At 38.6% G+C, this 72,089-nt stretch overlaps 1 protein-coding gene and 1 long non-coding RNA gene across 2 annotated transcripts; one reads left to right on the plus strand and one right to left on the minus strand.

Moving 5' to 3' along the window:
- Positions 1–7,013: 7,013 nt before the first annotated feature.
- LOC101720025 (uncharacterized) lies at positions 7,014–47,591 on the minus strand. Its single transcript, XM_087206746.1, is given in 5 exon segments — positions 7,014–9,219; positions 9,221–11,441; positions 13,190–13,250; positions 13,448–13,574; positions 47,434–47,591. Coding segments are annotated over 5 exon segments (2,712 nt in total). The 5' UTR covers positions 47,437–47,591; the 3' UTR covers positions 7,014–8,919.
- A 5,705-nt stretch (positions 47,592–53,296) lies between these two features.
- LOC110348095 (uncharacterized) lies at positions 53,297–56,247 on the plus strand. The gene is made up of 3 exons (XR_002393064.2): positions 53,297–53,551; positions 54,041–54,163; positions 55,162–56,247. It is a non-coding gene; the product is annotated as an uncharacterized LOC110348095 (long non-coding RNA).
- Positions 56,248–72,089: the final 15,842 nt, after the last annotated feature.

Here is a 72,089-nt window from a genome sequence, read left to right on the forward strand (position 1 = left end):
TGCTCAAAAAGGGGAGGTTTTACATTGTAGTTTTAAATTGGGAGGGGACTAGGGGTGAGTGAAGAAGAATCTTACAGAGGTGGAAGTTTTTAGCAGATAAAGCAGGTGTCACAATTGACCTGGGGTTAGGGGCTTTCTTTAGGAACAGGTTGTTCACATAGCATAACAGGACATTTAAGGCTAGCATGACAGGATGCACATTGCAAAGCCAATGGGATTTTTATAGCTAATAGAAAGGACATACATTGTGAACACTAAAGCTAACAGGAGACATACATATATATATATATATATATATATATAATATATATATAAAATCACCTATTTGGAGGAGTTGTGAGTCTGCTTGTTTCTGGGCAAGTAGGAGCAAATAAGAGCCTAGGTGTTTTAAGGCTTAAGGGTTTAAAAATTTCTGTATTGGTATGAGCCCAGCCAGGGAAACATACGGACTTTGTGAGATCCTATCTCAAAATAAAAAGGGGCTAGGGATGTCACTCAGTGTGAAGATCCTGGATTCAATCCCCAGTACCTGGAAAAATTTTTTTTAATTATAAAAAGGCATTTTGGAGGGTCAGGGATGTAGCTCAGTGGCACCACACTTGCCTGGCAAGCAGAAGGTCCTGAGTTTGATCCCAGCTACTGGGGAGACAAAATAAAACAAAAAGGCATTTTTAGTATTTTACATAATTACCACTAGAAGGCCACAAGCTCCTATCCTGGAGAAGGATTGACTTGGGACTGTTCTTTAAATGCCTGCAAGTGTTTGGACTGGACTTCTGTCCTATGCTTCAGAAGAACTTGTGATAATCAAGTAGTCCTGGCCAGGGCCTTACTGGCAACCCTGAAACCTAAGTCATATCTGATGCCAGGACTTTGCTCCTGACCTCTGCCAGATGCACAGGATCCTGGCATCAGCTCCTTGCCACAAAGATGGGGTGGGGCTTGAGTCCCATAGCAGCAGTAGACACTAGGCACCTGCCCTCTTAGCCCTGCAAGAAGACCCTGTGATGAGGGCTGTTTCCCAAGGTGGCTTGGTTGGCTGGCCCTAGGCCTGCCCAGAGCTGGACAGTGTGAGGAAACTTTGTAGCTTCCCCTTGACCTATCTGGAGACACACAATCCCAAAGTCGGCCTCCCTGCCTTTATTTTTATTATTCAAAACCACCATTTCCTACATTGGGACCGATGGCTTGGGACTGGGCTAGCTGGTGCCTGGTGTCCTTGCTGCAGAACTGTTGTGCTTGGATGTCTTCCCATAGCCTGGGGTGGAGAGGGCTTGATGGACACCACTGTTATCCAAAATCATGTGGCTGCAGCACCTCATACCTATTCATATCTCAAGGAAGAGGTGGTTTCTTTAGAGCCCACTTTAAGAAATTTTTTTTTTGTACTGGGGATCAAACTCAAGATCTTGTACTTGCAAGGCAGGCGATGGCACCACTGAGCTAAATCCCTGGCCCAAGAAAATGTTTTTAACTTGACTTCTCAGTGAAAAATTACCTGATATCAAAAACAAATGAAAATACAGATTTCCATTTTTTTATCAAAAATTATCTTAGTGCACTAACTTTTGCCCTATGAGGCTTTCTTTAGACTCCATCTGCCTTAGTTGCTATGGTCCTGTTGTAGAAAATCTGAACCAGGAAAGGCCAAACCCACTCAAAGAGGTGGAGGAAAGCCAAGGCTTTATTGACTGCCTGGCCCGGTAAAGCTAAGTGCTCTGTAAAGACCTGGGGCCCAAAATGTAAGAAATGGGGGAGCCTTATATGGCAGTTTAAATTGGGGTGGGCTTGGGATGAATCTAACTGAGTTTTAGAAAAGGAGATAATGTAACTGTCCAGGTTGGGGGCTTTCTTCAGGAACAGGATGTTCACATAACATAACAGGACATTTATGGCTAACAGAGAAGATAACAGGATACATATTGTGAACACTGAGGCCACCAGGATGTATATTTAGAGCTAATGGAACATAACAAGGTATACATTGTGAACTTTGAGGCTAACAGGGTATATATTTAAGGCTAACAGAAGGACATATGGTACACATTGTGAATCCTAAAGCTAACAGAATATATATTTTTGTGGTGGCATACAGTGTGATTATATAAAGTATCACCTATTCGGAGGGGTTGTGGTTCTGCTTGTTTCTGGGTAAATAGGAACAAAATAAGGGCCTGTGAGAATTCTTGAGTCTTGGAGGTCTAAAAGTTTAAAATTTCTGCATTAGTCAAATGGGTCCATTTTGGTCATGCATATGTATGAGGCAACCATGAATAACATGACAAAACACAAATCACAGCAAATGAGTTTGTCCCCCTCAAAGTTGCTCCCCTAGGATGCCACTGAGTGGTTCCAACAACACTGCCATCCTTCACAGGACAGGATCTCTAAAAGTGCACTGTGTTTTCCAAAGACTACTCAGAATTGGCAAGTCTGTCCCACTAGCACAGCACCAGGCACTGATACACAGTAGCCACTCATTGAATGCTGGTGTATAGGAGTGAAAGGACTAAAGGAATAAGCTAAGGAGGTGAGATGGAGGCAGGGTGCCCCTCCCAAGTCCCCTTCACTTGCCCCACTCGAGGTACCCCTGGGCCCCCCATGACTCCCGCTGCTTCCTATGTAGAGGACAATGTCAGGAATGCAGATAAACTCAGAAGGGATCCAGAGGGAGGTGATGTCAAAATCAGCAGGGTTCCAGCTCAGTTTGTAGTCATTCCACTCCTGTGTCAGGGAGGGAGTCTTATCACCACATTGCCAGGGTGGGTGCCTGAAGCCAACATAGGGTATCCCAATCTGGGCCCCAAAAGCCCCACAGAACAGAGGGGCTGTCATGCCAGGACAGGGCTCTGCCCTGGGAATCCAGAAACCCATGTCAGGTACCCAAGGGATTTTCAGGCCCCCAGCTGGAACATCTGTAAAGAAGGGATCTGCCCAAAGCCTCCATGCCAAGCATCAAATTTAGAACCAAGTTCCTGCCACACAGCCCAGCACTATCCAGGGCCCAGAGAGGCAGGCACTCAGGCCACATGTTCTGGTCCTGTGATTTTCTGGGTATTTGCCTCTGCCATAGGACAGACAGGTATCAGCGGGCAGGAGGAAGAGGCTGTGTGCGGGGGGCTGGATCTTCTTTCTCATACTCTCCAATGTTCTCTGTATTGGGAACCTGGGGCAGAGTCCTCATAAGGGCCAATCCTGGAGTCTGTCTTGGGAGTGGCATGTCAAAGAGGGCCGCACATTCTTTGGCTTCTCTTCCACTGGTAGGATCTTTGCCCCTCCCCTGGATCTAGCTGGATTCCTTTGGATCAATGGAATTGAGAAGGACCAGTGATGCTGGGCTAGTGTTCAGACATAAGAGACCAGCACCTTCCTGTCTCTTGAGATTGTTACTCTGGAAGCCTTGAGTCACCATCTGAGAATCCAGCTCCCTTGCTGGAGAAACACCTTCACAGTGCCTGACAGGGTGAGGAGCCCAGATAAGCCCATCCTTCCAGAACCTTCTAGAGCCTTCTGGAGCCTCCCACACATCCCTGCCAAAGGACACATGTGTGAGGGAAGTGGTCTTAGATTCTCCTGAACAGACCCAGCCACCAGCTAGATGGTGAGGGAAGTGGTCTTAGACTCTCCTGAACAGACCCAGCCACCAGCTAGATGCCAAGTACCATAATTGTTACTATGTAAAGCTGCCATAAAACTCTGAGACATGAGAAGCTGGTCATTGCTTTAAGCTACTAAGCTTTGGGGGTATTTGTCTGGCAATGTAGCCATGTAACACTCAGTGTTCTCTGGAGCTCAGACTCAGGCACCCCTGGGCACATCTTTTTTGGCCAGCTGTATTCTCCCTTTGGCCCTCATCAGCTGTCAAAATGAATAGAATGAACCCTCTTGTTGGGCTTCAGTGATAGTTCTGTGAGCTGTCCTGCAGACTGTTCTCACATAGTAAGAACTATGAAATGCCCACTTCCAGGCAGGGGCCCATTGGCTCCCATAGGTGACCTCAGTGACATTGTCAGGTATGACTTGAGCTTGACCACACAGGAGCACAGTTCTCCGGAGCTGTCTGCTGCCAGTTGGCCTTAAGCAGCCACCATTTGTGAACTATGTGACAATGGGGTATTGAAGTCCCCCATTACAACTGTATTAGTGCTTATATTATTCTTTATGTCCATTATTTGCTTTATATAGTTGGGTGCACTGCTATTTAGTGCATATATATTTATGATTGTTATCACTTCCTCTTGGATTGTTCCCTTTACAAGGATGTAGTGACATTCATCTCTCTTAATCAGTCTTGGCTTGAAATCCACTTTGTCTGCAAATAGAATAGCTATTTTTTTGGTACCAGGGATCAAGCTTGAGACATTGCACTTGCCAGACAGGGAGAGGTACCACTGAGCTAAATCCCCAGTCACAAACTTTGCCAATTTTTATTTCTAGAATTTTTAATACTATTAGACCCTGCTAAACGGGCAGAATTAACATGTAGATAAAGGACTATGATTACCTTAGCTGGTACTATACATGACCTACTGGACACAGGGGGCAACGATTGTGGCCCCAAACCCAGGCAGTCCCACATCTAAGTTTTTGGTAGGCGAATCTGATGCTTTGGTTTTCATGCACTGAACTCATTTGCTTGTGATCATCACTGTGCAGCACACTGTGGCTTTCCATTTCTAGGGTCACAATGTGGCCTCATACCCATCATTTGGGATTCTGTTTCTTTGAATCATAAAAATCATGTAGTTTTCTTTAGAAACATAGGAAGGATGCTGAAATGCTTACATACTTATATATTCAGGATTTTGCTATTTATAGATGATTGACTTTACTATTGGAGGTATTGTTTTTTTTAGTAAGAAAAAAGATCAGTAATTGGAAAATGAGATTTATATTTTACAAATGGAAACAAGATGAAGAAATGGAGAGGAAAGGGATGGGAAGGGGAAGTAAAAGAGTTCAGATGTGCCGTATACATGTGCCATGCTCTGTCAACAAATGTAAACATACACCGCAAAGATGTATTAATACAATTTTTAACTATTAGAATTGTTTGTTTGGCTTTGGCTTGTTAGTCTTGTCATCAGCATGACTTAGAGACATGCCATAAAACCTAGTAAATCACACTTCTGTGTGTGTCCTTCTAGTGAAAATAATTGATATGTGGGCCATTGATCTGAATGGGCAACAACCATCATGAGAAAACTTGGTATCATCCAAGAGGTCTGGGCATTGGTGGAATAACAACAAAAGTGGAAGGGAGAAACTTCTGCATATTGAATTTTCTTCAACAAGTGTGATTTTTGGTGCTGTCCTCATCCAAGAACATCAGATTCCATAGTGTTCAGCCTTTTGAACACCAACCTTTATTAGTGGTTCCTTATGGGGCTTCAAAGCCTTCTCCCTTGGGCTGTGGTTGCATTTTTGGTTTGTGTTCTTAGGCTTCTAGCTTCATTTGAGCAATCAGTGGTTCCCCAGGTTTAAGCCCTTAGGCACCATTTGTTGGAGTATTCAGCTTCTGATTATACAAGAAATCTAAAAAAATCTTGAGGAAAGTAGAAGAAACTTATATACATATATATATGTTCCACTGTAGTATACTAACAGCATTGGACCCCAGAGAGAATACTGTGAGATTGGTGTTATGTACATCGATAAAGTTATAGTGGTTACAGATGTTCCTTGAGGTACAAAGTGGAAATATTAAGCCAACCCCAAAAAATTGAAATAAAATACACTGAATGTTCATTTAATACACCAAATGTAATGAACATTATAGCTATGCCCCTGCTACATTTACATACTATTATGCTTATATTGACTTGTAGTCAGGAAAAATAATCTAACATAGAGCCCATTTCATAACAAAATATAAAATACCACATAATTTATTAACTAGAGTACATTTAAGAGTACTTGTTGTTTACCCTTGGTATCTGGTGGCTGACAGAGCAGGGCTCACTGCTGCCCCCCAACAGAAAAAGTTGAGTATTGCTGCTGTAGACAGGAATGTGCATGTTTCACTCAAGTATGGTATCTATCTCTTTGGGGAAGACACCCACAAGAGGAAGCACTATATTGAATGGAATTACCATTTTTTGATACTTTCTACACTGACTTCCTTAGTGGTTGAACTAGTTTACATCCCTACCAATTATGTTGAATGGTTCCTTTTTTCCCTGCAGGCTCATGATTATTTTTTTGAGTTCTTAGTGGTATGTGCTTTCTGCAATAAAGATGCTGTTTCAATTTGCATTTTTCATCGGGGAAAAATGTAGAACATTTTTTCAGATATTTTATTGGCCTTTTGTACTTCTGAAAAGTGTGTATACATTTCACTTGCCTGATTTTTCCAGATACTAGTACTCTGAAGAGGAGATAGAAGACATTTTCCCATTCTGTAGGTTATTTCTTCACTCTGTTGTTTGCTTCCATGTCTGTGCAGGTTTGAATTTTATATAATTCTTTATTTGTTGCATCATCCTACCTTATTTTCTACCAAAAACTCCAGGAACAGCATTGAATTTTTTCATGTCTCTATATTCAGACCAAGGAATGTCTCTTACTCATGTTTCATTGTTTATGTTTTAATCTATGATGCAGTCATATATATGGCTGCTATACAAATATTATCATGAAAAGATTATCTCCTGAGCAACAGAACCACAGTTTGCAATAGTGATTGTTTTGTTTTGTTTTGGTATTGAACTCAGGACCTTGCACTTGCAAGGCAGGTGTGGTGCTGCCGAGCTAAATCCCCGGCACAATAGTGATTTTTTCATCTCATTTTAGGTTTATGTTCTTAACTCAAACTTGTTTCTTTCCTTAAACTTAAAATGCAGTTATAAAGAGAACTATTTCAGCTTGCTAAGGAATCTACCTAAGTTGTCCCCTAATCCCAGCTTCAAAGCCATGATTATCCTGTCTCAGCCTCTTCTGATGCTGAGACTAAAGGAATGCACCATTGCATTTGGTTTAGACCTTTATACATTAAGTGAGAAAAGGACAAACAATGATGTATAGTGGTTTTTATTAAAATAATTTTGATACTGGCGAGTAAACTTAGGATTCCCAAATCACTGAGTGACATCTGCAGAACTTCAACAATCTGCTGTAGGGAAGTTGGACACAAGTTGTACATGAAAAGACTGATGCTGGATGCTGCAGTGTATTACATTCCATTATGTCAGATATTTCAGAAATAGTATTATGCAACTGGTAATTTATGTGCCTAAGCATAATTAAGACTAGGGTAAGCTATAATGTTTACCGCTTTAGGGGTATTTAAAAATGAATTGCTCACTTGTTTTCATGATACCATGTTTGTAATAATATAACCTCATCAGAAATTGAATTTTGTATTCAAGAACATTGTATAAAACATTTTACAAAATATTTCAATGTTAAAGATATTTAAAAATACAGGTCAAAGGATACCAACTGGGACTCATGCACATACCTTGGGCCAGTCTGTGTTTGAAGGCATTTGTCACTTATGTCAAACATCAGACAGTGGTCCTTACGAATGAAAAATGGCATTATATGAATTTCTCTAAAACTGGTGAAACACAATCTGAATTTAAATTTAATATCTTTTTTTTTGTACTGGGGATTGAACTCAGGACCTTGTGCTTGCAAGGCAGGTGTGGTGCCACTGAGCTAAATCCTCAGGCCTAGTATAGCCCACTTTTTACAAAACTGATACCTCTCATTAATCAGGTTTTGCTTCATGCCATTATTTCAGCTTATTAGGTAAAAATAATAATGATGGCCAGGCATGGTGGTGCTTGGCTGTAATCCCAGAACTTGGAAGGCTAAGGCAAGATGATCACCATGAATTTGAGGCCAGCCTGGACTACATAGTGAATTCAAGGCCATCCTGAACTACACATTTTGGAGAAACTAGTATAATTCAGATATCCTTTTGGAGACAAATTATGGTCCTCCTGGTCTGTGGCAATCAGAAACTCACAGAAGTTTGGGTTATTTCTGATACATGTGGTGGAAAAATCACCACCAAATTAGAGATTAATTGTAATATAAAAGAGAAAAGTACACTTTTGATGGTAAAACAAAATTTTATGTAAATTATATTAGCTCTAATATGAAAGAAAAATAGGCAAAATTATGTACGATATAGTACACAATGTTGGGATAAAAGCACCTATCTTGTCACGATATAAGAAACGTGGTAATCTACAAGTTGTGTGAAAACAAATCAACTTTGTCAAAAACATGTTCTCTAGTCTCTGAAAATATGTATCTTAATATAAAATATGGCATCAGAGAGTACACACACCAAAAAATTAAAACAAAGGTCATGGCAAAATCCTAACAGTTAACAAAATTAAGCTTTTTGGTGGCCTATACCTCCCAGCTTTGTTTCAGGCTTCATGATTTTTCTGAGACAGGGTCTTGCTATATAGTACATGCTGGCCTTGAACTCACTATGTAGCCCAGGCTGGGCTCAAACTCCAAGTGTCCTCTTGCCTTAGCCTCCCAAGTGCTGGGTTTACAGGCATGCTTCACCACACCCAGCACTCCCTGTTGTAAAGACTAAACAAAAACTGCATAAATACTAACTCTACTTGGAAGTAAAAAATACATTTCAATTCATCATGCTTAAGACATTATGTATTAAGCTCAGACACAGAAAAAAACCCTAATCATGTCAACTCAGTATTTTTAAATTAAACATTGCAGATATATACTCTAGATATTTAAATTATTTACTGAAAAACACGTAATGTATAGATATCTCTATCTGGGACTGTATTTTCTGAAAGTTTTATGTAGAAATATTGATATCAAGCTTTTTGTATTAATTATTCCTAAAGGTCTCTAATACATGAGAAATTTTTCACAGGATTTTCAAAATAAGCTTACATATAGTTTCTCCCCAGTGAGACTTCTTTCATGTTATTTGACAATACGCGTGTGTACTGAAAGCGTTCCCAGTTTACATACATATGGTTTCTCCCCATTTTGAATTCTTTTGTCTTTGGAAAACACCTGGAATGCTGAAATCTTTTCCATATTGCATACATACATAGAATTAATGCCGAGTGTGGGTTCTTTCATGTCTCTTACAGCCACCATCTGTGTTAAAAGCTTTTCCACATTGCTTACATATATAGGGTTTCTCCCCAGTGTGAATTCTTTCATGTCTTTGACATTTACTTGATGTGAAGAAAGCTTTCCCACACTGCTTACATACATAGGGCTTCTCCTTACTGTGAGTGCTTTCATGTCTTTGACAATCATCATGTGTGCTAAAAGCTTTCCCACATTGCTTACAAACATAGGGTTTCTCCCCAGTGTGAAGTCTTTCATGTATTTTACAATAACGTTGTGTACTAAAAGCTTTCCCACACTGCTTACATACATAGGGGTTCTCCCCAGTGTGACTTTTTTCATGGATCTTACAATAGCGTTGTGTACTAAAAGCTTTTCCACATTGCTCACATATATAAGGTTTCTCCCCTGTGTGAGTTCTTTCATGTTTTCTACAATGACCTTTTGTACTAAAAGCTTTCCCACACTGCTTACAAACATAGGGTTTCTCTCCAGTGTGAATTCTTTCATGTATTTTACAATGGCTTTGTGTACCAAAGGCTTTCCCACATTGCTTACATACATAGGGTTTCTCCCCAGTGTGAATTCTTTCATGTATTTGACAATAATCACGCTTGCTGAAAGCTTTCCCACATTGCTTACATACATAGGGTTTCTCCCCAGTGTGAGTTCTTTCATGTATTTGACAATAACTGTACCTGTTGAAAGCTTTCCCACATTGCTTACATACATAGGGTTTCTCCCCAGTGTGAGTTCTTTCATGTTCTTTACAATGTACATGCTTATTGAAAGCTTTTCCACATTGCTTACATACATATGGTTTCTCCCCAGTGTGAAGTCTTTCATGTATTTTACAATAACCTTGTGTAGTAAAAGATTTCCCACACTGCTTACACACATAAGGTTTTTCCCCAATGTGAGTTCTTTCATGTTGTTTACAAATTTTGAGTGTACCAAAAGCTTTCCCACATTGCTTACATACATATGGTTTCTCTCCAGTGTGAGTTCTTTCATGTATTTTACAATAGCCTTGTGTATTAAAAGCTTTCCCACATTGCTTACATTTATAGGGTTTCTCCCCTGTGTGAGTTCTTTCATGTCTTTTCCAATAATCTTGTGTACTAAAAGCTTTCCCACATTGTTTACATACATAGGGTTTCTCTCCAGTGTGAATTCTTTCATGTACTTTACAATGACTTTGTGTACTAAAGGCTTTCCCACACTGCTTACATACATAAGGTTTCTCCCCAGTGTGATTTCTTTCATGTATTTTACAATAATCTTGTGTACTAAAAGCTTTCCCACATTGCTTACAAACATAGGGTTTCTCCCTTGCATGATTTCTTTCATGTATTTTACAATAACCTTGTGTACTAAAACCTTTCCCACATTGCTTACATATATAGGGTTTCTCCCCAGTGTGAATTCTTTCATGTATTTTACAATGACTTTGTGTACTAAAAGGTTTTCCACATTGCTTACATACATAGGGTTTCTCCCCAATATGACTTCTTTCATGTCTTTGACAAGTACCACGTATGCTGAAAGCTTTCCCACATTGCTTACATTTATAGGGTTTCTCCCCTGTGTGAGTTCTTTCATGTCTTTTCCAATAATCTTGTGTACTAAAAGCTTTTCCACATTGTTTACATACATAGGGTTTCTCCCCAGTGTGAATTCTTTCATGTATTTTACAGTAACGTTGTGTACTAAAAGCTTTCCTACATTGCTTACATACATAAGGTTTCTCCCTTCTGTGAGTTCTTTCATGTTTTTTACAATAACCTTGTGTACTAAAAGCTTTCCCACACTGTTTACATACATAGGGTTTCTTCCCAGTGTGAAGTCTTTCATGTATTTTACAATTACTTTGTGTACTAAAGGCTTTCCCACATTGCTTGCATACATAGGGTTTCCCCGCATTGTGACTTCTTTCAAGGATCTGAACATCATTAAGTGTGCTGGCTTTCAAATTTTTCTTATAGGCAAAGGTCTCTTTAAAGTGAGTTCTTTCATTCAGATCAGGGTAGGATTTCCCACATTGATCATATTCATAGGGTTTCTCTCCAGTCTTTGTCCTTGTATCCTTCTGAAAGGACTGGAGATCACCGCAGGTTCTTCCATATTCATTACATTTATACAGCTTCTCTTCCAATCCCAAGTACTCAGATGTCTTCAGTACAGTATGAGCTATGATGGGCTCATTTAGTGACAAATGCCCAACCAGGGGCTTTCTGCAAGCAAGGTCCTCAGCTGGTGTTAAACCAGCTTGTTTAATGTCCACATTAGCATCTGGAGTCCAAAGGAATATTTCTTCATATTGATTCCAACATTTATTTTGATAGCATTTCTCTACCTCTTCACTTCTATAATGATAAAAAAAGCTGCAATAAAATGGGTCTCCATACTAATGATTTACCACAAGTTCTAGTTTGATTTCTCCCAAGAAATTCTGACAATGAATTAATTGGATGCCCTGGAAGATATCTTCAAAACAGCTATTCCCAAGAGTAGTATTCATTTGGGAAGTTTTAAATTGGTATATTGTGTAATACAGAAGGCATAGTTTCATTCTGGGCAATTGGTACTTATGTATATCACACATTGATCTTTTTGATACCTTTCCCCCATCACTCTTTCTCTTTTCTCCTTATCCCATTTGTCTCCCCATCTCTAAAAAGTCAGGCTTTCCTTTTTAAATCACTTCTTTATTTTACTCCCTAATTTATATTTTTGGTTTCTCATATAAGAGAAATCATGTGACCTTTCAAATTCCGTGTCTGACTTACTTAATTTAACACTATAGGATGAAGACCACCAAGTGACATGATATCATTTATCTTTATGGCTTTATATAGCACATTTCTTCTTTCTCTTGACAGTGCTGGGCATCAAACATAGGTCATAGCGCTGAATTACATATCCAGCTTTTCTTTATACAGATCAAACTCAGGACCTTGCACCTGCCAGGCATGCACAGCACTGCTGAGCCACATCCCAGCTCCATCTCCAGCTTTTTTATTTCTTAGATTCTAGTTGATGATTGAGTTGCTCAGAATGAGCTTCAACATGCCATCCTGCTGAATCAGCTTCCCAGAGTGCTGGGAATGCATCATCACGCCGAGCCTATTCAAACTTTCTTTATCTAGGGCTCGGGATTTAGCTCAGTGGTTCTGGCACCTGCATTGCAAGTGCAAAGTCCTGAGTTTGATCCCCCGGTACCAAAAAAAAACACCAAAAAAAATTTTTTTTTCTTTATCCATGCATCCAATGATGGAACATTTAGGCTGATTCCAGGGATTACCTGTTATAAATTGTCCTGCTTTGAGTATGTGTATGCATGTATCAGTATAATATGATTTTAACTCTTTTGGGTCTACACACAGGAGAGGTATTCCTGGATCAAATGGTTCTTCCATTTTTATTTTTGAGATGTCTGTATTCTGATTATCATACTGGCTATACTTAACATTCTCACCAACAATGATGGAGGGTGCATTCTAAAAATTTTAAAACATGGACTCAATTCTCTGGAGGATGGCTTGAAAACACTTGTTATTACAACACTGCCATTATTTGTACTTTGAATACTGTTTCAAGGCTGGCAATATTTTAGCTCTTTTTTTTTTTTGGTACCAGGGATTGAACTCAGGACCTTGCAGTTGGCAACACAGGTGGCGGCACCACTGAGCTAAATCCCCAGCCCCAGTTAGCAATATTTTAGATAATGAAATGTCTCATATTCACTTGTATACATAGATATCCTGAAGATGGGTTTCTTTCAAAACTCAAAATTCATTTCTTTTCACATATACCTATATATAATACCTAAATGCAATTTCATACATTTTCATAATGGTGATCATGAAAGAACATTTTTTATACTTATATGTCACATGGTGTTACTTGTTGCATGACATCAGTACTCAGTTTCCTATATTGGAATATTTCTGTATTCAGTTGTCAGATTATATATACTAAAACTATACATATCTTTGGAGAATATTTGTGAGATTAAATAAATTTGAACATGGCCATGTATCCTTGGTTGTGAGATTTCTATTCACACACTGAATCTTGAGAAAGATACTTTTTACTTTTGAGTGCAAATTACCTTAGATTTCTCCAGTAATTTTTGTACTCTTCTTCAACTTCCCAGTTATGCCAGGCTCTTCCTGAGTTATAGACATAGAAATATGAGACACTATATTATTACATTAAAATGAATAGGTTCCAGTTAGTTTAGGGTATAATGTAACCAGGACTGAGATATTCTTCAAAATGTTTTCACATTCTATTTAATGAAACTACACTGATGAGCAATAAACAATGTTCTCTGATTAAATAAATGAGAAAGGGGTATTATCCTTACCTATAGCAGCCATGTTCCTAAAGGTTTCCCTCATCACATCTCTGTACAGCTGCTTTTGGGATGGATTCAGCAAAGCCCACTCCTCCACGGTGAAGGTCACAGCCACATCCTCAAAGGTCACTGCTTCCTAAATGATCACACATATATTTCTTGAAGAAAGGTTAAGACTCACAGCCTGTGATATCTCAATTCCTCTTATAAAAAGTTGAATTGAGAGCAAGGTGTGGTGATGCATGTCTGCAATCCCAGCACTCTGGAGGACTGCCATGTGGGCTACACAGTGAGTTTAAGGCCAGCCTGAACTGCATAGTAAGACCCTGTCTTGGAAAAAAAAAAAAAAAAAAAAAAAGGCAAAACAAAAAAGTTGAATGGGGGCCGAATCCTTCAAATGTTAACTCCATGTCTTGGTCATCAAATCCATGTGTATGCACATTTTTTCAGACAGCAATTCTGAGGCTAGATTGCCCCTCACTGCTAAAGTTATAGCAGAAGAAGAGCACTGGTTCTGGGGTCACTGCGAGGGAACCTGTGCACTGATGCACATCTCTAAAGCCCTAAAGCAGAGCCCACAGTGGGAGCCTACAAGGTGACCAGCCACAAAACACTGGGGCAGTTGAATAGCTAATGAACGGTTCTGCTGAACCACAGGTAATATCTCTTTCAAATCTTATTATTTATGCAGAGTCCTTCTTCTTTGATTGTACATAGGGAGCATTTTGAAACTTGAATTTTGTTTCATTCAACATCAGGTCATGTTTATGAATAATAATTAAAATGTTAATGGAAAAAGTTTTATTGGAACAAGTCTATGAAGACAGGAAAATAGTGGCATTTTATCTTATAACTCAGTATCACCAAATGGTCACCTTGCACTCAGATAGAAATTCTAGGGGATTATGAGAGAATAATGAGGGGAAAGAGATGAATATATTGGAAAGTAATTAGGCACAAAATGAAAACTTCATTCAGGTGTGGTGGTGCATGCCTATAATCCTAGCACCTGGGATGCTGGTGGAGGAGGACTGTCATGGAGTTTGAGGCCACCCTTGGCTACACAGTAAATTCAAGGCCAGTCTGAAATACAAAGTGAGACCCTGCCTCAAACTCCCTCCAGAAAAGGATAACTTAAAAAAATGATCATTTATGAATGACACCTTTGATTTGTTAAAATTTTATAGCTGTACAACAAAAATCTAACATTTAATACCTTTTAAGCAAGAAAGTTGATAACTTACATGATATACATGAAAGACATTCAAATTCCACCTCTCATGAGATTGTACTATTAATAAAGAGGATGACAATGGATCTCAGAAAAGGAAGACAGTCTTCAGTGGGTGTATATATATATATATATAGAGAGAGAGAGAGAGAGAGAGAGAGAGAGAGAATATTGATTCACGACAGCTGATGCTATGTGTCTCTGGAGGAAATCACAATCTGCTTCATTCATGTTCAGGGAGAAATAGGTATGTACTTGGAAACTTGGGACTGTATACTCTTCTATGTAACAGCAAGTTATGTACTGAAATGGGCAAGATAAATTTGAATGCCTTGAGAATTCACAGTGAAATAACTTTTAGATATGAAAAAAGTGTTTCCTCATGAGAAAATCAACTATCAGAATTAGAAGGATAAACTGAAATATATGAAAATCGTGGGAAATAAGAAGAAAATATTTGCTTTGTACACAGTATAAAAATTTTGCATAAGGAGGAAAGATTAATGAACACAAATCTCAAAAAATAGCTACAACATATGTAACTCAAGAGAAAACACTAAATAAAAAATAAGAACCAAGTCTTTTTTCAGAAAATCATTAAATAAAAACAGAAGTGTGGAAGAACACAATAAGGATGCAGACTTGTGCAAAATGGAGAATAAATTGATATATTCTACACTCATTTCCTTTACGTTGGAGCTTATCAAAATCTGTAGACCACTGACTTCATTCCACTGTCTACAGAAAACATTGTGCTGTTATTCCTGGAGATAGATGTGATTCTTTTCAAGTAAATTTGAAAAAATCCTGAGCCTATGACCAATGGAATGGATGAGAAAGCACTTTGCCCTTGATTCACATTCAGCACTTGTGAACAATAGTGAGATGGAAAAACAACAACAAAACAACAAGAAAATATTTTTCTTGGCAATTTCTAGAATAATCACTTATTGAAAATTCCAAGGGAGGAAATGAAAAGAACACTGTTCATAGAAAATCACACAAGGTAAACTTAGTCACCAAGGTGGGAGAGTGGTCATCCATGAAGCAAGAGAGGTTTGAGTCAGGCAGGATCTCAATCACTTAGATAACTCTCATCCATTGCCCAAGGCCCAGGGATGAAACTTCCTGAATATTCCCAGGATACAGTATAACCCTGCAAAATTGCGGTTTGGAGTTCACAGCCTCAGTTGTTCCTAAGATTTTTCCTTAGACCCTAATAATTGTGGAAACCCTTGCAATGTCATGAAAACCACAAATATTCTTTGCAATTGTTTTTTGGTTGGAGATTTGCAAATAGCCAGTTTGAGAGTGTTATTTGATTCTCCTTGCTCTTGATTGGCTGCTGTCCTGTAACCCATCTTTGGCAGTTGTGCTAGCATTCCTGAATCATAACAGGGTGCTGTACCAGGTGTAGATGTCTCCACTGTTCTCAGTTTTGTTCTTCTTTAAAGCCCTAAAATCCCTAAAATGCTGCCAAAACATCTGGCACCTTCTAAGGCTTTATTAATACAGTATTTTATTAAGCCAAATTATATAACTATAGGAGACATTGCATATTTAGAGTTTGAACTATAAAAATAGGCATTTTTCTGACCATATCTGAAATTTCTGGGGTCTACTGTATTTACATTGTTATTGTTAAATCTCACCAACAATTTTGAAAATAAAATATACTGCAAAATATTTAAACATTAAATTACAATTAAGAAAGTACACATTAATTTATATCTGTTGCCTTCATTCATATATGCGAAGATGAGACATTATTCACACATTGGACACCAATAAGCAAAGTAGCATGGATGAAAACAGGAGATGGACAGACCACCAGCAAGCAGTGGCCAAACTCTATATTGTCCATCAGGAGAACCTTGTTAGACTCTCAGGGAAAGAGAAAACAGCTATCAGAGCTGATCAGTGTCTAGGTTCTTATTTTCTATTTTCATCTCTGGGTTATGGTGCCAATACTATGCCTACATGGACAGGAGTGGTTATGTTGACATTGATGAGAATAGATTACATAGAAAAGTATGCAAAAAGACACACTAGTCTACCACTGATTCAACAAAATCTGCAGAAGTTATATTGAGATTACTCAATTTGTACTTCAAAATAATGACTGCAGTGATCAGATATAAAAGGCAGTTATCCAAAAACAGTCAAAATACATATTCCACTAAACAGTACCAAATTACATGAGACAAAACATGAATGCGAAGAGAAAAATGTATGATTCACAACTATGCCTGAAGATTTCAAAACAACTCTATCAGTAATTGTTAGCTGAAGAAGGAAGATAAATCTGTAATGGAACAGTTAAAATTGACAACATCATGCTTTACAGGGATTCAATGGATACTGTATAACACTTTATCAAATAGCTACATAGTACACATTCTCCTCAAAATCACAAGAAATATTCACTCAAATAGAATATGTTCAGAGGAACAATAAAGAATTTAATTTCTAGGGGGAAAAATTGAAATGTGTTATGGACATGTATCAACTCACTGTAATGAATGTAATCATTATGTACTGTAAAGCAATAAAAGCCAAAAGGAGAAACACAGAAAAAACTTATTATGAAGTAATGTAAATCATGCAAAGGAGGATCTCACACCTATTGAAATGAAACTCGAGACCAACAGCCGAAACATGTTTAAAATATTACTAAGAATTAGAGATTAAATCACAAATTTTTAAGACACATGCTTCAAATGAAAAGCTTGATTAAATATTAAGGATATCACAATGTATGAAAAGGAATATACTGTACAACATATTATCATTTCAGAGACCCAGAAATGGGTGCTTCAAAAGAATATATATATGAAAAAAGAACAAAGATCATAATATCAGAAAATTAGAGAAAGAACAGCAACATAAAAATGAAAATCACTCCCCAGATAATAGATTTCATTGCTCATATTCATGTAGATTATAGGCAACAAAGAAGAAATTACTAAAAGCATCAAAGGAATTATGTAATTAATGTAATTTATTAAAATAAAATCTATAGAACAAGAATTATAATATCAATGGATAAGACAAAACACAAGAAAGAACAAAGTAATAGGCAGAGATTAAGATGGAATACATAAAATTGTCTTCAGTTACGTATAATATTATGGTATATATATGTTGGAAAAATTAGAGTACCAACAAAAAAACTAATGGACTTACTATATCCCTAACTTAATATAAAAGAACATGCCATGTAATTATGTATCAAGTATAAACAAGTGGCTTGGAAATCTTACAACATAATTAAGCCTTCACAGTGAGTTATACAAATGTTAAAAGCCCATATATGAAAGAGGTTCAACACTAGATGTAATAAACAGTATAAAACCACAAAAATATAATAAAACACATTAGATGGACAAGTATAAATAAAACTATTCCCCATGTTGGCAAAACACAATAAAGCCACATGTCTATAAAATAGTAATGAAAATTTTATTAAAAATTTTAAATTTTTTCACTTGCATGACAGCATTTTTTCTTATTCTATCAAAACTTTTGATTCTCATTTGAAGAAAAAAAAATCAATAATAACTTTTTTTTTTGGGTACTGGGGATTGAACTCGGGACCTTGTGCTTGTGAGGCAGGCGAAGGAACCACTGAGCTAAATTCCCAGCCCAATAATAACATTTTAATTCCATCAAAAAAGATTTTTTAAAAAATCACTTTGAAATAACCCAAGACCAGTGGCAGTGGAATAAGGGAGTGAATGCAGACATCTTTTTAAACAATGTCTACAAACTGTCGATGAACTATAGTAATTATGTGAGAAATGGTGCTTTTCTATGTTTTCATTCATTTATCACAAATCAACTGTGGATGCCCTACTTTTTGGGTTTAACAGCTCTTTCTGGAAACTGTCCTTTATAGCATTACTTTCATCCTTCCTTCTTAACATTGATAACTTCCTGTCCATTTTTTTTGGCATTCTAAACCACAAGAAACTTATTATTTATTTCATTACTGTGGATATAACACAGTAGTTGAAGCAGGCTTGACCAGGTCTCTAACACTGACCCTCATCACAGGCAGTGTTAAACATTTCTTCCAATTTTTATGCCACTTGTAAAAACCCTGTAATAACTTTGGAGCTGTGGAGAAATATTGGAAATTTTGGAACTTACTGTCACCACAGTCAAATTCAGAGTGGAGGATACAACTTGAGTGTTTGAGACCCTGTATGTAAACTTTTAACAAATTTAGCATAACTAGTGGGCTTAGCCACTTTCCTGTTACTGAGATAAAATACCAAAAACCCACAACTTAGAAGAGGAGAAGTTTATGTTGGCTCAAGATCAGTTCATATTCTTCTGGATCCAAGGTAGAAACACGATGGCAGAGTGGCACGGTGAAGGAAAAAGTACTCAAGCCATGCAGCCTGGAAGGAGGGAAGGATGGGAGGAGCTGCCAACAAGAACACACTTTCCCAGGCCTGGCCTCTAGTGACCCATCTCCAACCAGTCCTCACACCCAAATAGCACCTCCAGGTACTGAACTCACCAATGAATGAATTCACTGATGAGGGCAGGGCCCACATAAACCAATCAACTTTCAAACTCATGAGACACTTAGGAGACATTTTAGATTTAAAGCATAATACCAGGTCTGCTGCTGGGAGAAAAAACTGGGCACCCAACACTGCAGTTTCACCTACACAGAAACCTCACAGATGCATCACGAGTCTCCCCCTCAACCCTCCTGCTCACTGAACAGCACAGTGAGAAGTGGGGCTGCAGGTACTGAGCTGGCAAAGGCAGGGCTCTGGCCATGGTAAAGTCACCTCACTGGGACAGGACAGGATGCTTAGGGCCTGGCAGATGTCTCAGCCCCACCCAGAGGGTTAGAATGGACCAAAAATATACCAGTGACAGCTGACATATAGGAACAATGATTAACCACCTTATCCAGGAGGCCCAGATCCTTCCAAAGCTCATTTTGTCCACTTCCAACTAGAAGTTGGGCATCCACAAGTCCCACTCTTATGTTGGGCCATTTGGCCTTGCTTAATTGCCATTTTGAGGGCTGAGGGTCTCCCAGCACGTTCCCAGGCAGGCACAGTCAATAGAATTCATAAAGCAAGTCAGGCTAAGCCAAGCTGAGTCTATCAGCAACACATTGGGAATTACTGATTTGAGTGTTTGACAGAAGATTCTATTCTCTGGCCAGCGTGCCTAAATAGTTCATACAACGGAAATTCTTCCTCATGATGCAAGGTTGCTCCATTTTCTGCCCATTGAACCAAGAGGGAGAAGAAAAAACAATACAAAAGCTGCTTGAGTTCAAATGACAGATTGTAGATAAAACCCTTCTGAGCCCAGGCTTCCTCCTGAGATACTGATTTGACCCAGTCTTTGGACCATTGCATTGAAGCAAGATTTGCTCCTAGCTTTGCAGAGCTACCTGTATGTCCTTACTGTACTCCTGGGCTCTTTCTTTTTTGTTGCCTCAGGATATAAAATCACAACTGTGCCACTGTACTTCCAGAATCAATGTAAAGCATTATGTCTGGGGTGTCTGAGTAAGGCAAGGAAGTATGACCTTAGCGATTGCTTCTGATCCTGGGCCCTTCATCTCAGGCTCTTTCCCTACTCAAGAATTTCCATTGGAAGGTTGAAGAGTTGGTATTGGAAGCCTCAAGAAACTGGAGACTAACATCCAAAGCAATGGCAAATACCAGAGCTCCTCCACAGAAAAAAAAAGGAAAGGCTTTCTTTCTTCCTTTTTCATACCATTTCAGGTACAAGCTTATTGGTTGGTGTCAACCCCATGCAGGGTGGATTTTCTCTGCTTAGTTTGTGTCCTTCAAGCCAGTCATCCAGACCAAAGCTTTACTAGCTTGCTGATGTTTCCTACTCATCACAATTAATGATCACAAAAACTTAAATGAGTCTTTCTCTAAGCATTCCTTTCACAAATATTTTTCATATGTACAAATTTTAGTCTGAAGCCAGCAAATGTTTGCAAGTACAAAAAGCAAACATTTTCCAGTAAAAGCCTTATGGCAATCAGAGTCACCTCCACAAAAAGAATAACCCCCAAACCATCTGTACATGAAACACCTGCTAAACATGGATTTAAAGCATGAGAATCATTTTTCCTTATGAAAAAGCAAAGACACCAAAATTCATCTTTAAATGATAACTTACAGAAAATATGAACCAAATGTGAATTGGTTTTCTTCTGAGCATTAGTAATGTCATCATTCCAGCTGAATATAGTCCCAACTTGCTCCGTGCCTAATGACTGCCATGCTGTTCATTTTTAAAAGTGATTTCTTTAGCCCCACACTTCAAGTGACCCATGTAGTCATTTCTCTTTTTCAGAAAGTGTAACTGCCATACGTTTGAATATTCCTGAAGCAGAAATACATTACTCAATTTAAATTATTCATTTGAAGCAGTGTTTTTTTGTTGCTGTTGTTTTTTTTGTTTTGTTTTGTTTTTTTTTTGGTACTGGGGATCAAACTTGGTACCTTGTACTTGTGAGGCAGGTGGTGGAACTGCTAAGCTAAATCCGTGGCTTGAAGCAGTGTCAAAAGATATGTGAGGACATTTTAAGTGTACACTAGGGACATATTTTTTGTGGCTATTATTAATGGCCCATTACAGCACAAAAACAATGAGAACACACATCGACTATTATATTGGGCCATATTATACACATTATTACCCAAGAGCTTCTAAGACTCTAAAGAAGAAACCAAAGAGCAGAGGAAGGTGGGAAGTGTGAGGAGAAAAGATGAAATACGGAGGCCATAAGGTTGCTATTAACTACACCTCTAAGAGCTTTATGGCTAAGGCCTTTTCATGTTCTGATCCTTTTTACTGAGGCTGAATAAGAGGGTACTGACTACAGTATGCAGGACTTTTCAAGGAATCTGTTATTTCCAAAAATTCATAGAAGTAAATGACAAAGAAAGAGCTAGAATGCTTTTATAGCTATAGTAAGATAAATTGAGCTTGAGGAGAAGGGTACCTGCTGTTCCTCAGCAGAGTGGATCCTTAAGATGGCAGTCAACAATAGACACAGGAGAACACATTGACAACTAGAGAGCCAATGAAATGAGATCTGACACATGATGAGTAAAATTTCTTCTCACTACAATTTAGCATTAATTGCAAAATGTGGAACAAAACTACTACTGTCATTAAAAAAATGCTATAACTGAACAAATCTGTCTGACTTTCATGGCACTGAGATACAATATTTAGCATCCACAATTTAAAGGAGGAAAGGTTTATTTCGGTTCACAGTTTGTAGAGGTTTCAGTCCATAGTTGGCTGCCTGCAAGGCAGGGTGGCTTGGCTGAGGAGCATGGCATGCAGGAAGCTTGCTAATGGCATGGCATTGGGAAGCAGCAAGCCATTGAGGGAGGAGGAGTGATATATATATATATATACTGCTTTAGGCCACACTACAGTGATCTGACTAATCCAGTACCATCTCCATGACTCAGTCACTTTCCAAAAGCCTCACCTATGAGCTCCTGCTTTGGGAGAACATCTAGATTTAAATCATAATCTCCAGTTAAGTATAAAGGAGACAAAGTGGGGCTATATTATAGAAAACTCACTTAATATATACAACACATACCCACTTCTGCCATGCACATACATATATGCACATATTCATATATATTTCATTATTTTCTCACCATGTCATCACACTAAAGTGTACATATATCCCTTTACTAATTGCTGACTCAGCCTTGTATGTAAGGGTCAACTATAAATTTCAGAGATAACACCTTAACAGAACAAAGGCTAAAAGGAGCTTTCCCAAGAATTTGTATGGAGGCAACAGAGAGGGTCAGCGGCCAAAGTAGCGAATCAAATTATAACAACTCTCAAGGGGGAGGTCCCTTCTTGCCGTATAATAGAAGGGGCTAAGAACAAAGACCCTCAAGTGCCAGCTCCAGGGTCCCTACCTTACTGCAACAAGGTAGCTGTCTATCTCCTCATACTTCTTTCCTCTTTCTAATACAGTGACTTTCTTTCTTTTTTTTTTTGGTACCAGGGATCGAACTTGGGACCTTGCACTTTTGAGGCAGGTAGTGGAACCACTGAGCTAAATCCCTGGCCCTTATCTTTCCTTCTTAACTTATACCGCTACTTCTTTATTTATATAAGTTTACAAATCTCAGATTAATAAAATTTATCCTCACAAGATGCAACAATAGGATAGGAAGCATTTGTGAATATGCTATGGTACAAGACTGTCTCTGAAATAATAGGACATTTCAAAGTGGGTTTAGATTAGTAGTAAATAGATATGGCTAACATTGGAAAATTAGAAAATTTTGGGACACAATCCTACTAAATTTCTTAAGAAACAATGCAAAGTAGAACAATATAAAATGCCCAATTGAAACAAAGAGGGAGAAAAAACCAGAAAGATTATACAGTATTAGAAACAGAACAAAAAACCCCAGAAAACAGGAAGAAAAAGAAAAAAGCTTTCTTATACAATATTAGAAACAGAACAAATGAAACAATAGCAGACAGAAAAAAGCTCTACAAAAATTCTAATATACTTACCAATATTACAGCATTGTGAAATAATCTGCTCAGTCTTACCTTCTAAAATATGTTTAACAGCATCAGGCTTTAAATTATATTAAATTTCCATTTGTACATAAAAATGACATTTAAAAAATGTAACAAGTGTAAGACATACAAGGGTAAATGTAGACTGAATAGAAGCTTATTCATTAAGATAAACTAATCTAGTACTGATTCAATAAAATTTACCAAATCTTTCCTAGTTTGACAGTATTCAATCTGTACCTAAAAGAAAATAGGATTATTATGATTAAATGATTATATAAAATTATTTCCTCTAACAAATGTAGAAGAAAGTCTTCTCAGAAATCACAAGAAATATTTACCAAGACAAATCAACAGAGAAATAAAGACCTTAACATAGTCAAAGAAATGAAAATAATATCAAGTAAGCTCTTAAAACATAATGGAATAAAGCTGTTTAGATTAGAAACCAGAGCTGAAAAGTGCTTAGAAAAATAGATTAAATCACAAATTTTAAATGACATATGTGTCAAAAGAATGGCTTACTAAATTATTAATTATTTCATAATGTACAATGTACAAAATTGAATCTACATGTTATCATGTTAGAGGGACTTCCAGATAAATTTTCTAAAATGAATGTATTAAAAAAGAACAGAAAACTCAACTTGATATTCAAATATTCCACTTCAAACACCAGTAAAACATCAGTAAGATAAAAATGAAAATTACTCAACAAATAATTGCAAAAAAGGGCTATGAATAAATTATCATCCATTACATTAAGAACAAGAAAATATAAGATAGTATCAGTAGATGCACAGAAAACACAAGATAGAAAAAAAAAGCATTGACGTTAAAATGGAACACGTGTTCACTTGCATATAGCATCACTGCATATGCTGCAAAAATTAAAGAACCAACAAAAACTACTAGAATTAATAAGATATTGTAGCATGGTATATATCCCTAACTTAGTTCACAGATATATGTCATTTAACTATGTATCAACTACAAACTGAATTAGAAATTCTTTATATTATACCATATGCATCACACAGAAAGACACAGAAACAATTTTACATTAAAAGCCCACATATGAAAAATGCTCAACACTAGATTATAATCATTTGACCTAACACGATAAAATCATTAATTTTTAATTTTTTCCATATTTTGCACATTAGCAATTTTCCTCATTCTGCCAAAAATCCTAATTCATTATCATCTGAAGAAAATAAATAACACATTTAACAACAACAATAACAACAATTACAAGACTGTTAAAACAACCCAAGAGCAGTCAGTGGAAAAAATGAGTGAAGCAGGTGAAATATGAACTTTCCTATGATCCTCAGCATAATAGGCTGAGAGAGAAACCACAAATAATCTTTTCAGGATAATACTACTAGTTTAGCCTCAAGTATTAACATTCAAAATTCCAAAGACTTTATCCAAGTAAAACACTTCTTATTAATGTGATGGTAAACCCACAAAGTGCATCCACAAAAATCCATCCTGTGGATGCACTGAAAGAAACCATAATTGTTGCATTCACCTGGATCATGGTTCTATGAATCTTTATGCATATTTGTGTTTAATGTAAAATAAATATTTTACTTGTAATTTTTCTGCTCCTTCAAGTGCACTACTCTAATTTCCAACTAAGAATATCAAACCCTTTTGGTTAAATCATGATGAAGCTTCTAAATCTTTGAGGCAACTTGTATTCTTTATACAAAACTTGCTGCAAAAGAAGCAACAGTGAGGCAGGATAGGGAAGTCTGGTTCACTGTAGTTCAAAAGGTAACCCACACCCAGAAGGTTAAACACAGATCACTCTCATTCTGACCATGCAGCCCAGGGTGTCTCACTCCCAGGTGGTGCATGAGGAAGGCAGGAGAAGCCAGGAAATTTAAATCTAGGACTTCTTGAATATCCCGCCAGGGTAAAACTGCTTTAATTTCCACAGGCCTAATTCTGAACAAAGACCAACACTCATTCACAGGCATCTGAAGACTGACCTATTCCTTTTCCCAGTTTCTCTTTTGAACTCAAGTGTGTTGTTGCTAAGCACCAAACAATTCTCTAAAAGGAATTAGTAGGCCCCATATTCAATACTCACAGTATCAAGAGGTAGGACAATTCTGATAAACTGAGATCCCAATCTTAATACACTGTTTAAAAAGCAGATTTCAGGTTAAAGTATGTGATGCTGTGTTTCACCATGAGTCATTCAGATGGTATCAAGGTATGCACACTGATCCATTCTATTAACATAAATGAAGATAAATTATCTAAAAGAGGCTTATAATAAAGAGAACTTTCTACAGTTCAAAAAAATTATAATAGTTTTAAGGTCCCATTTCCAGATTTAGGGGAAAATCAATTAAAAAAAATTGTACTAGGGTCTGGGATGTAGCTCAGTGGTGCCACACCTGCCTAGCAAGTGCAAGGTCCTGAGTTTGATCCCCATGCAAAAAAAAAATTGTACTACATGACTAGTCTAAAATTACAACTTATCTACAGCCTAAAGAATGTAAGGATTTCTTTCAGAATGGACATCACACCAACTAGAAAATCTTACAACATTCTGGACATAAAAATAAACAGTTGATATTTAATTTAACCAAGCACTGTGACCTTGGCAAGTAGAAGTGATTTTAAAACTACCACTAGAGCTGGGCTTGGTGATCCACATCTGTAATCATATCACTTTCATGGGCTGAAGCAAGGTCACAAGTTAAACCCTTAGGTAACACAGTGAGACCCAATCTCAAAACTTAATACTAACTACTACTAATAACAATTTTTTAAAATGGATGTAGCTGAGATCAAATGTCCTGGATTCAAGTCAATCTACTCATCCAATAACAGACAATGCTATTCCCCTAATTTTTTTTAACCCACAATAAGGCCAGATACAATTTTCTAAGTTTCAATTTTGCCTTATAAGTGGTTAGATAACTTAATAACACAAGACTTAGTAATCTAACATTTCTAAAATTTATTTCTTTCCTTTAAGTCTCTGATATTTGACTGGTATTCAACCCAAGCCAGCACATGACTCCTTGTTTACTGTCACATTAAAATATTTTGACCTCAAAGGTAAATCTTTTCTAGTTCAGGAGCTGACCCTGCCACACTCCATCAGCCCCGCCTTTCCCACATTCTGTCTACTCTTTCCTTACTCGTCGCTGCACCAACAATCCTTTTTTATATCCTACAATTCATATTTATGCAGATCTGACATTTGGTGTTTAAACCCTACAGTTGTACTCCTTGCAAGAAAAGCATTTCATTATTTAAAAAATTTCTACAAACTATCCAAGTCTGTATGGATCATGTGAGAGGGGCCACCCGTGTCTCTTCCCACTCATACCCAAATGACATTTACATGAGGATGGTCCACTTCAAATAGAGGATTAGTTACTGGTTAACATGCAGTCCCTTCTGCAAAGCTGTCATTTGCAATATGAGTTCACTCTCTCCTTCACATATCAGTAATTCCTCCTTCAAATTTTTTGGCATTCTAAACAGTAATGGAAACTTCTTTTTATTCTTATTTCTTTCAATATTGTGGATTTAATAATAAAATTTAGCAAGCTTGGCATCTGCTCAATCACTGAAATTCATTGCCAGCAATGTTAAATCTTTTTTCAAATTGTTTTGGATATTATCAACAACACACAATGATTTTTTTTCCCATTAAGTTTACTGGTACATTTTAGGTATAAAATACAGTTACATTCATCATTGGGATCTTGTACCACTACATGAGTATCTTGGTTCTTATTTTTTTCCCCATCCCCCTGCCCTCCCTTCACCCCCTCCACCCTTCCCTATTTGTAAAGATTTTGTTTCCATTTTTTTCCTTTTCTCATATTTTTTCTTTTTCCTTTTTTCCTTTCCCCTACCCTTCCCACTTCCCCTGCTCCTATAGACTTTTTCTTCCTATTACACAATATCAATTATACATTTTTTAAAATTAAAATATCAAGATCTAGGAGACATTATCACAAATTTTACAGAATTTAAAAGGATATAGAAAGCATATTACAAAGTCTTTTTTGAAATAAATTTAACAACTTCTAAGAAGTACCTTGGAAGACAAATTAATGAAACTAACTCAGGAGGAAATATAAAATTTGAATAGCACCTATTAAAGAAAGTATATTCCTAGCTTGAAAACCTACCTATATGACAACAGCAGGCTCATATACATTTTAACTGATAAATTATATCAAACATTTAAAGCAGAAAAAAGAAGGAACACTTCTCCCCTCATTTTAGGAAATCAACATTGTGCTAATCCTAAAACTGGATAAAGATAAAAGAAGAAAAAAGTATGAACATAGATAGAAATTTGTTTAACAAAACAAACTATTAGAAGTCAGATCTGGCAGTATGTAGAAAGTGGTTTTGTTATAGGGATGGCAGTGTTGGTTCAGCATTGGAAGATCCACCCCCAAAAGTCATCATTTTAACAGAGGAAAGGAAAAAGCCATATGATCCTGTCACTAGTTGGAGAAAAAGTATTGGACCAAATTCTACAGCTGTTCATGGTAAAAGCTATCAGGAGACTAGAAGTAGAACAGAATCTTCTCAACAGATTAAAGACATATACTGCATACATCCAGCGAGAATGCCTTATATGAATGGAGAAGATACAATGCTTTCTCCTTAAGGTGGGGAACAAGGGCAGATATGCTTACTCATTATCTGACATTAAACTTTGAAACCTAGGCCCAACCAAAATAGTCTGGCAATAAATTGACACAATTAGGATAGGAGTGGCAAAGTAGAAGCAAAATGTTTTTATGTAGATGAAATGATGATCTACAGAGAAAATACTAAGAAATCTCTAGGAGCCCCTAGAACTTGTATTTGAATTTAGCAGGATTAGAAAACACAAGGTATACTTAAAAATTCAGGTCTGTGTATACTTGCTATAAATGAAGAATTGGATATTGAAATTTAAAAGTTATGTAGGAGTACAAAGGACCTAAAAAAGTAAAAAACAAAACAGTGTTGGAAGACGTTTAGCACCTAATTTTAAGACTTCTTCTAAAGCTACAGTAATCAAGACAGTGTTGGTGTAAGGAAAGACATACAGATCACTTGAATAAAACAGAGAATCTAGAAATAGAACCACACATATATGGTCCACTGAGTTTTGAAAGATTATTTAACATTAGCATTTTATAGAATATAACCTCAATTCAAGAGCTGAGGAAGAGATAATGTTTTCAGCAAACAGCACTAGAACACCTGGTATCCGTACATAAAAAATTAACCTCAACGCTTTTTTTCCATACATAAAAATAACTTGAAGGGATCTATGAACCTAAATAGGAAAGACTAAAAGTATAAAACTTTAAGAAGAAATTATAAGGGAAAATGTTTATGAATTTAGGGTAGTCAAGAACTACCTAGGATACAAAAAACATGATGTATAAAAGAAAAAATTGACAAATGAGATTCCATCAAAATTTAGAACTTTAAATGACATCATTAAAATGAAAAGTAGTCCTTAAACAGACCATATTTACAATGCATACAACCTATGACCAGAATATATAAAGAACTCTTACAGCTCATTAATAGAAAACCCAATTAAAAAGTAGACATAAGAAGATGATAAATAGCCAGTATAGCACAAGGAAAGGTGTGCAACTCTAGAATCAGAAAAATACTAATCAGTAAAATAACAAGATTGAATTATACACTCATTAGGCAGATGAAGTTAAAAGTTTTAAAAGCCTTGTCATGACTTTTTCTTTTTGTTGGATTCTCCCCCTTTGCATTTAATTTGTCACGCCTAATGGATTCATTCTACTGGGCTTCCTGAGGTTGTGATCCTCATTGTCTTTTTCTAGGGTATTGTCTAAAATTTTTTGGAGTGCCGGTTTGGTACTCATGAAGTTCCTGAAGTGCTTTTTGTAATGAAAGTATTTTATTTCTCCATCAATTTTGAAAGATAGTTTTGCAGGGTACATCAGTCTGGTTTGGAGGCTGTTTTCCTTTAGGGCTTGAAATACATCACTCCAAGCTCTTCTTGCCTTGAGGGTTTGCATTGAGAAGTCTGCTGTGATTCTGATGGGCTTTCCTTTGTATGTGATTTGTTTCTTTTCTCTCACTGCTTGTAGAATTTTGTTCTTCTGTTGGATTTCTAGAATCCTAACTATTATATGCCTATGTGTAGATTTTTTTTGATCAAAGCTAGCTGGAGTCCTATATGCCTCAATTATCTGTATGTCAAGTTCTTTTCCCCTCCTTGGGAAGTTTTCTGCCATCACTTCTGTGAACAGTTTTTTTATGTCATCTGCACTCTCTCCTCTTTCTTCATTGACTCCAATCAGTCTTATGTTATTCTTCTTTGCATCGTCTAGCAGCTGCTGGATTGATTTCTCGTGTTCCCTTACAATTTTAAAGCAATTTTTCTTTTCCTCCTCACTAATTGCAATCTTATCTTCTATATGTGAAATTCTATTCTCACATTGGTTCATTCTGCTGTGCAGACTTTCGATGGGGGTTTTAATCTCCTGGAAATCTGTTTGCATTTGTTTTATGGATTCCATTTGTTTCTTATGTTGGGGTTCCATCATGTTCCTCAGATCCTCTATTTTTTTATCTGTGTCCTCTCTAGATTAATAATCATGTCTTGCACCATGAGCACAATCTTTGCTGTTATCTGAGTAATTATTTCTGATTTCATTTTTCCCAGATCCTCTTTTGTTGCCAGTTCAGAGTCCAGGTGGTTGAGTATCAGATTGTTCCATCTCATTTCCCTTTGGGGTTGCTGTAGGTGATCCAGAAGTCTGTTTTTGAGACTTGTTTACGTGTCTTCTCATTTCCATGGGAGGGGGTGCTTCTGGCACCCACTCAGCTCACCTTCTCTGCCCGAGGAGCTTCGGATGGCATCGGGGGAGCTTCCTTCCGGGTGCTGGGATCGGCTGAGCTTCTCTGCCCTAGGAGCCTGGGATGGAGGCAGGGAGCTTCCTTCTGGGTGCTGGGACCGGCTCAGCTTCTCTGACCTAGGAGCACGGGATGGCGGCCCACACAATGATTTTTACAATGTGAAAAGGTAGTGAGAAATACAGCCATTTACTGTCATCACAATGAAGACCAGGATTAAGGATACAACTTGCACGTTTGAGATCATGTCTTCTAACCATGGAATATATATATATTAGTACTGGAGACTGAACTGAAGACTTCTTGCTTGCAAGGCAGGTGGCGGAACCATTGAGCTAAATCCTCGGCCCACCATGTATTATATTTAGCACTAATGGGCATTTAGCCAATTTCCTGTTACTGGGACAAAATATCCCATACACACAACATAAAGGAGAAAATTTTATCAACTCACAGTTTCAGTCAATGATTAGCTGGGGATAAGGCAGAAAGAGGATGCCAAAAAAAGCATGATGGAAAAAAAGGTGTCAGCAAACAAACAGAGAAGGGAGAAGGTGGAGAACAGAATACACTTTTCCAAGTCACACTCCCAGAGACCCACCTCCATCTAGGTTCCAGATGCTACTACCATATTCAGTTACTGAACACATCAATGGATGGATTGACTGATGAGCATGTGTCCCACAAAATCCAAACAACTTACAAACACAGGTGACATCTGGGGGAACATTTCTTTTTTGGTACCAGGGATCAAACTTGGGACCTTGTGCTTGTGAGGCAGGTGGTGGAACCACTGAGCTAAATCCCCAGCCTGGGGGGAACATTTTTGATACAAATTATGACACCAAGTCTGTTGTTGGGAGAAAAAAGACAGGATACCAAACACACTGTAGTCCCATACATATATATGTATGTGGTCTGCAACCCTCCTGATGTCACTGCACATCTTGCAGAAAATCATGGCTGCAGGCACTGAGCTACCTAAGATAGGACTGTGGCCATTTTGAAGTCACCTCATTGGAATGGGCTAGGATACTTAGGTTCTGGTTGCTGGCACATCCTCACCCTAAGGGCCAGAAAGGACTAAGGTTGTAGCATTAGCAGTTGACACGTAAGAACAAAGATACAACAGCTGATAAAGGGATATCCAAGTCTTGTCAAGGCTGCTTCTGTCCAGACATCAAAATCAAAAACTATAAAACAACTGGAAACAATGCAAAATCAGAATCAATGGAATAAGTACGTAAATTGGTTGAAACACAAATCTCCTTACAATCCTCTGGGTAATAGCTTGAAGCAAAGAAGTTACATAATTTTTTCAGCGTATTAATAATACTATAATAATCTCACTTATTAACTCATTCAAATTTCGAGTTTTAACCAAGTAACACTCTGCTTAGTGATGTGATGGTAAAGCCCCAGAGTACATCCAAAAATCCATCTTGTGCCTACCTCTGAGTGCAGTTAGATGAAATCAAACAGATGAAGTAGAAGTAAGCATAGTTGATCTGTTCACCAGCATGATTCTATAGCGCATATTTATGTAAAATGTAAAAGAAATAATTTATGTCTAAATTTGTTTTGCTTCTTCAGATGCACTTCACTAGTTTCTAAAATCCTTACAGATAGACCATGACGAAAATTTCTAAATCCTTCAGGCAACTTCTCTCTCCCTCTCTTTTTTATTTTTTAGAAATAACATGCATCAAAAGAAGCAATGGGGGAAGAAATTCACAAGGGAACACACACAGAATGTTAAACATATTCCTGAGCTTACACATCACTCTCATTGTGCCCCATTCACCCAGAGTGTCTCACTCCCAGGTGGTGAGGAAAATATGCAAAACTAGGAAATTTAAATTGGGAACTTCCACACATGCTTCTTATCCACCCTCCCAGGGTAAAATTGCTTTCTTTCCATGGGTTTAATTCTGAAAAGACACCACAATTCACCCATTCACTGAAGGTTGACCTGTGCCTTTTCTAAATTTCACTTAAAATTCAAATGTGTACTTTCTGCTGAACACAAAGAAATTCTCCAACAGTAGAGGTGGGCCCAAAGTTCAATACTCACACCACCCAGTTACCACAGTTCCGTCAAACTCAGAGCCCAGTTCTAATACACAGCAACAAAATCAGATTCCAAAAATAATTGTTTTGAAGTGGCACATTATAAAAAGAGATATTTACACTGTTCAGGAAATTATATTAATTTTAGATTTTTTGTTCCAGATTCTGGGGAAAATTATCATTTAAAAGATTATTAGAAACACACACACACACCACTAATCTGAAACTTATGTAAAAGGTGGATGAATCCAAAGACTGATTTTACACCGGTTACTACACATTCTCCATGGACACAAATTACAATTTTCTAAACATACAGACAAATAGTTGATAATGTTTAATTTAACCTTACATTCTGATCTTGTAAACAGAAGTGATTATAAACTCCCACCATAGCTGGGCTTTGTTTTCCACACCTGTATTCACACCATACTCATAGGCTGAGCAGCAGCATCAAGTTCAATTCCCAGCTTATGCATTACAGAGACTCACTACCAAAAGTAAATAATAATACTTCAAAAAAAAAAGAAAGATAAGAAAAATGAATGTGATGCACCTCAGAACAAATGTCCTGAATTCAGTCAGGAATATCTTTCCATGACACCTAGATATTGCCATTCACTTATTTTTTAATTTATTTATTTTTATTGTTTTGGTACTGGGGATTGAACTTGGGTCCCACTGAGCTAAATCCCCTAAAATATTCACCTATTTTTTTATTTCACAACAAGGCCAGACATAATTTTCTAAGTTCCAATTTTGCCTCATAAGACAGTAGGTCAATGGACACTTGTAACAAAGGTCTTATTAGTCTAACTTTAAATTTCTTAGTATTTTTCAGGCTTGTGACCTCTGAATCACACTCAACACAAGCCAGGGTTGTGGAGGACAAAATGTTGAGTTATGAAAATTAATCAAGGAAGTCACCAGACAATAAGACAACAAGAAAATACAATCCAGCAGCTACTACATAACACTAAAAAAACCAACCAAAGCTAACTGGAGGCAGAGAAAAGCTAGAACATAACAAAGATTCAATTATTAATATCTTTACAGAAATTTCCCCAAATATGAGAAGAGTTCGAAATACAAGTGAGATTTCCAAAACACCAAACCATGATGAAAAAATTCTCAGCAAAATACATCCTTTCTAAATTGCCAAATATCCAATAAAAATGTCTTTCAAAGCAGTCACAGAAAAACAATTAATCATAAACAAAGATAAGCCCATTACAATTACAGCTGACTTTTCAGCACAGGACTTAAAGGCTACAAGAACTTGGAGTAAGGTACTTCAAGCCCAGGGAGCAAATAGCTTCCAACCCAGTTAAGACATTTACCAATACTTTCCTTCAAATGAAATGGAGAAATAAGGATATTTCATGAAAAAGACCAGAAAAAGAGATACATGACTATGGAACCAGCACTCCAGAAAATATTCAAGAATATCCTATGCAGAAATGATGAAACTAATAAAACTAAAAATTCTAATAAAGTGAAAACACCAAGCAAGGTCAATAGATAAGCAATAACAACAACAACAAAAGACAGGAAAATAAAAACAAAGGACTCATCAATAAAAAGAGTAAAATGATAGTAAATAATCAACACATCTCAGTAATATCTATGTTAATGCCCTCAACTTTCCAATTAAAAGACACAGATTGGCAAACTGGATAAAAAACTGAATTTAACAGTTTGTTGAATGAAAAAATCTCATCTAACCCAAAGAGATATTCACAGACTAAAAATCCAAGGATGGAAAACAGTATTTCATACACCAAGGTACCCCAAAAGAAGTGGTAACAATTTTAATCTCAGATACAGGAAACTTCAAGTTAAAACTGATTAAAATAAATAAAGAAGGTATTACATACTAGTTAGGAGAACAATCCAAAAAGAAGAGATAAAGTTTATAAATATTTATACTCCAAATACTAGAGCACCTATCTTCATAAAAGGAACAATGGTGAACAAAAAAGGTCAAATAAACAGTAATACAATCATAGTAGGAAATCCTAACATCCCACTTGCACAAAGAGATACATTAAAGAAAAAAATTTAGAAAAAGTATCAGAGCTGAACCACAACCTTGAACATATGGACTTAGTAGATGGGTACAGAATATTCAACCCCACTACCACAGAGAATATATTCTTTTTTGCAGCACTTGGTACTTTCTCCAAGATAGATCTCCTAGTAGCCCACAAAGCCTGATTAAGTAAATGTTAACATCAAAATCAGGGGCCGGGGATTTAGCTCAGTGGTGCTGCCGACTGCCTCTCAAGCACAAGGTCCCAAGTTCGATCCTCAGTAGCCCCCACCAAAAAAAAAAAATCAGCCCATGTGTACCATCAGATGACTGTGCAATGAAAATATAAATCAACCACAGAATCACAGAAGATCTAGAAACACCTGGAGAATTAATAACACACTACTAAACAACTAATGGGTCACAGAAGAAATCAAAGAAGAAATTTAATAATTTCTGGGACGTTTAATGACAATGCCTGTACAACTCACCAGAACCTCTGGAACATTAAAAGCAGATCTAAGAGAAAAGTTTTTTGGCAATCAATGGTGACATAAGGAAAATTGAGCAAGCTCAAATAAATAACCTTATGAGACATTTTAAAATGACAGAAAAAATGATTCAGGGTCAAATTGAGATTAACAAGAAAAATTATGAAGATTAGAGTGAAAATGAATCAAGATAAAAAACACGAAGAATCAATAAATCAAAGATCTATTCTTTGAAAGAATAAACAAAATAGATAAGCCCTTAGTGAAACTTACCAAGAGAAAGACAGAAAATACATCTTTGCAATTAAAAATGAAAAAGGCAAAATCCTAACAGACAGCATCAAAATCTGGAAGACAGAAACTGCTATGAAAAATTGTATTTCAATAAATTAGAAAACTGGGAAGAAATGGACAGGTTTCTAGACTCATATACATTACTAAAGCTAACCCAAGAAAATACAAATATGCTGAACAGCTACTAACAAACAATGGAACCAAGACAGTAATAAACAATTTACTAAGTAAAAAAAAGGCCAGGACCTGATGTAATAACTCCTGAATTCCACAAAGACTTTAAGGATGTAATATCACCTATACTCAAGCTCTTCAAAGAAATTGAACACTGTAGAGTGGTTTCAAATTCATTTATAGAAGGTAGCATCACTCTGATTTCAAAACCAGTTAAAGATCCACAAACTATAAAGGCCAATCTCCTTATTGAAGACATAGAAGCAAAAATCATCAAGATAATTGTGAATAGAAGGTAGCACAAAAACAAAAAGATCCTATCATGACCCAAAACCAAATGATCATAAATAGATGCAGAAAAATCTTTGAAAATAATCCAACACTCCTTTATGATAAGAACCCTGAAGGAAACAGATATTAGAGAACCATACTTGAATTTGTTAAAAGCTATTCATGACAAAGCAATGGCCAATATTATATTATTGGGGAAAGACTGAAAGCATTCACTATAAAATCAGCAACAAGACAAAGATGCCACCTCTATCATCACTTTTATTCAATATAATATTCAAAATATTAGCCAGAGGAATCAGGCAAAGCACAGAAATGAAAGGGCTACATAAAGGAAATAAAGAACTCAAATTGTCATTACTTGCAGATAGGTTTTAAATCTGTTACAAGATCCTACCTCTTCAGTTTATTAGGGATGAGAAGTTGCTTCCTGTTTGGCCTAGACCCTGGTTCTTTAGTACTGGACCGCAGTATTGTTTACAACCCACAGACAATCTCAGTCTTGGCACACAAGAGCAGCAACTTATTAGAACAACTATGTCACCCTGGCTAAAGTAGTACAGTCAGTAATAACAAAAGGATCTCACACAGCCTACAAAATGAGAAATTGTGCTATTAATCTGGAACCTTTAACCATATGAATAAGACTTATAGTTACATAACAAAATATAAAACAAACCAGAAATTTACACACATTAAATATTCCCTCAATTGAACAATTTTACCCTCCACTGAGAAAATTTAAAAGAGGAGAAAAAGAATAGAGAAATAGAATTAGAGAAAGATTAGAAGTAAGGCTGAAGAACAAAGGAGGATTACCTAAGCTTTTGGAGACAGGTAGGAAATGAAGAAACAAAAACAAGACCTACCAAAACCAAAAAACTAAAAACAATGTTCAGACTCCTGAAAAAACAAAACAATGAAAAACAAAAGTGGGTCAGGGATGTAGCTCAGTGGCACAGTGCCCAGCTGGCAAGGCGAGGTGCCGAGCTCAACAGCCGGTACCAACGAAACAACACAAAGAAACAAAGAGATTCTCTGTCATTTTAAGCCTATGGTTACCTTCTGGGGTCTATGGCTTTGTGGTAGTGCCCACTTCAGAGCATGTCTCTGTTGTCACTGGTGGACAAAGGAGGCAGACAGCCCAGATCCATAATGCATGATCCTAGCCAGCTTGCAGTAGGATCAGGGTGGGGTGCTATATGGAGGAGACATCCCTGCCCAGTGCTAGCAGGCTATGATTGGCACATGCTGCTTGCCTTCCCTAATTTGGCTATACTGTTTTATATCAGTAGTCAGACTGAAGCCCTGCATAACTCACATGGCGTGTCAGCTAGCAGAGTTGGGCTAGCATTGCTCCTTTGCCAACGGCTGTCACTGAGGCCTAAGTCCTGGTCTGTGAACTGGCAGGGCCCTGCTGAATCACATGCAGCTGAGGTCAGTGTGACCTCAGTTAAAATCCTTTCCCCTGAACTATGGCTTCTCACTGACCTTGTGGGTGGCTTGCTAACTGTGCCTGTTCCCAATACTGGTTTCTTCTATCCTCCAAGATAAGCAGTGCCGACTCCCTGACAGCCCTGCCTGGTGCCATCATGCCAGGTGTTCGGCAGTAATTCACTAGATGACTTCAAAGCACCCTAGCTCCCTATTCCTTGTCACGATGGTATTCAATAAACACTGGATGTGCTTGCGGGCTTTTGTCTTTGCTGCCATCAGCAGCACTGACCAGGACCCAAGACTCAGCTTCACTATAAGTCTCATTCCATCTATTCTTTGACCTTTAGCCAGTGCTGTGGTGGCTCACAGGAGGCTGGGACCTACTGCAGGGGTCTCCAGTGATGTCCATTTCCCCTGACCCTTACAGCTATATAATCACAAGGAGCCCTCAATAGGAATAAAGTGGGGTGCTGGTTCAACCCCACAGAAGTTCAGGCTGATCTTGGTTTCTGGCTTTGGGCCTGTGACTCACATTGTTCAGCCCACAATATTAGGAATGTTTCATGCCGGCTTAGTCTTGGCTTGAAGACCCTGGGTGTTTATCAGGGCTATGCCTCAGCCAGACACTGGTGGCTCTGAGAAGGAGCCAACCCAGGGCTACTCTGAGAGTCCAAGGTTCAGCTGGCCTCATCCCAAGATGGCATCCAGTTAATCACCCTCTCCTGGGGACGTTTGGAATGGAGCCACTCACCAGCTAGTGAAGCCCACTGCATCCAATACTCTACTCCACTGGTCCAGTTTTCCCAGGGGGTCTCCAGGGTCCCCTGCCATCAATGCACCTCTGTAGGCTTGAGCATCCTCTCTCTCACTGTGAGCTGGGAGTCAGGGACAACGCAGTTTGCCACCTCCCTCTTCTGCCTTGAGGTCCATCACCTTGCTCTTCCTGTGGACTCCAATTCACCCTTCAAAACTTTCCTGGGTCTTAGGGATCCATCTCCCTCTTTTTCTTCTCCAAGTTGCTACACTCCAGCATCTGGTCACCCAATCTCAGAGAGGCTGACCACTCCACCGTCTTCCCGGAGGTAGATATGCTAATATTAAAACATGTGGCCGTGGGCCCGGGATTTAGCTCAGTGGTTCCGCCACCTGCTTCTCAAGCACAAGGTCCTGAGTTCGATCCTCAGTACCACAAGAAAACATTTTACCAAGAGATACTATGTAAAGGTGCAAATTTCCAATGATGAATGTCATTATATTGTATACCTAAAATGTACCAATGAAATAAAAAACATGAATCTTCATACATATTTATGCATCTACTATAATTTTTTTATGCAAAGTCCATTTTTTTCCTAAATACAATTGTTCAGACTCAGTAAATAATTAAGATAAAGGTTTTTTTTGGCATCAAGGCCAAATTCACCAGGTTTCTGCTTAATTGTCTTGCTCTGGTGTTTCCTCTTCATTCTATCAACAGAATATTTGCAGCACCAAATCATTTCATTAATGTCAACCCATATTTGAGTCTTGTTTCCATCTGACTTCCCACATTTTTGAAATACACTTGATGATTCTTCAATGAATCACCTGTAGAAAACTGTTTCTGATTCTCACTGAACTCAAATTTCATAACAGGTTATTCTGTACACTTATCACATTCTTTTTAATTAATTAAGAAAGAAAAGACAGTGAACCAACATCACATCATAACTGTTTTCTTTCATTAAAAATGGACCAAAATTCCTTTTTCTTAGAATGAAAGAATTCATGAATTTGAGTTTTTACAAACATGTTTGTCACTAGTCATCATCAAATGCTTTCTTATACCACAATAAAATGCCACTAAGAATACTATAAATCAAGAAGACAGGACCGGGAATTTAACTCAGTGGCACTGCTCCTGCCTCGCAAGCACAAGGTCCTGAGTTCAATCCCTAGTAACAAACAAACAAAAAGACAGTAACAACAGTTGGTAATGATATGGATAAAACACAAAACCAGATACTGAAAATATGAAATTGGCAGTCACATTGTAACAGTGACTGATCATTTCTGCAATAATGAAACAGCAATTATTTTTTTAGTCCATTATGGTTTCTAAACTTTTAAAACATTTCAGAATCAGAAAAAAAGAAAAGAAGTTACTTTGGCTCTATGGACAAGGTGAAGTAATTATATCTGGCAATGGCCTTCTTGGTGACAGAGTCCTGAAATCACAGGGCATCACATGATGAGAGACTGAGTAGATGTGAATATTCTTCACTCTCTTTCTATTCTCGCATTGAATAAGGGGACATCAGAAAGCAAATTTCTCTCTCCCTAACTGCCTCCTAAATTCCCCAGCTGTGCATATTTACTCAGATAGTTTCTCTTAGTGTATCTCAGTGAGGATTTCACATCATTATGAGTTTTGAATAAAACCATCCATATACAGTCATCACAGATTCCATATTACCCATCATTTTTTACCTTAGGTATATACAGAAAAGTTGTGAAGATTAAAGTCCACACAAATTTGTACATGACTGTTTACAGCTTAGTATTCATCAAAGCTAAAAGGCAGAAACAACTGACACGTCCATCAACTGATGAATGCCTAAAAATGTAAGCTACCCAAGAAAGAACATTCTTCATTCATAAAAAGAATTGAGGTGGGCCAGGGAATTTGCTCAGTGGCACTGTGAATGCCTCGCAAGCTCAAAGTCCTGAGTTCAATCCCTGGTACTGAAAAAAAAAAAGAACTGAAGTTTTGATTCCTACATTTATGGATTAATTAGGAAATGCCACGTCAACACAACAGATATATAGAGAGTGCTCAAATATCCACTAGCATAAAACTGCCAGAATATCAAAATCTTTGCAGTAGACAGTACATGAGCAGTTCATAGTTTTGGCATAAGTGAAAAAAACAGGTAAAGTAGGCAGAATTTCTAAAGAACTACAGAAGCTCTCCTAAATATTTTTCTTAATGATCTCCAGGTTAATTCATGTTGTTATGAAAGGCAGGGTATCTCTTTCGAGACTAAATAATACTCTGTTGTATAATAAACCACACCATGTATTCCCACAATGTTATAGAGTAAAAAAATCCTCTATGGTAATTTGTTGTTTTGAGGTGCTGAGTAACAGGCAAATTTTGACCTCTTCAGGGGTTTACCTTATTGATGTGTACTGTATAAAAAACTCCTACAGCTTTGGTTGCAAGCCAATTTCGTGCTCCCTTCTGCGCTCGGGAGCTTTTGTTTCCTATGCTTTCTGATGCCTGCTGCACCCTCTGTCCTGTCTCTGCTGGAGTGAACTATGCATCGGCACAGCTAACGGGGAGCATGCCCCACAGTGGCACTTACAACTTGGCATCATAAAAGCTAAAAGGCAGAAAAACAAAGATGTCCAGAAGCTTGTGAATAACCAAAAAATTAAGCTTTCCATATTATTCCTTCATAAAAGGAAATAATTTTCTGATAAATGCTACAATATAACTCCATCTTGGAAATGTCATGCAAAAAAAACACAGAAAGAATGTTATATTACCCACTTATACAAAATGGCCAGAATGTGGAAATATACAGGGTAGACAGTAGGTCAGCAGCTCATAAGGCTTGGGGACATAGGAGAAATTAGGAGGCAGGGTTCCTTCAGGAGCTAAATAAAATATTCTCAGTGGACTGGGCTGGTGACTGTATATTTTTAAGTGAATTTTTAAGTGAATGAATCAAATAGTAAGTAAATTATTTTAGGCATAAAAGATATAAATTTTACTAATGAATACAAAGAATTTGGAGAACTATTTGCAGTGCCGCTAACAATAATGAAGGGAGAAAGGCAGGAAAGAGGTAGAGATTTAAGAGGCAAAAGAAAAAAGAAGGGGTATGAGCAATAAATGGAAGCAAGGAGGAATAAAAGAGAAAAGAATAGAAAAGGGAAGGGACAGAGAAAGGAGGCAAAAAGGAATGGGAAAAGGAAATAAAAAGATAAAACAGAATATGGTAGGGCAGGAGAGTGGGAAGTAGAGAGGACAGAGGGATGGAAGAAGAGGAAGAAATACGGAGTCCAGTGTGCATCTATCTGTTTATTATATCCAAGGCCCAAAACTCCTAGGTGAGTCTGACGGGACAGGCCTTCTTCTTGCTGTTCTGATCCTTGTCCCTAAGGGTAACAGCGACAGGACTGCTGACCTTCTTTGTCAGGCTCTGCAGTGTCCTCTGAGATATTTTAGAATTTGGGCTGGAAATAACTGACAAAGGAAAGGCTAGAGATCTTGCCAAACAGAGGGGTAAATTATATCCATACAGAAGGGAATCTGCTGCCCTCCCACAGAGACCCTGAAGATGGCAGATAAAATGAAGACATAGGAGAGGACAATGAGGACTAAACAACTTATGTGACCACACGCATGATGAGTAGAATTTCTTCTCTATATAGTGGCCCCTCATGAGGACAAATGTGGCAGGGAAAATCTTGGATAACATTAGACTCACACAAGGCAAAATAAAAATTTAGTATTGTCACCATAATTGCCATAAGTGAATATCCCAGGATAAAACCACAAGGTAGACACTGTTACTGAGGCGAATATGTATACTGTAACACAGAGTCAGGCAAACAGACAAATAGTGAGCATAGCCCGTAACAATGAACAAGAATTCAGCGTAGCAAAGGGTAAAGAACAAGAACATCTGGTGAGCCCAGGACACACAAGTGATACAGAACTGGAGGCACAACAAGTTGACCACCACTGATGACACTGAGCACAATTTTAGAGATGGGAAAAGCAGACAAGAAAAGGTACATGGATGTGTGCAGTCTGCACTCACTCCAGACAGTACCCTGATGAGCAGGTTCCTCTGTAGCAGGAACAGGTTCATCACAAGTACAGTAAGAAGGGAGCTGGCTGGAGCTGCCACAGGAGAGCCCAGAATCCAAAAAGAACAACCTGAGAAAAGGTTCAATATTTCTCAACAAGCATGGCTACTGTATCTGCTGAGATCCAAAACAGAATGAAGACAAAATGATGAAATTTAAGTTGTGACAAAAATAGCAACTTAATAACTCTATGTTATTAACTAACTTGCTAGGCATTACAGTTTTTTTCTAATCTATTCAGTTATAATAGCCTCAACATTCACGTGAAAGCTAAAAGTGAGACATATATTAATATATTAAGTTCTTAAGCCAAAGTTGAACAACGAATTTGGTTTTGTTAGCACTGACTGCAAGAAAGGGCATGCATTTGGATCACTGTAAACATGCATGGGTGATCAGGGTGTAATACATCTCACAGGGAGCATGTTCTAAGAAACATATTTAATTTGGGTGTTTAAAAAAGGCATTCTCTAAGAATATTCATGTTTTCATTGAGTATTTCAATGTTTTGATTTTTTTTTTTTGTACCGGGGATCAAACTCGGGTCCTTGCACTTGTGCAGCAGGCAGCAAAACAACTGAGCTAAATCCCCAGCCCTGTTTTATTTTTAATCTGTATATTCAGCATTCAATCCAGATATCTTATTTCCTACTGAATAAAAAAATGAAGGGAGATGGGAACAATTCTATACACTTGCAAACTCACCTTCCTGAGAGACTTAAGTAAGGGGAATCACAATTTAAAGGTCAGAATGGGCAATTTAGCAGGAGATTGTATTGGTATGAAACTAGCACAGAATTGCAAATATCTTATAAAATTTTCTTGAAATTCAAGTAGCAAACAGCATATCTTCAGATAGAAATAGACGTATTTCAGTCAATACACATATTAGATGGTTTTGGTGGCAAATTTACCATCATAAATGCAATTCAAAACTGTTAATTCCAATGCACTTAGAAATATTCAGACAATAGGTATTAGACATATTTACACTGTGTATAAAGCAAGAAATAACCGTTTTTCCAAAAAATTGACATTTACAAAAAATTCTTTTAGGACATAAGGAAATCTTCCTTCAATTACAAAGTATAAATATTATGTAGATTGTAATAGACAGATACTACAAATAATAGGGAAAGAACAGCTTCACATTTCCAGTTTGTTTTCATTTCTCACTGGAGGGATGGAATAGTGGACCTCAGTCACAATGAACATGCAAATTTCCACTAAACTACATTATTAGCTCACTCATATGGTTTTGATGCAAAGCACGTGTTTTCATTATTTAGGTAAGTTCAGGCTGGCCTTAGACTCACTAGGTAGCCTAGGCTGATCTCACACTTGCACTGATCCTCCTGCATCACTCTGTCCCAAGTGCTAGGGTTTCAAGCATGAGTCACCATGACTAGCTGCAAAATACATTATTAAATAAACAGTTTCAACAGCAAGTTATGAAATAAATGTAGAAATATACAGAAACAAATGATGATTTTAGGATATAATGTCAATGTTTGGAAAAAACACACTTGCAGTTACACATATAGCTTTTAAGAAATATAATTAGCAAAACATTTGATCAAAAGCACAATGAATAATTTATGAAACAATAATCAATATACTGGAAAAGAAGCCAGGTGTGGTGGTGCACAACTGCAATCTCAGAACTTGGAAGGCTGAGGTAGGCGGATTGACACAAGTTTGAGGCCAGCCTGGACTCCACAGTGAGTTCAAGGGCGGCCTGGACTCCACAGTGAGACCCTGTCTCAAAACACAATTATCAGTGAAAATAGAAAAAAATATTTTGCTATTAATAGAATCAAAAGTGCAGGTCTGTCCCTATACCATGTAGATATAATGAATATTTTAGGGGGAAAAAACTATACATTAAAAATATATTTAAGTAGAGGACTGAACTTGTTTAAAATTTTTGCAAATACTTCTGAAATCTGCCTTGAAAGCAATCAACTAGATGCTCCCATCTGGAGCTCTCAGTCTCTGCAATACACTGTTTTGTAAATGAAAATGCCCTCTCACTTATCACTGGAAAGCAAGATATTATTGACACCTAGAAATGATCTCATATTCCATCAAGTTTTTTTTTTGGTACTGGGGATTGAACTCAGGACCTTCTGTTTACCAGGCAGGTGCTGTGCCACTGAGCTACATCCCTAAGTATTAAAATTATTTAAAAAGTATTGTATACCATATCAACAAATTCTTTAAACATCTACATATCCAAAGAGAAAAATCATACATAGAAATAAAGCTGGAGAAGATGATCTGAATATCAAGAGAATAATGTACAGACTCAGATTTGATGGTGCATTCTTAAATTATACACTTAATACACTATATTTATAATACCAGTAAAATAACTAAATTTAACAAACATTTATTAGAATTTCTTCTGAAAAACAAAGGACAGCGTTATATTTATCGAACCTCCAATAAAAAAGTAAAGGAGAGATACCTTTTCTCACTATTTGGAACACACTATACAGTTACACTAAACCTGAAACTCAGACAACCCACAGACACAGGAAGTATTTTCTCACTAGCCTTGCACATGCTTGGTGTCTTGTGTTCAAACTGCTTAGCCCTGTATCTTCATTGAAAAATTTGATCCTATCCCCTTGTCATGGTAATGTAAGCCAGAGTATGACCAGACTGGGGTACCTCTTTATAGTACCAAAAAAACAACAAAAGTGTCAAAGCCAAACAAACACACTCACATACAAACCAAAAACCACCCCAGAGTCGTCTTCCTTTTTCAAAACAGTCCTCATACTACCTCCCAGTTAGGTTGCTCTGGCGAAGCTGGTTAACACGGCATTCAAAACAGGAAACAATCTGATAAATGTCACATTCTACAAAGGACTTTTGAAGAGTTGAAGGAATGAATCTGCAGATGCTACTTGAGTTTGAAAGGGAAAATATCACCATCAACCCAAAGGAAGTTGAAAATAAAATGTACTGAAAACATGCAGAACTAAATATCTCATGAACTTCATACAACACAGTCCACTGTAAATCGTTGGCTGTTCACCCTTGGTGTCCAGGTGCTGACAGAGCAGTGACTCTTCACTGCTGTCCATCATCATGAGCAAATACTGTACCATATAACACTAGTGAGAAAACTAAATAAATTTCCACTAAATAATTTTTCTTTTTTGCTTCAGTACTAAAGATTTAACTTAGGGTCTAACGCACGTTAGATGAATTAGATTGGAGGATATCCCAACATATTTATTTCATATTGAAACAGGATCTTGTTCAATTGTCCACGCTGGGCTTGATGTTGCAATACTCCTGTTTCGTCTCTCAGGTGGCTGGGATTAAAAGTGTGCACCACCATGCCTCACTACGTTGCCCAACCACTGAAATCTTGGTAAATCATGGTGATTGGAGAAACCCAACCTTGAACTGGCAAAATGTCACATGCCTGTCATCCCAACTGTCAAGGAGGTGGAAACAGTATCAAAAGTTCTCACCAGCATGGGCAACTTAGTAAGACCAGGTCTCAAAAAAAATTTTTTTAGTGGGGTGGGGTGGGGGGGCCACAGGTGTGGTTTGGAGCATATTTCCTGAGTTTAGTCCCTGTACAATAAAAAACATCAAACACATCTTCAAATCTTTTATAGCCAAGAGAAAACCCTTCCAATTCTACTTTAATGATGATGCCCATCCTGTTTTTAAACCTACAAGATCAGTTCCCTAATTTCGCCTCACAAATAATTAGGCGAACTGATCAGTAGTTAACAGAAGACATATTTATACTACGTTCCCCTCCCTTCTTCAGGCCTGTGACCTCTGACCCACTCTCAGGCCAAGGCAGCACAAAGTCCTGCAATTATTGTCACACTAAGAACAACCTGACCTCAGGAGAGGGGCTCACCGTTGTAGTTGCTGATTTTACCTCACTCCAACAAGCCCTGCTCTCCTTTTTCCTCCCTATTCAAAAAACCCTTTTATTCCTATTCCTTCATGTGCCAGTAGACCTTAACTATGGGGATTTACCTCTACTTCAGTGCTTCATATGAAGTCCACTTCAATCCATATTTCACATTTAAAATAATGTGTAGAAACAGTCCAAGAACAACAGCAATTACTTCAGAGATGAGAAGCCCCTTTCCTTCTCCACTACTACCAATATTACATGTCCACGTCCATGTAGATACCCTAATTCAATGTGTTTTTCAGTTTGGGTTTAACATGCAGCCCTTTCAGAAAGTTGTCCTTAGCAAGAACCCTTTCCTCTCCCTTGGTAATACAGTAATATTCCCTCCATTTTCCTCATCATTCTAAACTCTCTGGGAATCCTCATTTAAATAGCCTAATTATACTGGCTGGGGATTTAGCTCAGTGGTTACGCTGCCTGCTTCGCAAGCACAAGGATCGGAGTTCAATCCCCGGTACCAAAAAAAAAATAGTCTAATTATAAAGAATATTTTATTTACTTTATGAGTAAGGCACCTAGCTAGGGAAAATGGCCTGATAGAGTTGGGATAAGCCATAGGGGTAAGAATTAAAATAACAATAGTGAACCAAAGACAGGGGACCAAGAATGAACTTCCTCAGGCAATGGAATGCAGCCCCTCCCTACTACAAGGAGTTGCAGCCACTTCCTGCTAAATTCCAGAGTTTCCAGTGCAAAATTTAAGTGCAAAATAACCAGTTTTTCTTTAAAATCCCAGTTTTCTATAAAACTTACACGGGAAGAAAAAGAGTTCAAGAGCCTGAGTTCCAAGTGGTCATTTGAAACACACAGAGTCACCTGTGACAGGTGGCCATTAAACAACTGAGCAGTTACTGTGCTCTGATTATAATTAGCTCCGGATTGAGAAGCCACATGGCCACTCAAGGAATCTGGGAGCTATTATTATTTCCATTAAAAATTATCCTAATATCCTCTTTTTAGTTCATGACCTCGTTCCACAACCTTGTGAGACCACGAGCTCTGTTCTTTATCGTTGTGAGTAGAGGTCTGACATAAATAATTAAGGTGATAATTTTGCGGGTTGCTGAGTATGGCACGCAGGATTTCATTGCACGCTTGGAAAACACTCTGCCCGAGTCACACCATCTGCAATGTTAAACCTCTTTGGATTCTTATAGCCCATATCAACACATATCATGACTTTGACAATATGGGGAAATAGTGGAAATTTAGGAAATCACTGTGAATATAAAAAGGCAGAGGTCTGAGGAGATGAGTTATGGGTATGAGACCCTGCATCACCAACATTTATAAATGTCAGGTCCTCCAGGTCTGCTACTAAAAGGAAGGAGACCAGGGACCTAGCACATCACAGCTGCACCCAGCTCCACAATCCATACCTGAAACAGGGTCTCCCCTACCGGCCCCCGGGTTCTCCCCTACTGGTGTAGACGAGGCTGTGCCTGGAGCCACCCGAGACAGCACGGTGGGCTCAGACTATCACAGTGGAGACAGGATGCAGGAAACCCGGAACTAAGTCTGACCCAGCACAGGGACAAAGGGACAAGAGCACCAAAAAACCACGAGACCCTCAGGGACTGGAGCTAAGCAGCGAGGCTGTAGTCCCCGTAGCTGGCTCTGGCCCCTTCCTTTCAGACCTCGTCCCGATTCCATCCCGTCCCGGCTTCTGTCCCATAACATCACCATTGCGTGGCTTCAGGCTCTCCCCGAGTCCTTCCCATGCAGCGTGCGGCCAGCTGAAGTCACAGAAGGCGGCCCCGCAAGCTGGGGGCTCTCAGCAACCGTGCAGGGCCCTCGCTTCAGCGCCATGACCCCGGAAGGATCCTCCCACGTTGCCCTCCTGATTGGGCAGTTCGTACAGCCCGCCTCCTTGTCGCTGATTGGCTCCTGCTCCGTTGCCCTCCCTCCGAGCCAAGAATGAGGAGAGAAAATAAACTGCGCGCACGGATAGAGCTCAAAGGATAGGTTGTAACCCAGGAACTTCTGAAACAGGGTCTTTACCAAGATGCCAACCTCACCTCGCCCAACAATAATTGTATTTAAGCAGTTTACCCCTGGCTTTCCAGAGCTGCCCCTGTTTTCTTAATGGACTTAGTGTGCACGTCCTGAAAATGGGGTTTGAAGAATCAATACTCGGATGTCAGGAACCATCATGAGTGTAGGCCAGGCCAGGCAAAATGGAATGGATAGAGGGTTGCCTGTTTGACAGGTCAGTATTTGAGAATGAGTCAGCAGGCTTGATAGTCACGATTTTCACACTATCTTTTTGAATCTAATCATTTTCACCCAAGAAAATGGAACACAGTTATTGTGTAAATGAAGAAATTGGAGTGAAATGATACCAATATTTTGAAAAAGAGTAAGATTTAAAAAACCCCAAACATTCCAACTCCCTTAAACAAGCTTCGTACTTCACCCGTTTGACCACCTGTACTTTTGAGATCTTAAGCAAATATAAAAGTTAAATTACACAAGAAGAGATCTTTTCCATGATCATTTTATGATCTTTATCAGTCCCTACTTTTTTTTTGAGGAGTTACAGTCCCAGAACCATAGACAAAAATTGCATACAGAAGAAAAAAAAGAGTATTTAAAAGACAGTTTAAGAGGTCATCAAAGGAAATGCGTTGAATCTGCATAATGTGATGGCAAGTTTCAACCTCAGAGTCAGCCCAGTGCAATATACTTCCAAATGCAATTCCATTCCCTCTTCCCATTCTTTTCTAAACGTAAACATAGGTTTCAACATGGCCATGACTCTTCATTTACCTCTTATATTTGACTGCTTTCAAACCAATCCGTAAGGAGTTTTATATTCTTGAAATAATACACCTTGGCCTTATCATTTTTTACCTTTACCCAACACTTTACTCTTTAATGTAGTTTTATACTCATTGATGTCCTCTGTCAAAATCAACAAAACCTGTGGGACATTTTTTATAGGACATTTTTTACTTCTATGCCCCTTCTGCATGTTTATGGTTTGGTTTTAAATACGTATGCTAAATATCAGAATTATTCTTCTAACAACAATGTCAAAATTTCAAGCCTTCATGCAATGCCCTGTAATCATACACACAGGAAGTGAGTGCTTCCAACATGCAGTACCTTCTCTGAACATTAGATCCCTTAATTATCATAAGGAACTTCTCAGGTAGATTTTGATTGGTTCTAGTTTTCTTGATGAAGCAGCTGAAGATGGAGAATTTGAATAATGTCCCAAGTTCTCATAGCTAGTGGTAGACTGAAATGTATGTTAGTCTCCAAATAGTCTTTGCTGTGGGCTGTCTACTACATGTGGAGATTTAATTGTTTAATCTATTAACCCCTCTAAATGGTTTCTGTGCACTCAACTTCAATCTGTTACCGTGTTTCCACTCCCAGCGTGGTTGCTTTCTTAGACATCTTGAATGGGAATAATTGCTTTCTTATTCAGCTCAAGAAAATGAGTTCTCCAGTTCATTATCCATTCCTATGTCAGAATGTTACACATAGAAAAATCAACAAAGAAAGAAAATATATTCTTTACAAATTTTGAGGCTGAAAAGTGTAATGGTATGGCACAAAAATATAGTAAAACACTTTTTGCTTCTTGACACGTTATTGAATGCGAAGTAACAAGTGAGCACTGTTTATATAAGAAGGCTGCTTCACTCATAAGACCCCACTTTCATATTAATAACATCATTCCATTCATTAAAGCAAAACAATGTGCCCATCACCTTGTAAGGGTCCCTTATCTCAACTCTTTATCACTAGATAATCAGTTCCAGAAATATGAAGTTTAGAGGGTATATTGAAACTCATACTGGATTACTGATTTGAAATCTGACTTCAGCCAGGAGGAAGTCCACAGTACATAAATGTCTACACTTACCTTTGCATCTTCATGCCTCTAGACACAGAAACCTCAGTGCCAGTCTTCATTTATTGCTTTATTGTAGGTGACCTAAGTAGGATCCAATCTTTTGTTATGCATCACATGTATTTATTTAATATATATGTTTTTCATTACATCATACAAAAAACCCAACATTCATAACAATGTTGAAATTGTTGCATGAACGACCTAAGGACAACTGGGTAGAAGTGTTTTACTCATTATTAAAGTCTTGCCTAGTGAGTGACTCTGCAGAGCTTTAAACATTCTAAAGTGCACTTTCAAGGGTGTAAATAGAATGCAATATCAGCTTTGTTTATTGTGGCACCTTTAATGAGACTTTGGTAGACATAACTTTTTATACAATAATACTTCAGAAAGAGTAGTACCATGTAAAGCATACCTGGGAAGACAAGGACTGGACTCGATTCTATGACCCTTACCATGTCTCTCAGAACTCTTTTCACTGAGCAATTTGTCTGTAATTCTACTCTCCTCTGCCCCTTTTTGATCTTTCTCAGGCTGAGTTCCCATGACTCTTGAATCTCTCCTCTGTGGCCTGGTCTTTCTCTATTTCTCCATTTATTTACTGGAGAAAAATAATTTGTCATTTAATTTTATTATGGCCACAAACTACTCCCACCTTCATTATGGCCCTTATTATGAGGTGCTTGATCTATGTTCATCTGCCTTTACATTGAAATATTAAAAATAAAGAAATAATCTGGCTCATTTCTATCACTCATTATAGCTTTCTCAGATCCTAACACAGGGAGTATTACAGAGTAAATCCTTGAGTGCTGTATCCAAGTTAATAGGAATGTACAATACTGCAGAGAAAAATGATTTCACTTGATAGAGCATGACATAATATATGCTACATGGCTTGTATGCAAACTTCCTTAATGTGTTCACGTCCTGAATATCCTACAATTTGAAAACTGAGGTACAGCAAAAATGTCACTGTCCAAATGCACCAAGCTGTCTCAGATTCATGCTGATGTCCATAGATGAGGAGATTATGGCACACAGACAAGAAAACCCCCCCACAGCTCTGCCCAAGAAAAGGTGCTGTCAAGGAGGAGGCAAGGACTGTGTTTTTCTCTTAAGGCACCTGTCCCTGATCATTTCCTTTTCATGAGTCTCAGTTTTTCCTACTTCTATGTGATGTTGACCAAATGACTGCTATCAGATACGACATGATATTAGGTCCTTTTTGGGTTTTAAGTGTCCAAAGACCCATGCTCCTGCTTTGGTTTGAAAAGATAAGGCATGTCATCATTGAGACCTGGGAAAGTTCTTTCTCTAGCCCAATCTTTTCTGTCTCTTTTCACAGAAAGAGAAGCCAGGGAAAGGAACAAGAAATTGATTTTCAAGATTGTGTTTAGATTCTCCATCAATAACAAATCACTACATTCTGTTTTGCATGGGCAAAAAGAATTAGGTGTGTATGGAGCCTCCAGGATACTGCTCAATACCCACCTCCACTCCATACCTGAAGCTGAGCCCTTGGTGCTTTTGCTGTCTGGCCTCTGTGCACCTGGATTATTAACAAAGTATGAGCTAATAGACCAACTTTTTATTGGCTAATAAATTGCAATTCTCTCTCAGGCCTTTGACAGATTTTTGCTGATGTGAGGAAATATACATGAGATGTATTCTGTTTTGCCAAAAATCCATTAGTACAGCAGTACAGAACTCTCTGAAACTTAGGGAAATTGAAGTAAAATTCCCCTTATTCCACCTAGCCATCTGCCATCAACCTGAATGGTGCTAAAACATTTTATGAGGCTTCTACAGACACAAGAGAGATAAGTTTTTCAGAGTCTTACTGCTTCTTCACAGTCTACATTCTGACAATATTTAATAATGCTCTCTCCATGCCCAGCATACCCACATGCCTTTGGTTAAAACTGCTTTCTCTGCCATCAGTGTTGTTTTCAACATTGCCTAGGAAATTTCTTTATGTAATTCAAACTCTTCCAAATAAAATTCCACTTCTTTCATTGAAGTGCTTAGTTTCACACTCCCTTCTTTCACGTTCTCACAGCATTTTGTCCTTTTTAATTTTCTTACATTGTCACTACTGTGAGTTTTATGTTCATTTGATTTGGAAATGTACCTGCTGACAGACAGCCATGACTAAGAATAAAGCTCATCTCTGCCCTCAGCTTCTCAGGAATCAGATGAGAAATTCTCTTACATTGAGCATGAAATCTTGGAGTAAAATGTGATAAGGTAAGCTAGGTATTCATAGGTGTTCAGTAATGTTGAAAAACTATGCCAAGGAGTGAGAGAAGGTGTCTTGAAGTGGTAATGTTTAAATGAGACCTGAAGCGTGTGTATTTATGATTCAGGTGAAGTAGTGACAAGAAGAATTAATTTCCAGATAGAAGAGATGGCATTTGAGTACATGCAGTTGGAAATGTCATGATGTTACATTGTGTCAGCACATTCAGGGTTATTAGAGTGTAATCTCAGAAAGCACTGTCATACATTTTCACATTACTGTGGATATTTTTCATAGGGTCTTCTTCAATTTCACCTACATATAACTTATATACTAAGAGGGAAATTGGTAATTAATAAAGGAGACTGCCATAAGCTTACAAAATAATGTGCAGAGTGTATTCAGGTGTCTGTAACAATGGGTTTGTTTTAAGCATGTGTCCATGGCCAGATGCCTGCTTGAATTGTTAGTTCTGCCTGGAGGAGAATGGAGATACATAAGGACTTCAGACTGTAAGCTCCGCATTCCCAGTAGTTTCCTCCTCACAGATTGAAATTTTCCACCTTTCAACACTAATATTCCTAGAAGGAAAATATTATGTGGAGTCATGTGATACTCTTGTTTACAATTGGTTGGCCTGAGAGATGTACAGGATATTTGTAAAGCACATTTCTAAGAGTGTCTGCTTGAGTCACACTAGTGTGACCCGATCTGGCCCCTGACCCCTTCCTTTGAGGGTCCTCTGCTCTCTGGTTCCTGGCTCTCCTAGAGTACTTATTCTTCAATTGTATCTAGCATGATGCTTCTGCATTGGAAGAAGTCAAACCCAGACTGCAACAATGAAACAATGAGACATATTTTTGTTTTTGCAGCACTGGAGATCCAAGGCAAGGCCTTGCCTATGCTAAGTAAGCACTGCACCACTGAGCCACCTCTATACCCCACACCCCCATCTCCACAGCTGGATTTTTTTTGGTGGGGGGTACTGGGGATTGAACACGGGACTTTGTGCTTGCAAGGCAGGCACTGGAACCACTGAGCTAAATCCCCGGCCCACAGCTGCATTTTTTGTTGAGGTTTGCTGATATCCTGGCTTTGTGTTTAAGAGAGAGGGTCTCACTGTATAGTCCAGGCTAGCCTGAAACGCACTCTCCTCTTGCTTCACCCCCACAATTGCTGGGATTGCAGGCTTGCGCACCACACCCAGCTTTTGAATTTTATGTCTATGCCAATTTTTTTCTTATCAGCTCATGTTTGGGGCTATTTAAGAGATATGTGAAACCCTAGCACCACCCAGAGCCCAAATCTGTCAAAAGCGCAGTGGTCCCTTCCGTCCAGCCTTCTAGGCCTCCCTGAGACACAGCGGGCACAGAGGAAGGGAGCTGGCACAGCAGCGCAGACCAGTGGCGTCATCAGGGGGTGCAGGCAGGAAACACGAATAAGACTTGAAAAGCAGAAGGGAACTAGTGTCTTCCCTGTGACCACAGCAAAGCTTTCTAGATGGCTGTGGGTTCTTTCTCTCCACGGTGGTGTTGATGCAAGCATACTTGCATGCTGTAGTGGACTTTTTAGAGAGCTGATGCCCTCCACGCTTTCGCCGGAGAGCTCATCCTGAGCAAAATCAAGAAGATAACCCCAAAGCCTGGTGACCTTTGCTCTTTGGCTGCAACTTTTACTCCTTAGCGGGCAAGGTGGGAGTCAAGCCAGAGTTTCCGTACTGGCTAATGAACATTTTTTTCTGTGCTTATTTCTTCTCTTTAGATTCTCTTCAATTTTATGGTAGGTCTTGTAGCTTATATCCTAATTAAAATCATTTATTATTTCTAGAAGCTCTCTTGGCAGATCCTATAGGATTGTTTACATAATCAGGTTAGTGATAGGCTTGATTTTATATCTTCCTTTCCAGTTTGGTTTTCTTATTGCACTGGCCAAAATCTCTGATGCAATATTGAATGGGAGTGGTAAGAGCAGATTTCCTTGCTTTCTTATCTACACACAAAAACATTCAATCTTTTACCATTAAGTGTGACATTGATTGTAGGTTTTTTGTAGATGCCCTTTATCAGGTTATAGATGTTTCCCTTTATTTTGTATTTGATGAATTTTCATCATGAATGTTATTAAATTTTTCCCAATGCTCTTTTTGCATCCTTTAAGATAACTATCTGTTTCTTCTTTAGATTTGTTGAATGCCATGCAGTATTTTGTGCGTGTAGGGCTGGTACTTCTGGTGGTAAAAAGAATTTTCCAATAATCAAAGAATATAGAAAAAGAAGAATCAGTACACAGCAAGGGAGCAGCAGGTGAGTCTGAGAGAGGGTGAAATGCTGAGGTTTTATATTTGATTCTAATGTGATGAGGGCCTTTTGAATCATCCACCCTGGGAATGCTTGCACTGGGTCACAGTGGTCCAGCTCATTCTGAGGGTGGCAGGGATGGCTTGGAGTCCGACACAATGTTTTTGTTTGACAGGTCCTGTGCCCTTGGCATTGCTAGAAGCAGTCCTTCTGGGTAAAACTAACAAATATGTCCAGAGGATCAGAATAACATATATATATATATGTGTGTGTGTGTGTGTGTGTATATATATATATGTGTGTGTGTGTGTGTATATATATATATGCACACACACACACGCACACACTTTTGAGATTATAGTGGGATGGGGAGAGTTGGCATTAAGGTGTGTTAAGCAATTAGGTCACCTAGAAGTGTATTTATAGTTTCTGTGTGTGGTTTACAAGGTAGAACTCTGACATTCTACTACTACCTCACCCCTCAGCTGCAGTGTGGCCTCTAAAGAAACACTGATAAAATAACCACGATTCTCCACAACATGATGAACTCCATTGATTGGTTTTCAAATGCTGATTCACCTTATATTCTCAGGATAATTATTACTTGATCATTGTGTATTATTTTTGCTATTAGATTCAATTTGTTATAATTTTAAGAGTTTTTGCATCTATTTTTCTGAGGGATATTGGTCTGTAATTTAAATTTTCTGGGAACTTTTTGTCTTTTTAAAAATTCAGGATCTTGCTGTGCAGTTCAGGCTAGATTTGAGCTCACTATGTAGCTCAGGCTGTTCTCAAACTCATAGCAATCCTCCTACCTCAGCCTTTCAAGTGCTAAGATTACAGGCCTGTGGCACCACAACCAGATATTTGTCTTCATTTTTAAAACTGAGTAATATTAGCTTCAAAGGACAAGTTGGGAAATATTTCTTCTGTTTAAACATTCTATAAGATTTTGTGTAAAACTGGTATTCTTTCTTTTCTTTTTTTTTTTCCTCTACCAGGAATCGAACTCAGGATGTTGCACTTGCGAGACAGCCAGTGGAAACACTGAGCTAAATCCCCGGCCCATAAACTGGTATTATTTCTTCCTTACATGTTTGGTAAAATTCACTAGTGAAAGCGTTTGAGCTTGAAGTGAGTGGGGAGGTTTTACCTCATTTATTTAATAGGCATATTGTTTTTTGCCATATCAATTTCTCATGTGAGCTTTGTTAGTTTTTTCTTTCAGAAAATATGTTCATTTGATCAACTTGACTTATGTTGTTTATAATCTTCCCTTATTCCCTTGTTCTTTAAAAATCTGTAGAATCTTTAGTGACAACTTGCCAGATTTAAAACATATTCCCTTGTTGGCATGAAAAATACTTTCTACAGTTTGAATCCCCTTAATTTCATTTAAATTTGTTTTGTGGCTCAGACTATGCATCTGTCTTTTAAAATATTCTTTCTAAGTGTACAATTGGAGAAGAAGGGGATGAGTGGAGGGAGCAAAACAAGGTGAAATTAATTCAAGTATGCACTAGTAAAAAAGAAAATATTTTTCCATATGCACTTGAAACCAATAAATATTGTCTTCTTGTTATTGTGGAATGACTTGTAAAATTTTCTTTTTTCCACCAAATTAAAAGATGAGGCAGGTGTGGTGGCAGATGCCTGTAATCCTGTTCCAGAATCGTGGAAAGAAATGCACAGAGACATAGAAGTCATCCCTAGTGGTCTTTGTTAAGTAAATAAAGTTCCAATTCCTGTTTAATGGTTAGACACAGGTGGTTTCTGTCACTGATTACAGCCCTAAACACGTGACAGTTAAGGCACATATATCACAGGTTTGTTCAAGGATTCTCACTTTGTTCTTCAGAGCTAGGATGTTATCTATAGTGGAGCTACAGATCAAAGGAGCTATATAACCTTCACTTTAAACAGCAGAAGCAACGGGTTAAGGCAAGCTTTTAAAGGGATACACTACCTATTTTGCTTCCACAACTACTTCAATAGCTAATCTACTAACCTTACTTTAGAACTTTTCCCTATCAATCCTAGCTCTTGGGAGGCTGAGGTAGGAGGATTGCCTTGAGTTCAAGGGCAGCCTGGGCTATATAGTGAGTTCAGTGGAAACCTGAACTACATAACATGACCCTGCCTAAAAAAACTCAAAAACAACATTGAAATTTCTTACTATAATTGTGTATTTTTCTATTGTATTTTTGTCAGCATCCTTCTTTCTTTCCCTTTCTTTCTTTCTTTCTTTCTTTCTTTCTTTCTTTCTTTCTTTCTTTCTTTCTTTCTTTCTTTCTTTTCCTTCCTTCCTTCCTTCCTTCCTTTCTCTTCTTTTCAGGTCCATAAATGCTTAGGGATGTTATGAGCTCATGATGAATTGACACTTTTCTCATGAAATGACTTGTATTCCTAGCAAGGTAGTTTTTGCTCAGGAATCTACTTTGCCTTTTACTGATATCACCATTCCAGCTGCCATGATTAGTGTTAGTGTTGCATCAGGCAGGTGGTCTTTGAGGGGCCAGGGGTCTTTGACGACCTCCTGTCTGCCCCCAGGTATCTCTGGGTCCCTCACCTCCACTCCAGTGAAGAATAAGGAAGTGAGGCCCGGCTGGCTCAGAGCCAGAGGTCCCCAGCAGAGAATGAGGACCTCAGCCGAGTGCCCCCCTTGCCAGCGCAGAAAGTGGAAGTCAGAAGTGAAAGTAGTGTAAATCAAAAGTTTATTTATATGGTCATGAATCCAAGGAACAGCTGCCAAACAACAGGACACAAATTTCCCGAAGGTCAGAGAACCCCTGTACTCATACTCATGGGGCTAAGCTGGTTTCTAAAAATAACTGTTTCACTGATTGGTGTAATCTAAGCCAATCAGGGTCTCAGCCTTTGTTTCTGGGTTGAGGAGAGGTCAGGGGGCTAAGGTGCACACAGTGAATATGTGTAATAATTTCACAAGAGCTAGATTCCTCAAGTACATAGGGTACAATAAGCTTGTGGTAAATACACAGCCACCAGCCACCCACATCATGTCCTGCATCATCCCTACCTACATCCCCTTCTAACTGTCCCTACATTAGCATCTACACTTTTAGCTAAATTTGTACTTTCATAATCAAGTGGGTTCTCTGTCTATTTCAGTGTAGAAAAAATCATGGAAATACAACAGTATTAAGCAAACACTGCAAAAAATTATTCATGGCAGGAACAATTATGGCAAATCTAGTAGGTATTCCTCATTTAACAACCGAGTTATGGTCCCATAACTAGGTCATTAATTGAATTGCTCGCTAAATGAGGAATTGTATAGAGTACGTAATTTCAATATTCAGAACAAAGAAATGGTCAAAGGAAACTCCAACCTGATGACTTTGCTCTTATTTGCATGACTTTGACATCCAGAACTGTAATGTAAAACAGAACATAAAACTACACTACTGTACTGTACAGTATAATCAGCAAAAGTTACCATACTGTATAAACAAGGTGTACTGTGCAAAAAAAGACATTGAGGCTCTATAAACAAGGTGTACAGAACTGTATTTTTAAAAAAGACAGTCATAAGTTCAAGTGACAGGTCATAAGTCTGAACAGCACCCCTCAGTATGTCTCAATGGTCATTAAATAGGTCATTAAAGGAGAATATCTGTACTGCATACTAAAGTGGGTAGATGTTTGAAGAGAAATGGGTTATTTTTAAAAAATTCTTTTATTGGTACATTTTAGGTATACAACACATTTACATTTCTCATTGGGAACTTGTATCTTTACATGATGCATCTTGGTTCTTATTTTTTCCCCATTCCTAGCCCTGCCTTCACCCCCTCCACCCTTTTCTATTTACAAAGACTTTGTTTCCATTTTTTCTAGAGAAATGGGTTATTGGGGCTGGGGATTTAGCTCAGTGGTTCCACTGCCTGCCTTGCAAGCTCAAGGACCACAGTTCAATCCCCAGCACCAAAAAAATAAAACAAAACAAAACAAAAAAACAAACAAACAAAAACCTCCCAAGAAGGGGGTTATTTATGTAGTCTCAAAGAAGCGCTCAGTGATACTTACTAATTACAAAGGAGAAAATAGTAACTGTATTGCAGAACCTTGTCAAACACCACCATAAACAAGATATCAGCAGTGGTAGCAGCAGTAATAGAACTTAGTGACACTATGTATGTCTTCACACAGCATGTGAGGGAGGACATTTTATCTCTGGTGTGTCCTTGCCAAAATGTATAGCCCTATTGTAATAGGAGAAAACTGGATAGACCAAGGGAGATACTCTAGCAAAAGGTAAAGAAAGACCAAAGAAAAATTAAACTAGAGGAGGTTTAGGGGCCATGACAAACAAGGATAATGTGGGGTCCCAGATTGGATCTGGACTAGAAAAGGCCTTTAGTGGGCAAACAGGTAAAATCCAAGTGAATTCTTCCATGTAGTAATACTGTGTAAATGTCAGTTTCCTAATTTTAATTTTTTTGGTCATAGCTACAGTTAGAAGCCAGGTGAAGGGTTTATAGGAAATTTACATTATTTTTGCAGCACTTGCCTAACTCTAAAATTATTTCAAATGAAAAGTTTAAGATTAAACTAATATGTACAGTGTTTTGTGTAGGCAGCATAGTTGGATGTTGTGGGGATATTTTTGATCCCTTGTGATAATCTCTGCCTTTCAATTGATTAATATCATGGTGTTAATGTGCTTATTGATTTAAAGTTTGACTTAAGCCTAACACGAAACTATTTATTAGTACATTCTGCACTGTTTGTTTTTTCCTGTTTGTCTTCTATTAGTTTTCACTACCACTTTTTGCCCATAGTATTGATGCAAGAGTGGACCAAATTGGGCTGGGGATTTAGCTCAGTGGTTCTGCCACCTGCCTTGAAAGTGGAAGGACCTGAATTCAATACCTGGTACAAAAAAAAAAAGAGTGGACCAAATCAAGCCTACCACTTGGTTTTGGAAATATGGTTTACTGGAATTTCATGTGTGTTTACAGATTGCTTACATCTGCTTTCACGTTTCAGTGACAGAGTTGAAGTGAAGCAGACATCTTGTAGTTTGTTTGTTTGTTTGCTTTTTGGTACCGGGGATCAAACTCAGGTCCTTGTGCTTTCGAGGCAGGCAGCAGAACCACTGAGCTAAATCCCTGGCCACATCTTGTAGCTTGAAAAAAACAGCTGGATAAATCTATTTGATCTCTCATGGAAAATGTTAGCTAATTTCTGTTCAGAGCTCTATAAACCTCTATGTTTAATCCCCTCAAACCATTCTTATTTATTCCCAGTATTCTGCCCCAATCACAAATTTCTGTCTCTACTGTGGGAGGGATGCTGCTCCCATCCAGGTCAGAGCCAGGCTATGTGAAGAGCAGAAGCCCCAGGCCTGCAATGGCTCCAAGGTATGGTCCCACCTGTGTTGCCTTGTCGGCTCTCAGTCATGACCTTCACCACCACGGCTTGACCACTTTCCATGTACCAGGACCTTAAAGAGTCTGTGTGGCATCTTGTGATCTCCCATTGGGTGGATGCGACTCCTTAAAAAAAAGGAGAGAAACAGGTTCAGGGGGCCCGAGTGACCTTCCCAGGTCCTGTGTCTCTCTCTTCAGCGGCAGTGGCAGGCCCAGGTCTGCACCAAGTCATTCTGGGTCCCCAGGCCCCTTGCTTTTGGAGCTCCACCTGCATCTCCAGGCTGCTTCTGTGTGTGTTCACATGTGCCTGGCAGCATCATTGGCACTTACTCCTAGCCAGCATTACCACCTCAGGCCTGCATTGATGACAATGTCAGCGTGTGTCCCTAGAGAAAAGGGTCATTTTGAAAATCAATAAAACCATTATTACACTTGAAAAATTGATAATTTCTGTTTAAGTTTCACTTACCATCATACCTTCTGTATTTAAGTTTGCTTGAAACAAGAGCCAAATAAATCTCACACATTACAGTTTGTAAAGCAGTCTCTTTGTTTCTCTTTTTTCATTTTTTTGTTAAGTGACAATACAAATTCAGGGTTGAGGGTGTAAGTCAATTGCAGAATGCTTGCCTAGCATGAACAAGGCCCTGGGACTGATCCCCAGCACTGGAAAAACAAATGAAAAACAAAGACAGTAGAAATATATAGAAATAAATATTGTGGGGATGTACATGATAGCTCATAACATGAGGATTAGCTGAATGTGTACTTTGTCAAATGCTGGGATCCCTGCTTTCTTGAAGAACCCACATTGCTCTGTGCTGGAGACTGAGCTGTCATAGTGTTATTTGTAGCTCTCCTGTCCACCCTGCCCCAGCCACTTGTTTTCCAGCAAGGTCCTAGTCTGGGAAGACTGGGAGAGCCCCAGCCCTCTGTTCAAGCAGCTTGGTTTCTGCAGGGTGAAAAGCTTTGTATGTCTGGCCTGAAATTGGGTGGGCAGCTGGGACTTACTGGGCAGCGATGGAGATGAGAGGCATCTCTCCAAAGCCCTTCTGCTTGCTTGCCTCAGGTTTAGATTACCAATGGCAGACTGCCCAGGATTTTTAAGTGTTTGCAAAGACTGAGAATGTGGATTCTGACAACTTAATAAAAGTCACAGAATTCACACTGAAAACTTGGGTAGAGTCACTGATGGAAGTCTGAAGATAAGTTGGGCATCTAAGGCTCCAGAAATAAGTTTGTGTGCACCTGTATGCATGTATATGTGTGTGTGTGTGGAGGTCCAGGCAGGCTGGCTGACCCTATGCTACATCCAAATATTAACATAAAATGAGTTTGGGTTTCAGTTAAACATTTTAGTAAAATCAGATTAAGAATGCCACATAAGACACCATCGTGTGGTGGCACACACATGTAATCCCAGCACTTGGGAGGCTGAGCCAGGAGGATTGCAATGAGTTCAAGACCAGCCTTAACTACATAGTAAGACTCTGTCTCAAAAAAACAAATAAAAATTTTTAAAAAGACACCACAGTAATAAAGAGGAGCTCCTTGAAACTGGCTCATAAACTCTGCAGACAGGAAGTGCACCACTCAGCAAATTGAGCCGTCATGATTTCAGGGGCAATGGGGTTGATGAAGCACTCAGCCTTGTGGGTGAGGGCAGCAGCAGATGGCAGGAAGGGCAGGCAGGACAGCATGTGTTCTAGGTGAATGTACTGTGATAGGCTATGTTGATGTTCCTGCCTGGAATCTTCCTTTTGCTCCCTCTTCTGCCTGCCCAAGGCTCCTATTGTCCCTGGTGCACTTGACTCACTTGAGCCCAGTGTCCTCAGTGTTGTTACCTGCTGCCCTTGGCACCTCTAAGCCCACTTCTGTGTGCCCTTGTCTTTAAGGACCCTGCATTCTGGAGAGTGTGTGTTGCCACGCCAGTTGCCTGGGACCGTGGCCCTCTCTACCTTCCAGCCTTAGGAAATGCTGTTCTATGTAGCTTGATTCCTGTCTCTGGTTCTTTCTTATTCTCTTCTATTAAATGTTACCTCAGAAAAGTCTTATTTCCTTAATGAAAATAATCTCTGCCCCCTCCAACATCCATCTCTCACTATTATGGTGCCATTTATTTCATCTGTAACATTCAACACAGTATTATATTGTAGGGACAGTTAGAGGGAGATGTAGGCAGGGACACAGGTCCCGACCTACATGGATGATGATTACAGAAATGACCACATGCTTACTTTGGACTGTGTACTTGAGGAAGTTGCCTTTTGTGAACTCTTTGCACGCATTTACTGTGTGCCTCTAGCTTTTCTCACCCCAGAAACAAAGGCTAAGACCTTGATTGTCCTAGATTACACCAGTGAAATAATTATTTTTAGGAATCAGCTTACCCCTATAAATATGAGTGCAGTGGGTCCCTGACCTTGGGGCACCTGCTCAGATCCCCCTACCTCACAGCCTGCCCTTGCTGTGTGGTAGCTTCTCTGCATCTGCCAAACCACAAATAAACTTTTGCTACCCAACAGAGGGTGTGGCTACCTGCCAAGAACAAGGCTTTAGAGAGCACAAGGGGTAACGGTTGCCCAAGGATGAAGCTTGGGAAAGTGCTGGGAGCAGTGGTTTCTATCAATAGCAGGGCTGATGATAGTGAGTCACCGGGTCCAGGTGTGCTGAGTGGGGGCATTTAGGGTGGTCTCTGGTCAGCCTAGGAGGGTGTGGTCAGATTCCCTCAGCGATTACCCTAAAAAGTGACACCTGTGGGAAGGCTCACACACTCCCATATGAATTCCCTCAGCCACACAGCGCACTTCTCCATTCTTTTCTCTAAAAACTTTCATTCTGAATTTCTGTACCTAAGTACACTATTGCATAATTCTTCATAAGATTATTTCTATCCATCCTAACTTATCTGTTCTGTGTCCATACACTGCTAATTATCAATTAAACATCAATCAAATTTCCACTGAGGTGAAAGGCAATAAAATTCCACTAAAGGCATGACTTTACTAGCTAAGAGAGTGAAGAGAGTGACTGTCTGTAGGCCTCAAATTTGGAGAAATCTTGTCTGCTGACAGATGGTGTGACTCAGTTCCGGGGAAAGGAAGTGACTCAGTGTGTACTGACAAGGATTCATTCTGCTGATCTGGTGGAGAAACGTGCAGCAGCCCCTGGCTCTCCTGTCCTAATCATGCTTTCTTCTTGGATTTCTTTTCCTCCTCACAGCTGCACTGATACTTGTTTTACTCTCATTCTATCTGGATAAAATAAGTCAGTGGAAGATGGAGTGTCGTGATGATACAGGACATTTTCAGAAACTTGCTTCTGTCACAATGGAAATTAAAACAGAAAACAGCATAAACTCACAAGAAAAAACTTATTGAAAAGGAAGAAAAATGGGAAGGCCTTCAGCTGAAAGGGCCTAGCTCTGGCACAGAAAATCAGACTGGCTCCTTAACAAAAGAATGGGACTAGCTTTTAAAGATGTCACCGGGACTTGCTAGTGTCTAGTAATTTTCCATGGGGTCATGAATATGATATTTTAAAGACATTTTCCTCAGGTTTTAGGGAATTCCCTCTTAGCACATGATAGGAGACACCATGCCCCATCCCCACATACCACCACCGCCAGAGGGATAAGGGAAAAACTCATTCCAATACACTGTTATAAGGGAGGATAAGGAAAAAAAGACGTCTTCCCTTTTAGCAGGTAAGAGGTAATGAGTTAAGGCCCAAGAATCCCTCTTTTGTTTCTTTCTTTTTTGTTTGTGAGGGTCCTGTCCGATTTCAGTATTTCTTCTGTATCTGCACTTCAAAAGAAAACTCTGGTCCAGATTAGTAATAGCAACATCCTTGACTGGTAGCTTTTAGGGAGAGCATTGCTTGTTATATTAAGGTTAATTCATGACTCCCTGCTCAAATTGTGTAAATGATTGAACTCCCAGAGATTCCCATTTCAGTTTATCTCCTTTTATGGTGGATGAAATACCTAAACTTTTATACTAATTTATACTTTGCAATCTTTACAGAGTAAGATCATTCAATACTCACAGTGACCCACTTTTTTATGAGGAAAAAAGTTCAGGGAAGACGCATGATATCAGTGATTCTCACACATGTGCATTAAAACCACCAGGAGGCCTTGTTAAAGCACAGATTGCAGGTCCTTGCCCACAGTCTCTGCTTAACAGGTTTCATCCGGGGTTCAAGAATTTGTTTTTAACAAGATCCCAGGAGATGCTGGTGCTGCTTGATGGGGGACACGTGAGACACTGATCTCTCTAGTGACACTCCAAGAATCACCATCAAAACTTTTATTCTTCCAGAATACTCATTAATGTTTCTTTCATGGAGTAGACATCCAATTAAGAAATATTAAAGTGTTTCCTCAGTGAAATACTTATTAGAAGATGGACGAAGAATTATGATAATGATCTTAGAGTTTTGAGGAGAAAGTCACCAAGCAGTTGATGGCAAACTTCGCTCCCAGGATCTGAACAATCCCTGGTTTGCATAGCTTATCAGCCTTATGCTTTCAAGTCCCTCCTCCTTAACCTCACAGTGCAAATTGGCAGCAGCCTAATGAGTTAACCATTCGCAGATACTCACAAACAAGAGCATTTCTACGCACATGGTATATATATGCACACACTTGCACAGGACACACACACAAGAGGTGTGGAAAAATATTTTCACCATTGACTGCAGAGAGATCAGATGGAATTAAATATAGTTTAATAGATTAACATTTTGGGGTTCTTTTGTATTAAATTCTTTTATTGGGACATTGTAGGTATACAACACAATTACATTTCTCATTGGGAATTGTACCTTTACATAATGTATCTTGGTTCTTATTTTTTCCCCATTCCTAGCCCTCCCTTCACGCCCTCCACCCTTCCCTACTTACAAAGACTTAATTTCCATTTTTTCCATTTCTCAGCATTTTTCCTTTCCCTTTTTTCCTTTCCCCTGCCCCTCCCACTACCCCTACCCCTTTGGACCTTTTATTCCTATTTTACATTATCGATTATTCATTCTAAACATTGGTACATTTTAGGTATACAATATAATGACATTCATCATTGGAAATTTGCACCTTTACATAGTCTCTCTTGGTTCTTATTTTTCCCCGTTGCCCAGCCCTCCCTTCAACCCCTCCAGTCCTCCCTATTTACAAAGATTTTGTTCCTACTTTTCCATTTTCTCATATTAATCCCATTCCCTTCTGTCCTTTCCCCTAGCCCTCCCACTTCCTTCCCCTTTGCCCCTTTTCTTCCTATTTCACATTACCTATTATACATTTAGTCTTTATTTACACTTTCAGTTTCTCACACCAGAGAAACTATTCAGTATTTACACATGTGTGTCCTATTTATTTCACTTAAGAGTATTGCCTCAATGTGCATCGACTTAGCTATAAATGTCTCTAATTTTTCATTTTTTATGGCTGAGTAGTACTCTATTTTATAAAACAACCACATTTTCTTTATCCAGTCTCCAGTTGATGGGCATTTGGGCTGTTTCCAAGTTTTAGCTATTACAAACTGTGCCGCTATGAACATGGGTGCACATATATCACTGTGGTATGATTCTTTTAATTCTTTGGGGAAGATCCCCAGTAGTGGAATAGTGGGGTCAAATGGGACTTCCAGTCCTGGTTCTTTGAGGTATCTCCATACTGATTTCCACAGGGCTTGCACCAGCCTACACTCCCACCAGCAGTGGAGCAGAGTTCCTCTTTCCCCACAGTCCCGCCAGCATTTGTTATTGGTTGATTTCATGATAGCAGCCATTCTTTCTGGAGTGAGGTGGAATCTCAGCATTGTTTTCATTTGCATCTCTCGAATGACCAGTGATGTTGAACATTTTTTCATGTATTTATTTGCTATTTCTACTTCTTTATCTGAGAAATGTCTGTTCATCTCAGATGCCCATTTTTCGACTGGGTCTTTAAATTTGGGAGGTCTGATCTTTTTAAGTTCTTTATAGATTCAAGATAGTAGACCTTCGTCTGAGGAAGAGCAGGTGAAGATTTTTTCCCACATTGTGGGTTGTCTCTTCACACTGCTGGTGGTTTCTCTTGCTGTGCAGAAGCCTCTTAATAAGAAGAGATCCCATTTGTTGATTGTTTGTGCTAGTTCACAGGCAACGTAGGTTTTGTTCATAAAATCTTTTCCTACACGGATGTCTTCACGGGTTCTACCTAACCTCTGTTCCAACTGGTTCAGAGTTTCTATTTTAATATTTAGATCTTTAATCCATTTTGATTTTAGTGTAGTGCATGGTGAGAGATATAGGTCTAGTTTTAATCTTTGGCAAGTTGAAGCCCAATTTTTCCAGCACCATTTATTTAAGAGGCTATCTTTCCTCCAGTGAGGGTGTTTGGATCCTTTGTCAAAGATGAGATGGCGGAGTGTGTCTGGCATTGTTTCTGCATCTTCTAATCTGTTCCACTGGTCCTCAGGTCTGTTTCTTTGCCAGTACCATGCTGTTTTTATCACAGTAGCTTTGTAGTATAGTTGCAGGTTGGGGATTGTGATACCCCCTGCCATGTCTCTGTTACCTAGAATTGCTTTTGCTATTCTGGGCCTCTTCTTGCTCCAAATGAATTTTTGGATTGTTTTCTTGAGGTCTATGAAGTATGCTGGTGGGATCTCAATTGGAATTGAATTAAATCTATATAGCAGTTTTGGAAGTATGGCCATTTTCACTCTATTAATCCTTCCTACCCAGGAGCAGGGGATGTCTGTCCATTTTCTGATATCATCTTCGATCTCTCTTTTCAGAGTGCCATAGTTTTCAGAGAAGAGGTCTTTGATTTCTTTTACTAGGCTGATTCCTAGGTATTTCAGTTTTTTGGATGGTATTCTGAAAGGAATTATTTGCCCTATTTCTCTCTCAGTGAGTCTGTCATTGGTGTAGAGGAAAGCTATTGATTTTTGTGTGTTGACCTTGTAACCAGCTACTTGACTGAATTTGGTTATTAAGTCTAGATGACTTTTGGTGGAGTACTTGGGGTCTTCTATATAGAGTATCATGTCATCTGCAAATAATGACAATTTGACTTCTTCATTTCCTATTTTTATTCCTTTAATTTCTTTCTCTTGTCTAATTGCTGTGGCTAATGTTTCCAAAACTGTATTAAATGGGAGTGGTGATAGTAGACATCCTTGTCTTGTTCCTGATTTTAGTGTGAAGGATTTCAGTTTTTGACCACTTAGTATGATATTGACTGTTGGTTTTTCATAGATGGCTTTTATCAGATTGAGGTAGAGACTATCTATTCCAATTTTTTGTAGGGTTTTTATCATCAATGCATGTTGGATTTTGTCAAATGCTTTTTCTGCATCTATGGAGATGATCATACTGTTTTTGTCCTTGGTTCTATTGATGTAGTGTATTACATTGATTGATTTGCATATGTTGAACCACCCCTGCATCCCTGGGATGAATCTCATTTGATCAGGGTGTATGATTTTGATGGTCTTCTGCATTCTATTTGCCAGTTTAGTATTATGGATTTTTGCATCTATGTTCATTAGTGAGATTGGCCTATAGTTCTCTTTTTCAGTTGGATCTTTCTCTGCTTTGGGGATCAAGGTGATACTTGCTTCCAGGAATGAATTTGGGAGTATTGCTTCCCTTTCAATTTCACTGAAGAGTTTAAACAGTAGTGGCAGTAGTTCCTCTCTAAATGTCTTGTAGAATTCAGCAGTGAAGCCATCAGGGCCTGGGCTTTTCTTAGTTGATAAGTTTTTAATTACATTTTCAATTTCATTCATTGATATTGGGTTGTTCAGAAGTTTTAGGTCCTCTTCGTTCAACTTTGATAATTCATATGTATCTAGGAGTCTGTCCATTTCTTCTATGTTGTCCATCTTATTGGTGTATAGGTTCTGGAAGTAGGTATTGATGATCCTCTGGATTTCTGCTGGGTCTGTTGTAATTTCACCCTTTTCATTCCTAATTGCATGGATTTGGGCCTTTTCTTTCCTTTTTCTGACAAGGTTGGCTAAAGGTTTGTCAATTTTGTTGATTCTTTTGAAGAACCAACTCTTGGCTTCATTGATTTTTTGTATCATTCTCTTAGTCTCCATTGCATTGATTTCTCCTCTGATCTTTATAATTTCCTCCCTTGTATGAGCTTTGGGGGTGTTCCACTCTTCTTTTTCTAGAAGCTTGAGGTTCAGCATCAGGTTGTTTAATTGTGCTCGTTCTGTTTTCGTAATATGCGTATTCACTGCTATGAATTTCCCTCCTAAGACAGTTTTCATTGTGTCCATAGATGCCGATATGTTGTATTGTCATTGTCATTTAATTGAAGGAACTGTCTGATTTCTTCTTTAATTTCCTCTGTGACCCATTGGTTATTCAGAAGTATGTTGTTCAATTTCCATGTGTTTATGAAATTTTTTGAGTTTCTTTTGCTATGGATCTCCAATTTCATCGCACTGCGGTCTGATAATATACAAGGGATAACTTCCATTCCTTGGCACTTACTTAAACATGTTCTATGTATGAGTATGTGGTCTATTTTGGAGAATGACCCATGTGTAGCTGAGAAGAATGTGTATTCTGATTTTGTGGGGTGGAAGACTCTGTAAACATCTGTTAAGTTCATTTGTTCAAGAGTTCGATTGAGTTCTAGTATTTCATTACTTATTTTTAGTCTAGTTGATCTATCTATTTGTGACAGTGGGGTGTTGAGGTCCCCCAGTACAATTGTATCAGTGCATATATGACTTTTCATGTCTGTTAGTATTTGTTTTATATAGTTGGGTGCACTAGTGTTTGGTGCATAGATATTTATGATTGTCATCTCTTCCTCTTGGATTCTTCCCTTTAGAAGGATGTAGTGTGCTTCTTCATCTCTCTTAATCAGTGTTGGTTTGAAATCTACTTGATCTGCCAAGAGGATAGCTACTCCTGCTTTTTTTCAGGTTCCTGTCACATGGAGTATTGTTTTCCACCCTTTAACTTTCAGTCTATGAGTTTCCTTGTGAATTAAGTGTGTTTCTTGTATGCAGCATATTGTTGGATTTTGCTTCTTGACCCATTCTGCCAGTCTATTTCTTTTGATTGATGAATTGAGGCCATTAACGTTGATGGTTATAACTGAAACATATTGACTTGTCATTGCCATGACTTTTTCTTTTCGTTGGGTTCTCCCCCTTTACATTTAATTTCTTGTCATGCCAGATGGGTTCATTCTGCTGTGCTTGCTGGGGTTGTGATCCTCAATGTCTGTTCCTAGGATATTGTTAAATTTCTTTGGAGTGCTGGTTTGGTATTCACGAAGTTCCTAAGGTGCTCTTTGTCATGAAAGTATTTTATTTCTCCATCAATTTTGAAAGATAGTTTTGCAGGGTACCTCAATCTGGGTTGGAGGCTGTTTTCTTTTAGGGCTTGGAATATGTCACTCCAAGCTCTTCTTGCCTTAATGGTTTGTGTTGAGAAGTCTGCTGTGATTCTGATGGGCTTTCCTTTGTATGTGATTTGTTTCTTTTCTCTGACTGCTTGGAGAACTTTGTTCTGTTGTGTTTCTGGAATCTTAACAATTATATGCCTATGTGTAGATTTTTTTTTTGATCAAGGCTATTTGGAGTCCTATATGCCTCACTTATCTGTATGTGAAGCTCTTTTCCCATGCTTGGGAAGTGTTCTGCCATTATTTCTGTGAAGAGATTTTTTATGTCATCTCCACTCTCTCCTGTTTCTTCATTGAGCCCAGTCAGTCTTATCTTATTCTTCTTTGCATCATCTAGGAGCTGCTGGATTGATTTCTCATGTTCCCTTTTAATTTTGAAGCAATTTTTCTTTTCCTGGTCACTAATTGCAATCTTATCTTCTATATCTGAAATTCTGTCCTCACATTGGCTCATTCTGCTGTGTAGACTTTCAATGGAGTTTTTCATGTCCTGGAAATCTATTTGCATCTGTTTTATGGATTCCATTTGTTTCTTATGTTGGGATTCCATCATGTTCCTGAGCTCCTCTCTAGATTTATTAATCATGTCTTGCACTAGGGGCACAATTTGTCCTGTTATCTGAGAAATTATTTCTGTGTTCATTTTTTCCAGATCCCCTTTTGTTGCCAGTTCAGTGGGTCCAGGTGGTTGAGTATCAGATTGTTGCATCTCATTTCCCTTTGGGGTTGCTGTAGGTGATCTGGAAGTCTGGTTTTGAGACTTATTTATGTGTTTTCTCATTTCGACTGTGCCAGGGGGCTGTTAGCACCTGCACTGATTACCTCCTCTGAGCTGGGTGAGGTGTGCCAGGGGCCCTGAGTAGCAGTAGGGATGGTGACCCCAAAGCCCTTTCCTGTGGGCTGGGAGCAGAGGGAGGGATGGTGGCTGGGAAGCCCCTTCCTCTGGACCAGGAGCAGTGGCATGGTGGCTCAGAAGCCCCTCCCTCTGGGCCAGAAGCGGTGGGAGGGATGGTGGCCTGGAAGCCCCTTCCTCTGGGCCAGGAGCAGTGGGACAGAAGGTGGCCCAAAAGCCCTTTCCTCCCTGCTGGGAGCAGCGGGAGGGATGGTGACCGGGAAGCCCCGTCCTCTGGACCAGGAGCAGTGGGACGATGTCTCAGAAACCCCTACCTCTGGGCCGGGAACAGCAGAACTCAGTACCTTGGTCTGGTGGTCTGGTGTCCTCTGCGTCTTTGTAGTGTGGAACCAAGTGGCTGCCTGTCTGCAGCAGGGTGATTTGGTGTCTTCTACGTGACTCAGGACCTCGGTAGGGCATGTACAGTCCTTTCTGTGTGCAGCGGGCTGATTCGGCGTGTTCTGTGGGACTCAGGACCTCACTGGAGTTTTTTTTTGTACCAGGGATTGAACTCAGAACCTTGTGCTTTTGAAGCAGGTGGCGGAACCACTGAGCTAAATCCCCGGCCCTAATAGATTAACATTTTTACCTGTTAATGTGTGACTTAAAATTTTCCCATATATTTATATATGAAGAAGTTATTTTGTCATTACCTTTTCTAGATGTTTAGAGATGGTTCTAATAAAAACAAAACTGAAGGCTGAAATGCCATTTTAGTTCAGTAATGTTTATAATGGAGAAATGACACTGCTGCAATTTGTTTCTGGCACAAAGGGTGCTATCACCTCTGCCCTGCCATCTCACAGGTGAAGGCAGAAATTCAGAAGCAGAACTTGGAGCTAAATGCAACTGAGCACTACAAATTTACCTCCATAAACTGCAGCATAAAACCAACATTTTTCTCTTTCTATAGAATAAATCATTTAAAGGCCACAGGAAAAACTGAAATAGAATGCCCATTTTCATAGAAACTGAGAGTTAGCTAAAACTGTGGAATACAAAATATCAAGAAGGACTGCCAAATATGGTGACAAAGAGCACTGAGCATGAGCTGAAGTGGGAAGAGAATATTTTGTATCTACATACTTAGAAAGAGGCAGCAGAAGCTATATCTCAATGGTGAGAAGTACACTCGTATGTCCAAAACCTTTATTTCAGTGGAAGTGAAGGAATAAACAGGGTGGGGACAAAGTTTGGTTTTGGAAAGCCAACAAATGGGCCCAATACAGAATCACACATGTCAGGTCTGACTTATGTGAGTCCTTCATAAACAAATGGGACAAAGCAAACAGGCTGCTCTCAGCAAAAAACAGCAGCTTCCTAGTAAATAGGGCAAAGGGGCTCAAAGTGTAGTATATAACCCCTGGTGCCAAGTCCAGTGATTGTGTACACACCTGAGCACACTGTCTGTGGGCATCCAAGTCACAAGCATTTCACTCCAGATTCCTCAGCCCCTTGAAAACCTACATAAGCCTGTTTGTTGCTAATATCTCTCTCCTGGTGTTAGCCCATCCACTCACGGATGAAATCTCTCCCAGCCAGCCTCCACTATCTCTCCCAATGTCAGCCCATCCACACACAGATGTGATAAAGTCAGTTTTTCCCAGCTAGCTGCTAGAATCTCCTGATTTTTAGTCTCTGTTTACTGGAATTAACTTTCCTTTGAAAAGCCTATTTTTGACAAGTGGATTCTTCATGACAATACAGATATGTCATATTAATAAGGAGTGTCTATCCTTGTACCAGGTGAGGAAAATGAATATTTTTATTTAATGAGCTCTGAAACTTATCTGTTTTGGCTAGAGAAAAATAAAAGCTAAAGAAACAGAAAATCCTAGATCATACGGAAAAAAAATGTATCCTGTTAGGAAGTTCTGAATGTCCCTCACACAAAATTCATGCAAGTATTTATTAAAGAAAAACACACCTTCTTCAATGATGAGGTAACAAAAAAGAAGTAACAGAGAATCTACACAAAAATATCAGAAGAAAAAATGATCTGAAAATGAGAAAACATAAATTACAGATAGCTAAAACATATCATAATAATGGTTGCTAAGGAATAAAGGAATATTAGGGAAAGTATTAATTAGGACAAAGTGATAATTTTTAAAAACACAATGAAACAATCACTTCTGACAAGCATGAATATAGTGAAGAGATCCAAAAGTTCAGAGAACATAATGTAAGAAAACAAGCTGTGAACTGTAACCTAGC

This window comes from Heterocephalus glaber, unplaced genomic scaffold, assembly GCF_053883595.1.
Source record: "Heterocephalus glaber isolate CG9 unplaced genomic scaffold, H.glaber_assembly_v1.0 deba00000678, whole genome shotgun sequence".
Lineage (NCBI taxonomy): Eukaryota > Metazoa > Chordata > Mammalia > Rodentia > Bathyergidae > Heterocephalus > Heterocephalus glaber.